We start from the raw sequence: 72,089 nt of genomic DNA on the forward strand, positions 1-72,089 counted from the left end.
TTTCCATCAAATTTAGTCACAGCGCACCATCTTTGATTATAGAATGCTCACTGGGGTGGACACACTGGTGTGAATGGCGCCTCCTGCCATGCGTGGGGGCAGAAGGGGGAGAAGTAGCTCCAGGCTTCAGTCTACATTGTGTCATCTTGCTTCCAATGTCAGCAGGAAGGTCACCGGGCTTGACTCCATTTCCCCTTCACACTAATCCCCTGTTGAAAGAGACAAGATGTCAGCCAACCCAGGACATATCAGGACACTCAGGGAACAAAAGGCCATGTGACACCCAATAGTGGCTCCATTCTAGGAGCCATGATATAAAAGGAAGGATGGGTTCAGATCTGGTCCATCATAGCTCGAAGTGTCTACGTGAGGGATTACCAGTGGCTGGGACAAGATGAAAGCTCTACTCCTCGTTGTGCTGGTCAGTGTGGCCTATGCTGACTCAGAGGTATGTGACCAGGCTTCAGTGGCATGTGCATCTCACATAGCTTTTATGTGTGTGTGTGTGTGTGTGTGTGTGTGTGTGTGTGTGTGTGTCATTCTTTTTAATACCTCAGGGATACCCGTGTGCTCACAATCAGGGGAAAACGCTTCTGTCTCTTTCATCATTCTGTCATGTCATGAATGTGGATGACATGTCCTAACTGCATTAATTCCAGCCACCTCTCTCTAATGATTCTAACAAGTGTGTGTGCGTCATAGTGGCCCAGGGCGTGGTGGATCCCATGGGACAGGTCCAGCCTCCCCTGCTCGAGGGACAGAGCTTGTGCTGGGCTGTGAGGATGAGGCCTGGAGATGGGGAACATTAAGAAGGAATCTTTGTCCTCTAGTTCAGCGGGCCATGTCGCACCTTGGCGATTCTGTCAGACAATCCAGAGACCATCCAGGAGGGAGGACCACTGAGAGGGCTGTTCCGACACATCTCGTCCAGTGAAGATGGCCAATCCTTGACCATTGGGTTTTTTGTCAAGTAGGAAATGCTCTGTTCCCCCCAAACCTCAAGTCAATCATTATTATGATTATGATTATGGTTATCTGTCCTGGGGCTTGAACTCAGGGCCTGGCACTGTCCTTGAGTTTCTTTTTGTTTAACCTTTAGTATTATTAATAATATTGCCAGCCCTGGGGCCTGAACTCAGGACCCGGGCATTGTCCTTAGGCTTTCTCAAGGCTAGTGCTCTACTACTTGAGCCACAGCTTTTTCTGTGTATGTGGTACTGAGGAATTGAACCCAGGGCTTAATGCATGCTAGACAAGCACTCTAACACTAGGCTACGTTGCCAGCCTGACATGCCACATTGCATCTTCAGGTGTTATTTGTAAAGTTGAGATCAGGAGCTCTGTTCAGAAACAGCATGTGAACCCCCACTGTGTTTGTTTCTGAAGTGAAATCACTCATAAGGCAAGGGCCATGATCAGACTTTAGCTGAATCTAGAAACTTAATGCCTGGGGCTTTATTAATTCCACTTTCTAGTTGGATCATTCTCTGTTGAAAATGCTTCTCCTGACATTAGATCCACACATGGCTTCCATGCAATGAGCTCCAGGTAGATACTCTTACCTTGATGTCCACATGAAGATATCCAACAAAGTGGGGCTGTAGCTCAAGTGATAGAATGGTAGCCTTGAGCAAAAGAAGTTCAGGGACAGTGACCAGGCCCTGTGTTCAAGCCCTAGGACTGGCCTAAATAAATAAATAAATCAGAATGCAACCATGATTTATTTAAAGCGTCTTCCATGTTGATGTCTGTTGCTACTCCATAAGCCTGGAGAAGTTATTCGAATCTATTGTTAGGAAATAACGGCTTCCCTCCTGCTTTTCTTTCCTTTCTTCCTTCCTTCCTTTTTTTCCCTCAGGAAAAATGAAGAGTGCCAAGCTTATACAGTTGTGGGTATAAAGAACAAGGAAGGAGTCTACACCACGGACTGTGAGTATGAAATTCAGAAATCACACTTCTCTTTCAGAATCTTCAGTGTATTTTACTTTATTATTCTCTCTCTTTTTCTTTTTTTTTTTGAACTCAGCCTGGGTGCTGTCCCTGATCTCTTCAGCTCAAGGCTGCCGCCTTATCCTTGAGCCAAGCCCCACTTACAGTTTTCTAGAGTTTGTTTGGAGATAAGAGTCTCAGGTCCTCTTGTGCCTGGGCTGGCTTTGAACCTTGATTCTCAGATCTCAGCCTCCTGAGTAGCTAGGATTAGAGGCATGAGCCACCACACCTGGCTTTATTATTCCTTTTTAAAAAAGGGTCACTAAGTGGTTGCACACAAGACTTCATTGCTTTGGTGATAGGGCACAATTTTCCAAATACATGAATTTTTTTTAACTTGTTCCATTTTTTATAAGGTATATAAATTTTAAATAATTTATTGAAAAAAATGAACAAAAATGATGGGGATGTGAATCCAGAAGATCAATAATCCCAATTCCTCTGATTATAGGTTTTCAGAATGCACATTGATCATTAAAAAAAGTTTTTACTATCTTTAAGTGGTAGTAGACAGGAATCAGCCTTCCACAAAGCAGTACTTTAGCCTTATTGGAAAAAATGATTTAAAGTCTATACTTTCTACCTTGATATGGATGCACTATATTCATAAATTGCTTAGTTGAATGGTGGCTACTTGGTAAAACCATAAAAGTTCATAAAATATATTTGGAGCTGAAAAGATAAAGATAAAAAAAAGATATACTTGAAGATAATAAAAACTACAAAGGGGGCCGGGAGTTTGGCCTAGTGGTTAAAGTGCTTGCCTACCATGCATGAAGACCCGGGTTCGATTCCTCGGTACCACATGTAGAAAAAAGCTGGAAGTGGTGCTGAGGCTCAAGTGGTAGAGCTCTAGCATTGAGAAAGTCCAAGGACAGTGCTCAGGCCCTGAGCTCAAGCCCAGGACTGGCAAAAAAAATAAAATAAAAAAATTTAAAAAAAAATAAAAACTACAAAGAAAATGAAAGACAAAAATTAAAGGGAAATAAAACTATTTTTAAAAGATAAGTAAAGAAATATATATTTATATATTATATATAAACATTATATTATATAGTTATGTAATTATATTTATATAATATGTTCATATAACATATTCTATATTTTATATTATGTAATTATATAGTTATATCACATATTTATATATATATATATATATATTCTTTCTTTTTCTCTTCTTTTTTTTTTGTGCCAATCCTGGGGCTTGGGCACTGTCCGTGAGCTTCTCTGTGCTCTACCACTTGAACCACAGTGCCACTTTCAGTTTTCTGGTGGTTAATTGGAGATAAGAGTCTCATAGACTGTCCTGCCTGAGCTGGCTTTGAACTGTGATCCTCAGATCTTAGCAACCTGACTAGCTAGGATTTTAGGCCACTGGTGTCCAGCTAAAACAACAAAGAATATTTTCTTACAAAAACATCTTTATATAAGATAAATCAACCACTGAGTTTCCAAAATGTTCTCATGTACTGAAATCTCAGCTGTAAAAGCCAAAATATCAACAACAACAAAAAAAGAGCAAGCCTGCACATGTGGACATGCATTCAGTATGGCACAGGACAAATGGAAGTTCAGATTTGTGGACATCCATGTTAAGATGGTTTTAAGTTGGGGGAGAATTCAGGAAATGGTCTCCTTGTTCTGTCTGGACTGGGGTGGATTTCTCCACCTCCCCCAAATCCAGGTATTAGAATGTCAAGAAAGTTCATGATACTGATTCCAAGCCAAGTTAGGACAGGATAAGACTCGTCCATTCCACCCAGGCCAGGGGCCATGCAATGGTCTCTCAGGTGAGCTGACCATAGTTCTTCCTCCCCTCACAGACTATGGGAAGAACTTTTTCCAGATATTGGCGCAAGGTGTAGACTACATCATCTTCTACAACCAGAATGTGAATGAGCAGGGGCGTATCACACACTTGATCCTCATAGCTGGTAAGCTTGGCTGAAGGGCCGTGGACACTGGCCTCACCCAGGCCTTGGCTGGGTCAGAAAAACCTCTGTGTGTCTCCTTCACAGGTCCTGACTCTGTCCCATGTTGATTCCACTCATTCCTAACTTCTTCTTTCTGACCCCCACCCCAGTCCTGGGGCTAGAACTCAGGGCCTACACTCTGTCCTTGAGCTTCTTTTTGCTGAATCATCATCATCATCATCATCATCATCATCATCATCATCATCATCATCATCATTGCTGATCCTAGGGCTTGAACTAAGGGCCTGGGCACTGTCCTTGAGCTTTCTCAAGGCTAGTGCTCTACCATTTGAGGCACAGCACCACTTCTGGCTTTTTCTGTGTATGTGGTACAGAGGACTTGAACCCAGGGCTTTGTGAATGCTAGGCCCACACTCTACCACTAGGCCACACTCCCAAGGTAGCTTCTATAGTTTTTTTTATTGTTAGGGTCATGTATAGAGGGGTTATAGTTACATTTGCCAGAGAGTAGGTACATTATTTCTCACACCCCTTCTCATGTTTTTGTCCCCATTTCCCTCTCCCTACCCCTCCTTCCTTTTCCTATTTCAAATAAACCAAATAAACGTATGTATAATATACCAGGTAACAAAGTCAGATACAGTAACAATATGAGATTAACCAAAAGGAAACAAAAGGGAAGAGAAATAACCTAGTACATTAAGAACAACAATCATAGACGATAGAGCTTTGATTTGGGTTTTCTCCTATGTGAAAGTTCAGATAACTTAGGTCCTCTCATTTTGGGGAAGAGACAAGCACACAGAAAATGTGTCCTAAAATGAAGATATGGTAAAGGGAGACTCTACAGTGGGGAGGAAATAAGAAATCTCCACTGAGCACCTGTCACTCACATCCGTAATCTTCGCTCCTCAGGATGCTGGGATTTCAGAATCGTAGGTTCAAAGCCAAGTCTGGGCAGGAAAGTCTGTGAGACTCTTATTTCCAGTGAACCACCAAAAAATAAGGCCAAAAATGGAGGTGTCACTCAAATGGTAGAATGATAGCCTTGAACAAAAAAAAAAGCTTAGAGATATTTCCCAGGTCCATACTTCAAGCCCATGGGCGTGCATGCACCGCCCCCCCACACACATGACCAAAACAAAAGCAGAAAAACTCAATCTATTATCCCCATTATCTCTTTGTCATTGGTGCATATGATTACACAGTCAGCTCACAGACTTGAGGAATGATCCCAAGAACCAGAAACAGGGGTACACAGCTCAAGAAACCCCACCTTCATCTTCAGGAGCCCTTTGGGGAAAGGCTGATGATGTTGGATAGCCCAAGAGGGACTCGTGGGACACATGGACGTCCCTAAAGCTTGTACTTCCTGACTTCTTTTCCATGACCACACAGGGAAAGAAGAGGCCCTGAGCGAGCAGCAGGAACAATTGGTGAAGAAGCTAGCCCAGGAGAAGAACATTCCAACATCTAGCATCCAATATGTCCTGGAAACAGGTAAGTCCTGCTCCTTTTCCCTACAGTACACCAAACAAATAAGAAAAATCAAATGAAATGAAATCACTCTCTAATAAATACCTTTGTTCCATATTATCTCTGCACAGAATTGCATTTTACTTGAGTATTAACAAATAGATTTTGTAATATTGAACATCTCCCTTGATCCTATTTTCACCTTCCTTGTTCTTTTTCACAGATTCCTGTCCTAAGTAAGGACCTGGCCTTGGGTGAGTAGACAGATACCTGGGTCTTCACCCAGTTGCTACTCTAATTCTGCCTCATTTTCCTTTAGATAGTGAAGTTCAGTGTCAAAAAAGAATTTCTCAAGCCAAGAGCCAGTGGCTCACGCCTGTCATCTCAGCTACTTAGGAGGCTGAGATCTGAGGATTGTAGGTTCAAAGCCATTTGGAGCAGGAAAGTCCATAGACTATGATCGCCAATGAAACCACCAGAAAATCAGAAATGGCACCGTATATATATGGCTCAAAGTGGTAGAGCAGTAGCCTTGAGCTGAGGAGCTCAGGGACAGCACCCAGGCCCTGAGTTCAAGTACCATGACCAAAAAAAAAAGAATTTCTCTTAAAAGAAGTTATTTCTAATTTGTGAAAATATCCCTCACTGGTTTATGAGTCCCCATCAGTTTTTATAAGTTGAGAACAAAATAATGGAATTGTGTGAGACAGGAAATGGTTAAAGACAATCAAAGTAGATGATATGATATTTATAAATTCTCTCAGCCATTGGGTCCATCACCAGACATCAGAAATCATTCACAAATGCAGATCCACACATAATCTCCAGTACACAGCCGACATCAGTATCACCCCTCAAAAGGTGCCATTGACCTAGGTTTCCTTTCCTAGGAAAACGGGAATTTTAGGAAGAGACCCAGGCACAGGTTTGATCCTGGGAAGTCAATTCACCTTTAGCAATTTATGCCTTGTGTTCCCTTTCTATATATACATTATGTGTTTTCCATTAGCAATCTGCACTGTGAGGACATTCACAGTATCTCAGACACATTTGATATCTCCTTGCAGGTGGTGAAGGGTTCAGGAATCCATGGAGAACCATCTTCACCATCCCAGCAGTATTGTTTCTGGGAAGATGAACCACCTGGAACTTTCAGATATCTTTTCTTCTTCCCTGCGAAGTCATCATCCTGATCCGTGGCTTTGCTTTTCCTTTTCCCCATGTCCTTAAATTCATGATATTGCTTTTTAGACTGATTCAATAAACTGATTACAAAGCATACAATTCTGACTTTGCCTCAATGGGCTATGCCCCAAATTAGCTACTCCAACTGAATCATGGAAAACTAAATCTATAGGAGAAGCATAGATTCTTTCTTTCTCTCTTGCTTGTTTGTTTTTCTTTCTTTTTTTTCCTGCCAGTCCTGGGGCTTGAACTCAGGGCCTGGGAGCTGTCCTTGAGCTTTCTCAAAGTTAGTGCTCTACCATTTGATTTATAGCACCACTTCTGACTTTTTCTTTCTATGTGGTAGTGAAGAATCAAACCCAGGGCTTCGAATATGCTAGGTGAGCACTCTACCACAAATCTATGCTCCTGGTCTCATAGATTCTATTAAAAAAATCAGAATAACTCCAGACTCACCCCCCTTTTAATTCTAGCACTCAGAAGGGTAAGATCCATTATGTTTTGAAGTCAGCCTGGGGAAGGAAAGTCAGTGAGCCTTTTATCTCGGATTAATCTGCCCCAATCCAGAAACAGTGCTGTTACTTACATGGGAGAATAGTGCTAGCTTTGAACACAGAAACACAGGGAGAATGCCCAGGCCCTGGATCCCATCTTGGAACCCATAAACACACAAAATAAACAATAACAGAGTCCATGAGCATTTCAGCAACCAGAAAGGAAACAATCTGCAAGACTATGAGGGTAGTACCTTAAAGTAACTTATCATGGCCTGGGAGGAGGAGGAGGAAGCGAAGCAGGAGAAGAAGGAGAAACAGCGGGAGGTGCGGAAGGAGGAGGAGAGGAAGAGTGGGGGAGAAGAGGAAAGGAAAGGAGGAGAGGAGAGAAGAGAAGGAGGAGAGGAGGAGGAGGGGAAGAGAGGAGGGAGGAGAGAAGAGGAAAGGAGAAGGAGAGGAGGAGGAGGAGGAGAGGAGGAGGAGGAAAGGAGGAGGAGGAGAGGAGGAGGAGGGGGAGGAGAGGAGGAGGAGGGGAAGAAGAGAGGAGAAAGAAGAGAAAGAGGAGAGGAGGAGGGGGAGGAGAATAGGGAGAGGAGAGGAGGAGGAAGAGGAGAGGAGGAGGAGCAGGAGAAAGAGGAGAGAAGTGTGAGGAGATGGGGAGGAGGAGAAGGAAGAGAGTCAGAGGAGAGGAGAAGGAGAGGAGCAGGAGGAGAGGAGAGGAGAGGAAAAGTAAAAGAAGAGTGTGGCCTAGTGGTAGAGTGCTTGCCTAGCATGCACAAAGCCCTGGGATTGATTCCCTAGTACCACATACACAGAAAAAGCCAGAAGTGGTGCTGTTGCTCAAGTGGTAGAGTGCCAGCCTTGAGAAAGCTCAAGGAAAGTGCTCAGTCCCTGAGTTAAAGACCCAGAACTAGCAAATAAATAAATAAATACTTAATGAGCAAGACTTAATGGGCAAGAAATTTGACAAAGTTCCAGGTGAAATGTTGGGAGTCTGATGTTTTCTGACCTAAGCCTAATAAAGGCTTAGGATGATGACAGTCTGACCTTTTGCAGTAATCCTGTTGAGAGAGGGGAGCTGTCATCTCTCAATGTCCTTGTGTCTGTAATTTCTGGAATTCTCCCTGGGATTGAGAACCTTATTTCCTTCTAATATCTCATTTTCTCATTATATTCCCTCCCTGGAATAGATTTTTTGATTACTTTCCTGTAACCCCCACGAGACTGTCTTGGAAAATCGGGACCTATGAACATGGAGAACTCAGTAATACTTCTTCCATTAAACTGTATGTGTTGATCACCTCATTCTTCAGCCCAGGGGGAGATTGGAATATGAATTATTTAATATTAAAATATGAACAATGAGAAATCATGGTATGTGCCTCTTCCTCCACCATCCAGGAATCTCCTAGTAGGAGCTGGCACATCCCCCTTCTCACAGGACTTCCCCAAATGTGAGGGTATTTAACATGTGAAATCTAGTGGTTGTGACTCAACATGAAAAACACGGGTGCTAGCCAGGTGCAGTGGCTCACGCCTATAATCCTAGCTACACAGGAGGCTGAGATCTGAGGATCTCAGTTCAAAGCCAGCCCGGGAACAAAAGTCCATGAGACTCTTATCTCCAATTAACCACCAGAAAATGAGAAGTGGGACTGTGGCTCAAGGGTAGGGTGGTAGCCTTGAGCTAAAGATCTTAGGGACAATGCCCAGGACCAGAGTTCAAGTCCCACAACCATCATCATCATCAATAACAACAACAACAACAACAACAACAAAATCAGGGCTCTCTGGCTCTTCAGTGACTTGAAGAAGAATGGATTGGAGCTTTCTTATCCATAAAGACAAGAGTCCAATTGCTTTGGAGGTGTATGAAGGCTGAATGGGCATTTGATGAGATGGAAATGAATCCACTGAGGGCAACCTCAAACCTGGACAGCTATGGGAGTAGAAAGAGTACCAGGTCCCTCACTAATGGGAGTTGGATGAGGTAATAAACACTCCAGAATCTCCACACATACGCGTGTGTGAGAGGCTTCTACATCTGGAACAGGTAATAGGGTAGAGGAGTCTAGGGGGAATCAGGCTGGAATGTTAAGGTAGGCTCTTCCATCAATGAGCCCTGAAGGGAGAGGATATGAGAAGCAGGCATTGTATATATATCCCCTTGGAGGTTAGCAGCTCAAAAAGATGATGGTGAGAGAGAATGGTGCACCAAAAAGTGAGTTTTTTTTAAACTATATCAGAACAGAAAAGGCTGCTAGGGCACGGAGGCAAGGGGCCCATCCCCTAATTGGTAGGATCTAGATGCTTTGACAAATAAGCAACTGGCACAAATGAGGGTATGACCTATTGACCCAGGGCCCCCAATGCAAACCTCTGATTCTCAGTGACATACAGGGAAAACAGACAGGAAACATCTGGCAGTCTAAGGGCAGGAGCCTGGAATAATGCCTGTTAAAGTTTCTAAAAAGGAAAGATAAGAGTACAGGGGGATTCAGGGTGTCCTCGGGTGGCCCTTGAGCTGCTTCATATAAAGGATGGACCAAGAGGGGCTAGTTAGGAAACCAGGCCCTGAGATACCCAGCTAAATCCAAGAAGGAAAGAAACTCAGACTTGGTAGATGGTACAGGGTAATTAGCAATTAACTGATTTGGGGGTGGTGGTGGTAATAGCCTTTTGGGTGGGAGTAAGCAGGACTCCCAGATACATCACTGACTGCTGAACAGCCTGAACTTTATTGGGTGAAACCCAATTAACTCTGGGAGGCAAGGAAGTTAAGCAGTTTAACCGTGTGAGCATGGCACAGTAACTTGATGGGGCTGCAGAGAATTTCATCTACATACTGGATGCGAGGATATGAGAAGATGATATTTAGCAATAGAAAGATTGTAGGTATCCCAGATTAAGGGGTTCTCCTTGGAATGGGGGAAGGGAAAATCAGAAAAGGGACTGGGCTGTTGCACCAAAGCCATCAGCAAAGGAAGATCAAATTAGAACCACAATCTAATTTGGAGAGACATAGATTAATAGAAGCATTAAACTTAGCCAAAAGGTCTCTAGGCACAGGAAGCAGTGAAAAACAAGAAAGGAGTGAAGAAAAGTCACTGTGCTAAAGAGACAATTAACAGGGGCTGTTTGTTGAGGCCTATAAGGATTTCCCTCCACCCCAACCATGGAGCTTTCAACTAGGTAGGTCTGGCACCAGAACTCAGTAAGCACAGAATTCAAGGTACATACGTTCACCAAAAGTGAAATTGGCCTACCTGCAAGCTTGGGCTCCTGAGTGTAGTGATATGGGTGGTTTGGGCCAGGAGTGCAAGGCCTCTTCAGTCTTCAGCTGCCACTCCCAGCAGACTACCAAGCGGCACTAGGGCTTCAGTAGATGGCAGCTGTCCTTGAGAGGACAATGGACAGTCTGCAGCTTGATGACTCCCCAGCCACATCAGTAGCATGACCTCGGGGCAGTTGAATTTCAACTTTGCCTTTCTAAGGAATGGCACTCTGATATCGCCATTGAATCGCCCGTATTTCGCTGGACACATTTGTGTTTGCCTGTACACCACCTAACGTTAAGCAATCGATGCATACTCTGAGCACTGTATTGTACACCAGAAAACCAGCCCATTCCCTTTGTTGGCCAGGAGTGTGGCCTAGCAGTAGAGTGCTTGCCTACCATGCATGAAACCCTGAGTTTGATTTGGTGCCACAAACACAGAAAAAGCCAGAAGTGGTGCTCTGGCTCAAGTGGTAGAGCACCAGCCTTGTAAAATTCCAAGGACAGTGCCCAGGCCCGGAATTCAAGCCCTAGACTGGCCAAAAAATAATATAAAACATCATCAAAAAGCAAATGGATCTATGGATATTCAGAGGTAATTTCACACACAAATGTGCATTCTGGCAGAGAAAGTCCATACATACATATGCTTGTGAGAGTTTGAGTAGCACAATAAATAATACATACAATAAAGTAAATAAATAGTATAAATTGTCTTGGGGTTAAGGACAAAGATATTGAGATCTTTCTGTTTATGTGTCTTTTTCTTATGGATATACTGGGCAGTGTCAAGCTAAAGTTAACAGAGGAATAGTATATGAAATCCTTCAGAAATCAATACAACAGGGAAAGGCTAAATGGGACACAAGGTCCACATTATTGCCAATACACATTCAGAATAAGTACTTCACCATTTCCCCCTCAGATTGTCACTTAAGGCAGTTCCCAATGATCAGAAAACAACTAGACACATACTGAGAAGATCCTGTGGAAGGAATCCATCAGAGGGAGGTAGGAAGTGAAACTGAGGATTTCAAATTTCTCTGCTGAGCATAATTTGGGCCCATGTTGTAGGTACATTACATAAGCTATAGGTGAGTTAACTTTTGTATTTTTTGGAGCCCAGGAATCATTTGAAAGGACTTGCCTGATGAAAGACTAGAAATGGAAATAAAACACATAGAAATATGCCAAAAGGAAAACAAAATTCATAAGAATCCAAGCCATCTAGTAGAAATTAAAAAGAGTGAGGGACTGTGTTGGGGAGGAATGGGTTAAAACGTGGAGAGGATGATGTTAATCAAGATATATTGCATTAAAAAACTACCTTATTAATTCGCAAGTCCTTCCTACGACCACTTTAGCATGATAGCAAAATAAAAATGAATGAAAACATCATGAGGAAATCCTTAGCCAGATTGAATAAATTCAAAATAGCTCTATGCTTAGTGGTTGGATAGATTTGGCTTCCATCCTCACAGACCTTCAAAATAGGGCTCTCTTATCTACCTCTATTAATTGGATAGATGAATAACCTACACTGTGAAAAAAATATTGAACTACCTGTGAGATCTTCACAAGTAGTTAAAGAAATAAAAGACTTAATGTGGACTTTACATAACCTTTATTCCAACAAAGACACGGGGAATTTTCATGGAAGAGTCAATTAGTAAATAGGATTAAGCAACAAGGAAGGAGATAGTTGGAATCTTACCCTGACCTTTATTTCTAGGATGCTGAGATTTTCCTGGGACAATAAAGGAGCCTTAAAGGCAGCAAGGGGTGTCAGAATCTCTGGTAATTTTTAGACAATCCATCCACTAAGGGGAAAGGTCTTATTGGCTGTGAAAATGGTAGCTGGGTTTACACTTGGTTAAATATCATTTATATTTTATGCTCAAAATCAGAATGTATGAAAAAATAATGGCAAAAAGCGCAAAAGAAAGTAGGCATCAAAAGAAAAATAAGCTCATGAATATTTGTAGAAAACGTATATGCTTCTGTTCTGAAAAGCAAATGAATATACAATATTCTACTGGTCCTTCAAAGGGTAAAGTCATCATCAAATCTAAAATAAAATACCATAAATTAACTTTCACATTTGCACAGATGGCTCTACACCATTTTTTAATAAAATATCAAAGGATGTATAAGGAAGAAAGAAATACAAAGTGAGAGAACTAGATATTTGTAACAAGAAAAATGTTTGATCCTCCATGGGACACTATTAATGTAAGAAATAGAAAAACTACACATGGGGACAAAACACTAAAACACACTTCTAATGGATGAACAATTTGATGCAAAAATGATAAAATTCAATATGGAGAAATCCAACTACCCAATTTGTAAAGAAATCATACAGAGGTCCTTTGTAGCAACAACAGCTGACTTTTCTTTTTTCTGTTTTTTGTTTTTTTCTTTGCCAGACCTGGGCTTGAGTTCTTCCCTGGCCACATAAACAGCCATAGTGGAATGGGAAAAAAACAACCCAGAGGACCAAGTAAGAAATAATCATTTGTGCTTTTTTCCTATGTTTTCTTTCATCAAGAAATGCAATCTGAGAAGAAGCATGAAGACCTATGATTTATTTATTTTTCTTTTTTCATATATTTTTCTTGTAATTAATAGAAGGGTTACATTATATTCACCAGGTAGAAGGTGCATTACTTCACAAACATTGATATCCTTTCTCATGTCTTGGTCCCCCTTTCCCTCCCCCCACCCCCACCCCTCATCTTGTTTTCCTCCTTCCCTATCCTATTTCAAATAACTAAATAAAAATGTATATAATATATCAGATAACAAGGTAAAATACTGTAATAATATGAGATAACCAAGGGACAGCAAAAGAGATGAGAGATAACATAGTACATTAAGGACAACAATCACTCATTTATGTGGCTTTTTGCTTCTATATCCTGGAGGTCCTTTCATTTAGTGCCATCCTATATGGCCTTACGTATCTAGGTTTTGCTCTATTGTAAATCTCTGCTAGCAGAGCCCAAGATTTCTACTGATTATCACAAATGAAGGAAACCATTGAGCCTATGTTCCTTTGAGTCTGGCTTACTTCAGTTAATATGATTTTTTCTAAGTTGTTCCATTTCCTTACAAATGGGGCGATGTCATTCTTTCTGACAGCAGCCTTATGATTTATTTTTATACATGTTTTTATTTATGTTTGTGGGATGATTTTCTTTTGCCAGTCCTCAGGGCCTGGGCACTGTCTCTAGATACTTTTTGCTCAAGGCTAGTGTTGTGCCACTTGAGCCACTTCTGGCTTTTTCTGTGTATGTGGTACTGAGGAATCAAACCCAGGGCTTTGTACATGCTAGGCAAGCACTCTACCACTAGGCCACACTCCCAGCCCTTTGGGATAATTTTTGATGATAGATGTTGGGATTTGATTGAGTGGAAGGCTACCATCTTGAATTGCATGGTGAACTTTCATGGACTCCACCAAAGTAAAACAGACAAGGCCCCTGTGAGGTTAAGATGGAAATCAGGCTGTGGAGCACATCTCCTGCCATGATCAGTACAGAAGGGGAAAGAGCCACACACATCTGTCTTTGGAACTGGCTTCCTCCCATTGAGCCACCATGAAGGTCACTTGGCTCTACTTTTATTTTCCCTTTGTACTAATCTCATTAAAGTCCAGGATGCCAGCCACCACCCATCTCCAGGAGCCAGGATGGTCTGGGGATAATTCCAAGGGAGGTATGGGGGGGGGACAAAAGGGCCTTGCGACACAGGTCAGGTCATTTTGCGTCAGGCCCATGGATCCATGGTTTAAAAGGAGGGATGGGTTTGCATCATCTTCACAACAGTTGGCCTACTCTGAGCATCTGTAGCACAGGGATAACCAGCAGCACACACAAGATGAAGGCTCTGTTCCTTGCTGTGGTGTTCGGCATGGCCTGTGCTGGCAAAGGAGGTGACTTCCAGGCATCAGAGGTACTGTGAACAGCCTTCACTGGCATGCTCATCTTGCACAGCCTGTGTGTGAATGAACCAGTTGTGTATGTGTGTATACATGAAAGAGAAAGCAAGAGTGGATGTGTGCATGTATGAGAAAAAGAGACTCTTTTCCTTTCTTTTTTTCTTTTTTGCCAGTCCTGGGGCCCGGGGCTTGAACTCAGAGCCTTGGCACTATCATTGAGCTTTTGTAAAGCTAGCACTCTACCACTTGAGCCACAGCCCCACTTCTGGCTTTTTCTGTATGTATGGTACTGAGAAATTGAACCCAGGGCTTCATACATTCTAGGCCAGAACTCTACCACTAGGCCATTCTCCTGCACACTCCTTGCCAAAGGGATTCTTTATTTTTGGTCATGGGGTTTGAACTCTGGGCCTGGATCCTGTCCCTGAGCTAGTCAGCTCAAGGCTGGTACTCTACCACTTTGAGCCACATAGTGCCACTTCCAGTTTTCTGGTGGTTCATTGGAGATGATGAGAGTCTCTCGGACTGGGCTGGCTTTGAACTGCGATCCTCAGATCTCAGCCTCCTGAGTAGCTAGAATGACAAGTGTGAGCCACCGGCACGCAGCTAAGATATTCTTTTTAATAGCATGTAGATCCTTGCATCATCATAATCAAGAAAATGCCTTTGCCTCCTTCATGTGCTGAAGATTGCCTCTTCAGGCTAAAACCTAAGGCAACAGCGAGATCACTTAGACTGCTCAGTATGTAAGCACTCCACTTCCATCCCTACTGACTCTTGAGATGCCATGATTTCTACATGTCTTGAAGTCACAGGGTCACCATGTGGGACTCTACAGGAGAGTCAGGACTGGCGTGGTACTGAGATCTGTGAGGGAGCCCTGGTCAGGGTGAGGACTGGGGACAGAAGAGGGGAGGAAGGCTCTGAGGTACAGGGGACCATGTGCTCTTTAGGTCAATGGAAAGTGGAACACCCTAGCCATTCTGGCAGATAAGCTGGAGAAGATCCAGGAAGGTGGAGCCCTGAGAGGCCTGTTCCGACACGTGGAGGCCACAGAGGACAAGCAATCCATGACTGTCAGCTTTTATAACAAGTAAGCACAACTTCCCTCTACCTCCCCACAAGGGAAAAAGAGAGAGCCAGTGACTCTTCAGTCACTGAAGAATTTTGATCTTTCATGCAGTTGTTTACATTGTTAGAGAAGGAAATAATGGTTTCCATTCCTGAGTTGATGTTATTATCACAGTGTCAGAAACAGCATGAGAACTCTCCTCCATTTGCTTCTTAAATTTGTAGCTCATAATGGAATGGACCCGAACCACAGACTTTAGACCCATAGGGAAACTTTGTGCCTCTGGAATTATCCCTGCCAACTTGGTTCTATCTGTGCTGCAAATGCATTCGATGAATTTAGATTGACACATGGCTTCTAAAGAAAGAACTCTAGGTGGATTCACTTAGATTGACAAGAGTATAAAAATAATCAACTGACAGCCAAGCACTGGTGGCTCACTTCTGTAAAGGCAGCTGCTCAAGAGGCTGAGATCAGAAGGACTGCAATTCAAGGCCAGCCTGGGGAAGGAATGTCCATGAGAAATTTAACCAGCCAAAAAGCAGGAAGGGGAGCAGAGGTTCAAGTACTACAGCACAAGCCACTGTGAGCAACACATAATACCTAAGTTATGGCACTCTTGTTCTGAGTTCAAGCCCCAGGACTATGACAACAACAACAACAACACATATATATAGATGCATATATATATACATCTATATATATATGTAGATATAGAGATATATATAGATATATATAATTTAAAAAATAAGAATGAGACCATGAGTTATTTACGGCATTTTTCCATGTCGATATCCTGTGACTCAACAACTCTGGAAGAAGTTAATGGGATGTATGGATAGGAAATAAATTCCCTGTGGCTTTTTTGTTATTGTTTGTCAGGCAATCTGGAGAGTGCAAAAAATACACTGTGGTAGGCGAGAGGAAGGAGGATGGAGTCTACGTAGGAGAATGTGAGTACATGGCGGTGTAGATGGAAGAAAGAATTCAAAGCAGGGGTGTGCATACGGTGAGGAGATTTGTTGAGCCCCTTCAGGTTTTCATCTATGGCTCATATTCTAGAAACATCTCAGGGTAGGGATGGAGTTGATCTTGGATCAAGAGTTCAAATTTCTAGGCACTCAGTGCTTCCTAAAAAATTCAGAAATTATGCAATCTTTCTTTAATATCTTCACTGTATTTTATTTTATTATTCCTTTTCAAAAGGTTCTCTAAGGAGTGGCCAATGATGAAAGGAGTAGAAAATACAATAGATCTTGATTAGTGTCATCACATTCAGGTGTGGGGTATGAATAGTTTTGGCAGTTGGACACCATTCCCAAGTTTTCAGACCACAAATTGATGTATTTTAATAGGTTTTTTTTATTTTTAAGTGACTGTGAAAAGAAATTGCCACTCAATCCAGTGGTTGATGAATACAAAAGTATTTAATTGACATTAAAAAGAAATTTCCATGAAGTAAATTGGGAAGCACCTGTGCAATTGATGCTTAATCTAATTTGTCAGTTGATGGTGCACTTTTGTCTCCTTGCAAAAGTGATTTAAAGTCCATATTTTTTACTTTGACCAAGGTGCACTGCATACATTAACAGTTTTGATGAACTTGACCCCTCTGCAAAATCCTTTAAGAATAATTAATAAATATTTCATAACAAAGTCTGGGGCCTGCAGTATGGCTTCATGGTAGAGTGTTGGCCTAGCCTGCACACAGTCCTGGGTTTGATTCCTCAGTACCACATACACAGAAAAAGCTAGAAGTGGTGCTGTGGATCAAATTTTAGAGCTTTAGCCTTGCAAAAGCCCAAGGGCAGTGAACAGGCCCTGAGTTCAAGTCCCAGGACTGGCAGAAAAAGTTTGTTGGTGTGCAATGGATAAATCATTGAAATAAAGTGGTCTAATTTATTGAAAATTTAGATATAAAAATCAAAATACCAATAGAAGGGGACATCTGTTTTTACTGAGATTTCATCCCTTTGACCTATGGCAAATGAGAGTGCAGATTCATGGAGATTAATCCCATGATGAGGATGGTAGAAGGTTCAGGAATTGGTGTTTAGGCTGTGTGTTGGAATTCTGTACCCCAAATCAAGGTATTTGCCCTTGATTGAAGAGCACCAAGTGATAGTTGCTCTTAGGAGCAACTGGAATGACCATCACGGGGCGGGAGGAAGAGGAGAATAATGAATTCAGTGCAGACTAGGGGACAGGACAAAGAGACAGGAATGCTAGAGAAGTGACCATGGTGGCTTCTTCCCTCCTAGACTTTGGCACCAATGAGTTCAAGATCCTGAAGCAAGGCAAAGACATCATCATCTTCTACAACGAGAATGTGGATGATGAGGGACAGATCACACGTATGATCCTGGTGGCTGGTAAGTCAGGGAAGCCACCACCAGCACCCATCCTGCAGGGTCCTGGGCACCCAGGAGCCTCATCCAGCCCCAGGGTATGGAGTCTCAGAGCCACCACAGTTTCTGCCACCAGAAATACTTCCTCTATGGATCTCTTTTGAAAGATCAGGCTCTGTGGCACACCCATCTAGTCCATGCATTCCTACAGCTCCCCGGTGTGCTGCTTGTGTCACTCACACAATTACAATTAGCCTACACCTACCAACCCACAAGGGAAACAATCAATACATCTGAACTAAGTCGATCTGATTCTTCTCCATTATGGTGAAATGAGCTCATTATGATATTGAACTCTTCTACTACATTATCAAAATAGTAAATATTAACGCAAATCTCCTTGCAGGAAAAAACTAATTGAGTCATTCAAATATAACATTTTCAAATAGAACAATAACTTGAGTTCTGACTAACAAAGTAGAATCAAGCATTTGACGTTTATAACCGGGTGTCCAAAATACTCCGGGGGCAGATTATGGAACCCTGGCTGGATGAATGATAAAGATGTGATTTAGAGTTTTTGTTGTTTTCCCAGTCTTGGGGCTTGAATTTGGGACCTGGGCATTGACCTGGTGTTTCTTTTGCTCAAGTGGTGCTCTACCACTTGAGCCACAGCACCACTTTGGGCTTTTTCTGTGTATGTGGTACCCAGGAATTGAACCCAGGGCTTTATGCATGCTAGGCAAGCATTGTACAACTAGGCCAACTCCTGGCCCTGATGTAGAGTTTTAATTTGGGTTTTTCTCACATGTAACAAAAGTTATGTGCTTAAAGAGAATTTCAAGGCACTTTTTCCTCTCATTTGGGAAAGGGACAAGAACAGAAAATGTGTACCGAAATACAGAGAGCATAAAGGAGACTGTAGAATGTGGAGGGAAAATAAAGAGAAAAAAGAAATCTTAGCAGGGGGCTGGTAGCTCATGCCTGTCATTCCAGCTACTCATGGGGCTGAGATCTCAGGATCCTGGTTCAAAGCAAGTCTGGACCAGAAAAATCTGTAAGACACCAAAAAAAGTGAAAAATGGAGCTGTGGTTTGATTGGTAGAATGTTAGCATTGTGCAAATATTTCACGCCCCTAGTTCAAAGACTAGGACTGGAAACAAAATAAGGAACGAAAAACAATTCAGTTCTGTTTTTATTTGGTCATTAGTTCACTCTTGAAAATGCATAGGGGATTAAATGCTCAGGTCGTTGCTCGAAGACCAATGGTAAGAACTGAACTGGGGCTGGGAGTGTGGCTTAGTGGTTGAATGCCTGCCTACCATGCATGAAACCCTGGGTTCAATTCCTCAGTATCACATACACAGAAAAAGCCAGAAGGGGTGCTGTAGCTCAAATGTTAGTGCACCAGCCTTGAGAAAACTCAAAGACAGTGTCCAGACCCTGAGCTAAAGGCCTAGGACTGGAAAAAAGAAAGAACTGGATGATGCAATCTCATAGGTTTACTTCAATCCACATCAACATGTCTTTCCAGGAAGGAGAAATTTGATATCCCAAAGACCACTGGGGACAGAGGGGAATCGTGGAGGCCATTGTCTCCTGGTGGCCCAGAGGGAAGAATTCTACACTAAGCCATGTTCCCACACACATCCTTCCTGCCTTCCTCCCCATGCCACACAGGGAAAGGACAAAGGCTGAGTAAGCAGCAGGAGAAGAAGCTGCTGACGCTGGCCAAGAAGCAGAACATCCCGAGTTCCAGCCTGCAACATGTCATGGAGACAGGTGAGGCCACTCCCTTATGCCCACAGACTACAAAAAAATCATGGAAAAAACACCCTTTCATACCCTTCCTTGTTTAATATTATCTTTGCATAAAATTGCATTTTACCCCCATGTCAGTAAATGTACTGTAATATAGAGCATCTTGTTGATCCTGATTATTTTTGCCTGTTCCATTCTTCCTCTTCCTCACAGACGATTGTCCCCAGGAGTAAGGACCTAGACTAGGTGAGTAGACACATACCTGCACCTACACCCACTGCTGCTCTCATTCTGTCATGTTTCTTCTGGGAGAATGAGTTCTGCCTGAAGAACACTCTCTCTTGAGGGAGGCCAGTGTGGAGTGTCTGTGTAAGTTGTGGAAATAGGACCCCCATCACTGACTTTTGTGTACAAATTGATTCCCATCAATTGGGGACAGGAGGACAAAATTGTGGGACAGGAAGCCTTCTGATTTTGGATCTGCGGGGAATTTCTGGGAGCACGGACAATGTGCTATTTACAAACTCTTAGCACATGGGCAGATATACAGAAATCATTCATAAATGAAGGCATAAGTAATTCCCACTAAACAGTAGACATTGGCCATGACCATACACAGGGTGTCTTTAACCTAGGTTCACGTACTTTCCTTCCAGGAAGAGTCCGTGGCACACATTAGATCCTGGGAGGTCACCTGGCAATCCATGCTTCGTGTCCTCCTTCTATCTGTGGTGTGTGTGCATTAGCAGTCTCCAGCATGAGGATATCCACAGTGTGTTGAGGGCACGTGATGCCTCTCTATTCCTCCTCGCAGGTGGTGAGGGCTTCAGGAATGGACGCGCATCTTTCTTCCCCATGGCAATGGAATCAGCTCTGGGAACATGAACAATCCTACACTTTCCCACGAGTTTCCTTTTTCCATGGGAAGTCATGGTCTTAATTCTCAGCTTCCTATTTTCTTCTCCCCTTCTTCTGAAGTTTACACCATCATAACTTAACTGAGTGATTCAATAAAGGATTTTTGAGCATGCAATTCTGACTTTGAAGACTAATTGGATGGGACCTTCCCAGAAGTAGTGACTCCTAAACAATGAGTAAAGACTTCATCTTTAATACAATTGGAGATTCTGTTGGAAACAACAGTTCAGAATCACAACAGCTTCATGACTGTAATTCTAGCTACTCTGCATGCTAAGGTCTAAATATGAGGGTTTGAACTCAGCCTGGGCAAGAAAGTCTGGGAGAATTTTACCTCCCATGAGTCGCCCAGAACTACGAAGTAGTGCTGTTACATCATGGTAGAATGGTGCTGGCTTTGAAAACAGAAACTGAGGGAGAAATCCCCCAAACACATAAAAACATGTACATTATTTCAACAAAAGGAAAGAAAATTTCACCTTCAAGACTATGAGGCTAAGACTGTAAGAAACTGTATCCAGGGGCTGGGAGTTTCGCCTAGTGGTAGAGTGCTTGCCTAGCATGCACCAAGACCAGGGTTTAATTCTTTGATACCTCATACATAGAAAAAAAGCTGAAGTGGTGCTGTGGATAAAGATGTAAAGTGCTAGCTTTGAGAAAGTCCAAGATCAGTGCTCAGGCCCTAAGCCCAAGCCCAGGACTGGCAAAAAAAAGAGAAAAAAGAAAAAGAAAAGAAAAAGAAACTATATCCAGCTGGGTGAGATGGCTAATACCTGTAATCCTAGGTACTCAGGAGGTTGAGATCTGATAATCAACGTTCAAAATCAGCCTGGGCAAAAGAGACCTGAGATGTAATGTCCAATTAATGACTAGAAAATGGAAAGTAGGGCTGGCTCAAGGGTAGGGCTATAGCCTTGACTTGAAGAGCTCAGGGAATAGACCCAGACCAGGGATGGGGTGGTAGCCCTGAGCTGAAGAGCTCAGAGAAAGGGCACAGGCTGAGTTCAAGCTCAATGACCTAGAAAAAGAAAGGAAGGAAGGAAGGAAGGAAGGAAGGAAGGAAGGAAGGAAGGAAGGAAGGAAGGAAGGAAGAATTTTATCCAATCTTCAAGACATGGAGGCTACATTAAAATACTGTATCCAATATCTCTAGATTCCATGTGAACTTTGAAGTCAGGTGGAACCAACTCTGAACCCCTTCTTTCTGTGTGCTGAAGAACGCTGACATTGTTACTTGACTTGATCAGATTCAGTCTACACTATAGACTGTCTTTAGGATTAAATGGAAGATGGTGGTATCAGGTAGATGATCACATTCTGGGAAAGAACACCAAAAAATGAAAATAAAACCAGTACTTGTGGGAAAGTTAGAACTTTAGGGGGAAACGTGTGCATGGAGGTTGACAGAAAAACCTTGCTCATGTTGTTGTCTGCCCTGTGGTTTAAAAAGGCCTAGCTAGGATTATTAGAGTCGGACTTTCTATGAAGGTGCTATCCCTCCATGGCCTATCTTGGCGGTGTCTGGTATTATCCTGAATGGGTTACTGAGATTGAGAAACTTATTACCTTCTGATTTTTCTTAGTAAACTTGCCATGGAATGTGCATTTTCTCAGGAATCACACTATTTGAGATCTCCCACAAATCGACCTTTTTTCCATCACTTGCATACCACCCAGTGTGTTACACAATCTATCCCGTACTCCTGAGAAAGCTACATGGAATAAAAGGACCAAGTATGGATAATAAGCTCTCAGAGATTATCTCACAGTTTCCCCCAATTAAAGAAGACCGTTTATGTAAGATTGGACAATGTCTATATGCAGCCTAAGAAGGTTGTCTGGAAGGATTCCACTGGACAGAGGTGGAATGAAACTCACACAGAGGACAGAGGAGGGAAGAAGCATTGAAGTGGAATCCCTTCCACCATGGATTGTCATCTTGTTTCCACATAGATACCAAAAGTAGAACTACAGAAAAAGCAATAATGAGCATTTGTAAGCATGGATATTTTCCATTGTGTTGCTTTCATGCTAAGAGGAAGAACAGAAGGAAATTATTATAGAAATGGAAACCATTCTGTAGAAGAAGTTCACAGGAAGGAGCAGAGGAACACAGTGTTTGTTCTTTCTCCCTGTGATGAGGAAGAATCATGCAAAAATACTCTGAGTACTTGCTTCAGGCACACTTTTGCAAAAGTCCACATCACAAATGAAGAGAACACTGAGGATTTGAAATGACAATGCAGAACAGAATTTGGATTGCCAACACTAGGTGTGTTAATTTTTGCAACTTATTGAATTTTGGAGAATCCTTTTTAAAAGCACTTGTCTGATAAAAGGTGTACATGGAAATAAAGTACACAGAAATATGCTTTAAATGGAAAACAATAACAAATAGGAATCCAGTGCATATTAGACAAATTAAAATGAGTGAGATCTGGGTGTGGAGGGGAGGATGGGCAAGAATGTGAAAAGGTCGACATTGAGCAAAATATATCTCTTTCAAAAACTTTGCTCATGGCAACTACTTTATGCAATGACTTTTTTCTTCTGTCAGTCCTTGGCTTGAGCTCAGGGCCTGAGCACTGTCCTTGGACTTCCTTAAAGCTAGAGCTCTACCACTTGAGCCTCACCACTGCTTCTGTTTTTTTTTCTTTGTATGTGGTACTTAGGAATCGAATCCAGGTATTCATGCATGCTAATCAAGCACTCAACCACTAGGGCAAACTCGTGGGGTGTAATAACTTTTTGATAATGAGAAAATAAAAAAGGCAATATGGGAATGCACCGACAGTTTCAATATATTCAAAATAATTCTATGTTCAGAGATTAGAAAGAATTTGATAGATAGGATTAGCAGCAGGAAGTAGGAAGGAGAAAGGCTAATCTTCACTTAGCTTTACCTGTATGGACTTAGCCATTTCCCTGGTATGACAAATGAGTCATGAAAATGAAGAAACTTCTTCCAAACATGCACAGGCCATTGTATTAGTGGCAATGATTTGTACTTTATTTTATTTTAATTATTTTGATTTGTTTCCATTAGGAATACTTGTGCAAATGCTCCTGTGAAATAATATCCAGACCCAGACTGGATTGTCTGAGAATGAGTATACTAATGAATGGAAATGAATATTTATTTACAGAATATATAATATATAATAAATGTAACATATACAACAGAATATATATGCAAGACAGGTAGATAGATACATAGATACACAGATCAGTGGATGAATGGATGATGGATGCATAGATACATAGATGCACAGATGTACCAACTATATGTACATATACATATGTACCTAGTAATATATACTTTATGGTAACATATTTCATAAAAATATACATTAGTTATATGTTAGTAATATATATTAATTAGATATACAGTAATATATAGTATATTGTATAGTAATATTATATATATTACACTAGATATACAGCATATATCATCTAAGAGGTGATATGTTGTATTCTCCAAAAATGGTTTACTTGACAGAAACCCATGTGACAGAAGTGTTGAATTTGGTGATTCACCATAGGGCCACCACTCCAGTAGGTTTAGTCCCTGTCCGCCATCTTTGACTCCAGAAGCAGCAGCCACACAGCCCACTGAGGTGGACGGTGGGGACATGGAGTGAAGAGCACCTGCTGCCAGGAGTTGGAACAGAAGAGGAAGAAGCACTCCGACCCTGGCCCCAGCGTTCTCCCTTCGTGCTTCTAGTGCCATCAGGAAGCTCAATGACTTCAACTTCATTTCCTTTTCACACTAATCCCCTCATTAAAGTGACAAGATGTCAGCCCTGGATCATCTGCCATGTCCGGTTCAGTGAAGGACTGGCTCAGGGGACAAAAGGCCCTCACACTTGTGACAGGGGCTTCATTGTGCCTCAGGCCCATGGGGCCATCACATAAAAGGAGGGATGCTCAAGTTGCTGCACTCCAGGCAGCCTGCTCTGAGTGTGCGCAGAACAGGGATCACCAGCAGCAGAGACGTCATGAAGCTTCTGCTCCTCACTCTGCTTGTTTTCATAGCCTGTGCTGGTTCTGTGATCCAGCTATCTGAGGTACTGTGACGAGGCTTTGCTGCTAAGTTCCTCTCCCATGGCTTGTGTATGTGAGTGAGCCGTGTGTGTGTGTGTGTGTGTGTGTGTGTGTTTTATTTTATTTTCAGGGTGATGTGTAGTGGAAATTACAATTACGTTCATCATAGTGGTGAGTATATTTCTTCTAGAAAATTGTTTCCCATTCCCACATTTTTCTCCCAAGTTGTAAAGTTCATTTGCAACATATTGCATTGTGAATGTCTTTGTTGCATTGGTTCACCCTTTGTATCTTGTCTCATCAACTTGTTGTTACCTTTCCCTGATTCAAATAAATAAAAGAATGTATATACTATACACCAGATACCCAAGTCAGATAGAGTGACAACAGTAAATAAAATAAAAGGGAATTAAAAATGTAAGTGAATAAGTCATAACTTCATATAGTGCATTAAAAACAAGCACAAAGATAAACTTTTGTTTCCCTGTCCTGGAATTTATTTCACGTAGCCTCATCCTTAGGGCTTATGTATATAGCTTTTGAGCTACTGTGAACCTCTGGTAGGAAAATCCGGGGTATATACTAATTATTACAATGAGGGAAAATCCAGGGTATATACTAATTATTACAATGAGGGTCTGGCTTCCTTCTCTTAATATGATTTTTCCAAATCTTCCCATTCTCATTGGGGCAATGTCATTTGTTCTAATGGCAGCAAAGAAGTCCATTGTGAAGAAATACTATGATTTCTCCATCCATTCATATATATTAGGGCTTCTGGGTTCCTTCCATATCTTAGGGTATTTTTAATAGCACATGAATTCTTTTGCCTTCATCATCAGGAAAATGCTTTTGCAGCCTTCAACTGTCTGTTGTGGGTGAAAGATTGCCTATGTTGTGCAAAGGCTCAGCAAATGCATAAGAACTCAGATGGGGAGATGGTATCGGCACAACTTTGAATCTCCAGCAGTCATGGTGTTCACATGTCTCTGAGTCATGGCAACCTTCCAGGAGAGGGGAGTCCTGGCCTCATCTGCTTCACCTGGTCAGGGCGGACATTGTCCTGGTGTTTGTGGGGAGCCAGGGTGAGGAGTAGAATTAGGGCAGAAGAGACAAGAGAGACACTGACTTTTACAATGCACCATTTGTCCTCTAGCTCGATGGGCCGTGGATCACCCTGGGCATCCTCGCAGACAACCCGGAGAAGATCCAAGGAGGAGGACCACTGAGATTTCTTTTACGACACATTAAGGCTAATGACGATCATCAAGTCTTAATTGTCACCTTTTATATTGAGTAAGCAAAACTTCATTCTGCCCCAAGATAAAAAGACAGAACCATTGACTTCTCAAAGACACAGGGCCACTTCTTCTTTTATGGTAATTCGTTCGACCTAAGAGTCTCATAGCATTCCCTGCCTGGGCTGTCTTTGAACTGGGATCCTCAGATCTCAGCCTCCTGAATAGCTAGCATTACAGGCATGAGCCGCTGGCACCTGGCTAGGAAGAATGACGATGATGATTATTCTTGTTGATGATGTCCTCTACTACATAGCCAGATTGGAAAAGGTGACTGGAATATATGCATAAGAAATAAGGACTTTCTTGTTGCTTTGTGTTTTTTTTCAGGCAAAATGGAGGATGTAAAAAATATAGTGTTAAGGGTGTGAGGAATGAGAGTGGAGTGTATGAAGCACAATGTGAGTACACTGTGATGTGGAAGGTGGTCACAGTTCAACCCACAGGCGAACACATGGTTGAGGGATTTCCATAGCCTGCTTTAGTTCTCTCACATATGGCTCTGAAATCTAAAAACATCAAGAGTTGGGATGGAGATGATGGTGGATAAACAAATCTACTTTCTAGGTAATTAGGAGCAAGGTTCCTTTAACATAGGTTCTACCAGAAAGAAAGGAGAATATTTTTATTCTTTTTTATTTGCATAGGTTTTTTAAAATTTTTTATTAGCATGCATGAAAAATACAAAGTGATTTCATTGTGGTGATAATTTCATAGGTACATATAGTGTACTTTGAATAAATTTGTACCCCCTATTATATTCCCTTAACCTCCCTCCAGTATCAGTATTAGGTGGGTTTCATTGTATTATCTTTCATATATTTTTATTGTATCTAACAGAAGGGTTACATTATATTCACCAGATAAAAGGTGCATTACTACACAAACATTGATACCCTTTATCAAGTCTTGGTCCTCATTGTGCTCCCCCACCCCTGTCTCTCATTGTTCTATGCAGAGCAGGGGACAGGAAATGAGATTCAGGAACTTTAGTGGACTGAATGTGAATGCTTCTTCCCTGGCAGACTCTGGTACAAACTATTACATAATCCTGTGGGTAGATGGAGATTTCTCTGTGTTCTACATTGTGAATGTGGATGAGGAGGGACAAACCACAAAACTGATTGTGTTAGCAGGTGAGTTGTTGTTTCCTCTGCCCTCTGTGAGACTGGGGCTGAGTTGTGTGCACATAGGAGGCCTTGGCCTGCTTGGAGCTGGCAGAAAAGGTTTTCTGTGGACTAGAAATGCCTCTTCCCTTAGCCTTTTTCAAGAGACTTGGCTCTGTTGAACCCTCATTTAGTCCCTCCATTTCCACAGCTCCCTGAGCAGTAGCTTGTGTCATTCAAACAGTGAAAATCAGTATGTCACACTGGAAGTTATCATGCGATCTGATTGAAACATACTCAATTCCTCTCCTCCATGGTGCAGTGAGCTCATTTCCATGTTGAACAGTTTCAACATGTTCTCAGAGGGTGTCAAAAATTTGAACTGTCTCATAGACAAATATGAATGGATCCTTTTAAATACAATATTTTCCAACATGAAAGTAACTTGACCTCTGACTGTATCACTAGACCCAGGCATCTGAGTTTTACAATAATAGTCAGAGTGGTAGTAGGATATGGGGCACTGATTGGAATAATTTTCCTGAGAATAAGATATCAAGTTTTAAAATTTTGTTTCAAGTATTTCACATAATTAAAAGGGGGAAAGGGTTAAGGAAAAGGTCACATGATTTTTTTCTACTCATTTGAAGAGGCATGTAGAATACAGAAAATATAAACTGAATGAAGACAGAGACTCCACAATGTGGAGGAAGTAAGAAATCTTATCTAGAAGCTGGTAGCTCACATGTGTCACCCCTGCTACTTAGGGGGTTGAAACTAAAGGGATCATGATTCATAGCAAACTGGACAGTGAAGTCCAAGAGACTTTTCACAAGTAATTCTCCATGAATCAATTGCGTAGCTGTGGGCTAGGTCATCCCTGCATAGCTTGGGGGCTGCATTGGGATCTAGGACTCTTCCCACCACGACCCCTCCCTGACTTCCTGTTCACCCACACAGGGAGAGTACAACGATCGTCTCCAGTGCCAATAACGAAGCTGGAGGAGCTCGCCAAGGAAAAGGGCATCCCATTCTCCAGCCTCCAACACATCCCGTACCCAGGTATGGCCCAGGGCTTTCTCCAATGCCATGACAAAATTTAAAAAATAATAGGCATGACATGAAATAACTTGTCAAGAATTTAGCTCAATACTTTCTTTCCTCAAGTGTTAGTGAATGGGCTTTGTAACTGTTCTTCCTTCCTCTTTTTCACAGACCCTTGTCCCCAGTAATCAGCTGGCTTGGGTGAGTAAACATGTACCTGTGCCTTCACCCACTGCTGCTCTTATTCAGTCTTGTTTGTCCTGGCTAATTGACTTTTTGCATGGAGAAGAATCTCTCTTGAGGGAGGCTATGTGGTGTGGGTGTGGAAGCCATGGAAATATCACCTGCTAACTTCTGAGTACATGTGGGTTGCTATCTATTCCCAGTGCACCCTCGAGTTCAGCCATGACCAGGCAGGATGTCTCTGACTTGGTTCATGGAAACCATGTCCATTCCTAGGAAAATAAGACTCGTAGGAAGAGGCCTTTGCACAGATTAATTCCTGGCAATTCCCCTTGGCAATCTGTACCTCATTTCCTCCTTCTATGTGTGGTGTGTGTGCATTAGCAGTCTCCACCATGAGGATAACCACAGTGTGTTGAGTGCACGGGATGCCTCTCTGCTCCTCCTCTCAGGTGGTGAGGACTTCAGGAATGGACACACATCTTTCTTCCCCATGGTAATGGAATCAGCTCTGGGAACATGAACCATCATGACCTTTCCCACGAGTTTCCTTCTTCCTTGGGAAATTGTGGTGCCAATTCTCGACTTCCTATCTTCTCCCTTCTCCAGAAAATTATGCTATCATTATTGAATTGAGTGATTCAATAAATCATTTTGTGCATACAATCTGACTCTGAACATGGACTGTATGTGCCTTTTCTAGACATAGCGACTCCAAAACAATGAGTGAAAACTACATGTTTAATACAGCAAGGATTCTTTTTGAAACATTAATTCAGAATAACAGCAGCTTCATGACAGTAATGCTAGGTACCCTGCATGCTAAGGTCTAAATATTAGGGTTTGAAGTCAGTCTGGGCAGGACAGTCAGGGAGACTTTAATCTCCCATGAGTTGCCAGGACCACCAATCAGTGCTGTTGCTTTCACAGTAGAATGGTGCTGGCTTTGAACACAGATCTTGAAGGAGGATCCCCCCAAAGACACCAAAACAACTATAGTACTTCAACAAAAGAAAAGAAAATATCACCTTCAGGACTGTGACTCTACATTAAGAAAGTATATGCAATCTTCAAGACATGGAGGCTACATTGAAATACTTCATACAATGTATGTGGTTTCTGAGTGCACAAGGAGGCAGGGGCACCAGCTTTGATCCCCTTCCTTCTGCATGCTGAGGGATGCCTCGTAGCATGGCTGAGAAAATCTGTCCAACTGACATTGTCTATTGGTTGATCATATTCCATCCACGGCTATAGGCTGACTTTACAACTGAATAGAAGATGGTAATATAAGGCAGATGGCTACAGTCTGGAAAGAGCTTTCACACAATGTCATCACTGTACTTTCAAAACTCAGTGCCATGTGCAGAGCTATGTGTTTGGAGTTTGACTAGAAAACCATGGTGCTATTTTTTGTCTTTTTTTTTAATACTGTGCCTGATAAAGCCCTAGCGTGATGGGAGTCTGATTTGCTGCAGTAATGCTGTCCGAAGTCAAGAACCATCCCTATTTGTCCCTATCTCAGGTGTTCTTGGGATTCAGTGCCCAGGCCCTGAATTCAAGGACCAGGTCTGAAAAAAGAAAAATATAAATATAGGGCCGGAAGTTTGGCCTAGTGGTGGAGTCCTTGCATAACATGCACAAAGACCCTAGTTCGATTCCTTGGTACCACATACATGGAAAAAAGCCAGAAGTGGTGCTGAGGCTCAAGTGGTAGAGCTCTAGCTTTCAGAAAATCCAAGGACAGTTCTCAGGCCTTGAGCTAAAGCCCAGGCATGGCCAATATATGTATGTATATATATATATAAATTAAATATATATAAATATATATATAAATTAAATATATATGTAAGTATATATATATAAATTAAATATCAATGCCAACTTGGAGAAAGCATAGCATATTCATCCCTTATCCATCTCCCAATAATTCAGGGACTCTGAGAATATGACTGTATTGAACATATTGCCCAAGTGTATACTTTTAGATGACACGGTGGTAACCGTGTGTAACATGATGCAAAAATAGCAAGAAAACTTCTGTAAGGGGTCTGGGACCATGGCCTAGTGGTACAGTGCTTGCCTAGCATGCCCAAAGCCCTGGATTCAATACCTCAGTACCTCAATCACAGAAAAAGCTGGAAGTGTTTCTGTGCCTCAAGAGTCAGAATGCTAGCCTTAAGCAGAATAAGAATAAGAATATGAAGGAGGAGGAGGAGGAGGAGGAGGAGGGGGAGGAGGAAGAGGAGGAGGAGGAGGAGGAGGAGGAGGAGGAGGAGGAGGAGGAGGAGGAGAGGTTTAAAAAGCACAAGAAGTAACTAGGGGAAATGCCTTGGCCCTGAGTTCAAGGCCCAGGAATGGCAAATTTATAATATACAAATAAATAAATGAATAGAGAAAGAAATAAAGAAACAAAGAAAGAATGAAGGAGGAGGAGGAGGAGGAGGAAGAAGAGCAGGAGAGGTTTAAACAGCAGCAGAAGTAACTAGGGGAAATGCCTTGGCCCTGAGTTCAAGGCCCAGGAATGGCAAATTTATAATATACAAATAAATAAATGAGTAGAGAAAGAAAGAAAGAAAGAAAGAAAGAAAGAAAGAAAGAAAGAAAGAAAGAAAGAAAGAAAGAGGAGGAGGAGGAGGAGAGAGAGAGAGAGAGACAGAGAGACAGAGAGACAGAGAGAGAGAGATGTTTTAATAGTTGGAGAAAAAAACTGCCATGTGGTTTATTTGAGCCAGCCACACTTCCAGTCTGCACCTGGTGTACATATAGGTATGCAGACAAAGAACTCCTGAGGAAAACTGGTTGCGGGATTGTGTGGGGAACAAAGCTGATTTTGCACCATTTGTGCTGGTCATACAGCCATAGGCAAGCTACATAAACACTATCTTCACTAGGTCCCAGGGTAATAAGAAAATGGGGTGCCCTTGGCAACCCTGATACCTCTGTCTTTCCAAAATATGTGTGTTGCACATGAATTCAATCAGGCGAGTTCTAACAACTTCTGCAGGGTGAACAGCTCTCTGTCGACATTTTATTTATGTCAGGGTGTGTTGACAATACTGAATTCCTCCAAAAAGACCTAGAGCATTGGGTGAATGGAAGAAACCATGGGGGAGCATTTGATGATGTCTGGAACTGTTACTTGAATAAATAAAGGAAGAAGACTATGTGTATTGCTATTTCAGGTTTATGTTACGGCTATTTATGCGAACAACACTTTCTATGTGATTTATAATCTGATTAGCAACCATTCTCTCATAGAGAATAAAGATTTCTCACTCTATATGAATAAAAGTTTATTTTTCTTTGTCAATCATGGGTTTGAAGTCAGGGCCTGGGCACTGTCCTTGAGTTCTCCAGCTCAAGGCTAGTGCCCTTCCACTTGAACCCCAGTGCCACTTCAGGCTTTTACTGTGTATGTGCAACCATGGATTTGAACCTAGGGCTTCATGCATACTTAGGTAGTACTTTACGACTAGGCAGTGCTCCTGTCCCTTTGTGTGAATTCCTGGAGTCTTGTGTTATCATATCTTGGTATATTTCATGACACCATTGTTTAGCACAGCCAAGATATGGAGTCATCCCAGAGGCTCCTCAGTGGACAATTGGATTGAGAAGATATGGTATAGATGTCCAATTTGATTGTACACATCCACTGGAAAGAAGGACATTTTATCCTTTATCACTAAATATGAAGATTCAGGAGGTAAATATGAATACTCAGAGAAACACACATTGCACAAATTATTCCCATCTTAATTTGTGTATGAATCTATAAGTAAAAACACAGAATGGTACAAAAAATCCAAACATCAGCAAGAAAACAGCAAACAAAATATACTGGGACATGATAAACTATACAAGCCCCTAAAGATAATTTTTTTAAAAATACCATACTAAGAATAAAAATGTAGATTCCTAGGTGTATGGATATGAAAGATCAGGAAGTCATATTGTTTTCTTCTAGAATTTCTTCTAGAATATCCTTTTGGGGTCTACTCTATTGTGGGATGGCTGCACATGGCCCAAGGAATACAGATTCTTTCAAGGCAGAAACCTGTGCCAAGATCTTCAGTTTATTTCAATCATTCTGAGGTCTATTATCATCAGAAGAAAGAATCCAGGGGAAAAGAGATAAAGAAGGGAAGTGATAAAGAAGAAACACAGATTTGAGAGATGAGGTCATGTTGTCTTGGCTGAGACGATCTCATTCTGCAGGAGAGAATGGTATCCCTCATTCTTCCAATGGCCCCAGCATCTGCGAGATTGTCAAGAAGCAAAAGGAAACATGTGAGATCTGACACCACCTCCACTGCACTGATGACATTATATATATAATTGTAAAATCTCGTGTAAGTGCTGATTGAGATCCCAGCTAACCCAGGAACAGAGGAAAGACAACCAAGAGTTTGAGACTAGTTGCGTCAGCCTTAGCAACAATTTAAATATCTATATATCTACATATCTATTCATCTGTCTATATGCCTAACTACCTACCACATTATATATCTTCTACCCTTTAGCCAAGTCCTAGTTTATTAATAGTAGTAAACTACTATTTTTTGATAGTAACATGAAACTGTTGGATGGAGCAACTTCCATTATTCCATGGCAGCTCTGCTTTATAATAGCAATGACTACTTTAGGATGTATCATTAAAGTAACTACCATTAACCCAAGACCAGTGTCATCTTTTCTGTGATTTAAATTAAAATTCTATGTGACACAAACTGAAGTGCCACATGTGCCAGTATGATTACTCAGACCCTGGGCAGAGAAGAGTTAAAGAAGACATCAGGGGCTTTACATGTGTCCATCTCTACTGACCTAGAAATGTCCCTAGGCTGGACAAGTAAAGACAGAAAGGAGGAAACCCAGGTGCGAGGACACATTCCAGGGGTCTAAGCCATTTCCTCAGTTTCTAAGGACAGACAGTCCCCTGAGCATCAAACCCCCACAGAGGATAAGGACTATTATCCATGGCCTTCCCAGTATGCAGTGGGTAGAAAGGAGAATGGTGATTCACCTGCTTCCAGAACTTACTGAGCATTATCTCTTGAGAGGTGGTTTGCTATCAGGATTCTGTGTAGCTCTTCTTTTTGCTCTTCACTGGGAATGCTGCCTGGTTTTCCAAGGAGACAGTGGCCCCTTCTGTGAGAATATTGTTGATTTGGTTCCCAGCTCGTATGTTGCAATTCCCTCTGCTATTTCTGTATTTCATTTCATTTTATTTTATTTTTTACCTGTCCTAGGGCTTGAACTCTGAGCCTAGGTGCTGTCGTTGAGCACTGTATTTGCAAGGCTCTCCACCACTCTGAACCACAACTTCACTTTCAGTGTCCAGGTGTTTTATTGGAGAAAAGAGCCTCGCAGACTTCCCTGCCCTGGCTGACTTTGAATTGTGATATTCAGTTCTTGTCTTCCTGAGTCGCGGGGGTAAAGTTGTGAGTCCCAAGGTCTCTCTCAATATCTTCCCCTGTCATCCCAGGAAGATCGATGGTGCCCGCCATGAACACAGATAAGCAAATGGACACACTTCCCACACCTATGTGATGCACAAAGAGGTTGCATGAACTTTGCTTGTCTCTAAAGACAGGAGTGCCAGAACTTATCTAGCACCACAATCATACAGCTGATAGCTCCATTTTCACTGAAATCACCAGTATTTCTGATGATATAGAAATAATTATGTCCTGCAACTGCCAATGCAAAAGAAATATTTCAATATTCAGTGTAATTGTCAGCTGGTTCTGTTTGATGGCAGTCTAGCTATTTTATTCAGTGGGTGATAGAGACTTTTCAATTCTGACTATGGAGTGTGGACTTAACCCCTGCCTCCTCTTGAATCCCCATAGCTTAACAAATGGAATGTATAAGGACACACTGGACAGTGTAGGGGAGAATGTTGCTGATGTTCTGTACTTTTAAAAAATTGAAATTTTTGGTTGGGAGCATGGGTAATGGTAGAGTGTTTGCCTATTATACCTGAGGCCTGGGCTCCATTCCTCAGTACCACATACACAGAAAAAGGTGGAAGTTGTGCTGTTGTAGAGGTCTTAGCAAAAAGGCACAGTGACATTGCCCAGGATCTGAGTTCAAGCCTTAGAGCTGGGCAGAAAAATATATAAATAAATAAATATTTGAATACTGAGGGACAGTGCCCATGCCCAGTGTTCAAGTTCAAGACCCCCATACATAATTAAATAAATAAAACAGGACGCATCAGCGGAAGATGGCGGCGGTTCAGGGTGAGACATGCTGAGGTCCTGCCAAGATTCATGTACTGGCAGTCCAGGAGACAGTCCTCTAACAGAAATTGATCCTAAGTAAGCTTTAGGACCACAGAGAACTCAGGCAGAGAGGAAAAAAAGGAAGAATACCAGCGCAAAAAGAGAACATGGAGCTGCACCGCAGAGCAGCCAGGGAGACAAAGGCTCTTCTGAATCAGAGCAGAGAAAGTGCTCCACAGCAATGCAGAACTGCTGGCTGCAGATAGAGCCACACAGAGGCTGTGCGAGCCCAGAGCTGACACCCGGCTGTGCATGGACCTGCCAGCTTCACGGAACCAGACAATCCAGCAATTTATGAGTACCTCCGAGGAAAAGTTTCCACTTCTGCTCAGGGAACCGCATTGGGAGGAAGCCCCTCCCCCACAAGCAGAGAGCAGCACCATTTTGATTGCTGGCAAGGACCCAGGCCAAAGCAATTGGAGTCTGAGAGATGTTGCTGACAGTGTCATCTTTCTAACTGGCAAAAGATTTCCCAGAGATCCCTTAGCTGGAAATCCAGTCTTAGCGCTGCTGAAGTCCATCCCCCTGCGCCAACCGCAGATCTGGTAAACAAAGCCGCCTGCGGATCTTTCAACTTTGTTTTACCAAACAAGCAATCTCATCCGAAAAACAGCAAAGCCAAATCACAAGAGAAAAAGACTTTGTGAAGTGTTTTGATCCCGAATTTAGTGGAGACACAAGTTTCCTAACCTGCCCCCCCACCAAAAAAAAACAACTGAAGAATACCTTCTTTTAATTTTTTTACCCCATTTCATTTGCATTTTTAAATATTCTTATTTTTCTCTTTGCCATTTAACCTGCACCTTTTTTCCTAATGTTATGATTCATTCCTTTCTTTTTCTTTTTTTCTCCTCTCTTTTCCCACAATCCTGCTGTCACTGTGGTTGTTCCTAGAAACACAGTGACAGCTCTGGGTACGGTCTGAATAAAAACAATATCCACATTGATACAGTCACCTGCTTTTTAAACTCCGAATTCTCAACCCTAGTATCCCTTGGGTAAGAACTCAGAACAGTGAGGAATCTCCCCCCACCTTTTCTTTTCTTTTCTTTTTTTTTTGGTTTTTGTTTTTGTTTAGTGTGTGTGTGTGTGTGTGTGTGTGTGTGTGTGTGTGTGTGTGTGTGTGTTCTGTTTCCTTTTATTTTGTTGCTGTTTTGCTTCTTTTTTCTTTTTTTTCTTTCTTAAATTGGTATCATTGAAATCTCCTATATCAACCTCTCTCTTTTCTCTATATATTCTTCTTATTACTCTTCTTATTTTGATAAGTTTTATCTAAGTTCATCTAAACTTTCTACACAAGTACTCTACCTGTCTATCACCTTGGGTCAGTTATCCTTACATGATACCTTTTTTCATTACTATAATATTCTTACACTCCTGTATTATTCCTTTCCTACCTCCCATTTTGTCTTTCATATTATTTTTCTATCTCTGGTCCTCTGTTTATCCTTCAGTTCTTACAATGCATGGATCAACATTTGATGGTTGTTGAGCAATGCTGTGTATCTAGGTGTTCAATTATACTATAGGTCCAGAGGGACTTAAATACAATAGAGATTGGATTGAGGGCCTCATTGTTTTGGTCATAAATTGGTCATCTGTGATTGTATTATATTTGTATGTAAGTGCACAAAAAGAGAGATATTACCAATCTAAAAGAGCTAATATCTAATGTCAGCCAACTAAAAAGGTCTAGGTTGGTTATAAAAATTATAATCTTTTTTTTGCATTTTTATTGTAATTAGTAAAAGGGTTACATGATATTTGCCAGATAGAAGGTGCATTAATTCACATACATTGATACCCTTTCACATAGAAAAATTATAATCTTGTTTAGTATTAATCTTGCTCCCATTCACAGCTGAATTCTATAAGGTCTTCAAAGCAGAGCTCACACCAATCCTCCTCAAGCTCTTCAATGAAATTGAAAATGAAGGTTCTTTACTAAACTCATTCTATGAAGCCAGTATAATCCTCATCCTCAAACCTGACAGAGATTCATCAAAGAAAGAGAACTATAGACCCATTTCTTTGATGAACATTGATGCAAAACTTCTCAACAAAATACTGGCCAATCGTTTAAAACAACTCATCAAAAAATTGTACACTATGATCAAACAGGATTCATCACAGGGAGGCAAAGCTGGTTCAACATATGCAAATCATTTAATATAATTCAACACACCAACAGGAGCAGGGACAAAAATAACATGATTGTCTCAATAGATGCAGAAAAGGCATTTGACAGGATCCAACACCCCTTTTTGTTAAAAGCTCTGGAGAAACTAGGAATCCATGGAACATTCCTCAATATAATAAAGGCTGTGTATGACAAACGCACAGCTAGTATTATACTTAATGGCAAAAAGCTAAAGCCATTCCCTCTAAAATCAGGAACGAGATAAGGATGCCCACTCTCTCCATTCCTCTTTAACATAGTGTTAGAATTCCTAGCCAGTGCAATAAGGCAAGAAGCAAGCATAAAGGGGATCCAAGTAGGGAAAGAGGAAGTAAAACTTTCCCTCTTTGCAGATGACATGATCCTGTATTTAAAGAATCCTATAGACTCTACTCCCAACCTCCTTGAGCTGATTCAAATCTTTGGAAGGGTAGCAGGGTATTAAATTAACCCTCAAAAATCAACTGCCTTTCTTTACGCCAACAGTGAGAGGAATGAGGCAACAATCAGGAAAGCAACTCCTTTCGCAATAGCCTCAAAGAAAGTAAAGTACCTAGGAATTACCTTAACTAAAAATATAAAGGACCTTTTTGATGAAAACTTTAAAATCCTGAAAAAGGAAATTAAAGCAGAACTGAGGAAATGGATAAACCTCCCATGCTCCTGGATTGAAAGAATCAATATCGTGAAAATGACAACCTTGCCAAGGGCTATCTACAAATTCAACGCAATACCCATCAATATCCCAATGTCATTCTTTAAAGAAATAGAAGCGGCAATCCAAAATTTCATATGGAATAATAAAAGACCCTGTATAGCAAAAACACTTCTTAGCAGAAAGAACAGCGCAGGAAGAATTTCAACACCAAACTTTAGACTCTATTACAGAGCTATAATTCTCAAAACAGCTTGGTACTGGCACAAGAGCAGGCCTGAAGACCAATGGAATAGAACTGAAGACCCAGATATTAAACCACAGACCAATGGCAACCTAATCTTTGACAAGGGAGCCAGAAAAATAGAATGGAAGAAAGATAGTCTCTTCAACAAGTGGTGTTGGCAGAACTGGTTGAACACCTGCAGAAAACTAAAGTTGGATCCTTCTTTGTAACCCTGCACTAGAATTAACTCCAAGTGGATCAAAGACCTGGAGGTAAAGGCCGACACTCTGAAAACTTTACAAGAAGGAATAGGAGATACAATAGACCTCCTTGGCACAGGCTGAAACTTTCTTAATAAGGACCAAGAATCACAACAAATCAGAGAAAGGCTGGATAAGTGGGACTGCATTAAAATGTAGAGCTTTTGTATGGCAAAGGACATAGCTAGTATACTAATTTGGAAGCCTACAGAGTGGGAGAAGATCTTCACCAACCATTCAATGGACAAAGGCCTCATATCTAAAATATATCAATAGCTCAAAAAATTGAATCACTCCAAAACTAATCACCAAAGTAACAAACATCCTGTTAAAAGATGGGCCAAAGACTTAGTCTTCTCTGAAGAAGAAACAAAAATGGCCTATAGACACATGAAGAAATGCTCAACATCTCTGGTCATAAAAGAAATGTGCCGCGACTCCCTCGGCCGGCAAGGAAGGACACAACAAAGATAACTTCTTCTCGAGCAGCAGTTTATTCAGCAAGCTAGTACAGCCATGCTGGGTTGACCCCAACTTCCTCAAACATAGACCTTAAATAGGCCTATCAACCAATCACAATTATTTCCTTAAACACTAACATCCAGTTAACTACAGTATATCTCCAGGACACTCTGGACACACAGTAATATGGCTACATGCATACTTCTGATCACGCATTAGGGGTATGAACAGTCAAATCTCTTCCTGGACACTTTTAGATAAACAACTCAGAAAAGCAACCACGGAGGCGGATGTCAGCGCCATCTTGTAATGGCGATTTCAATGGCTCTCTACATCTCCCCCTTTTTTCTTTTGGCCAAAATAAAACAAAAGCAGAGTGGAAATCCGGAGGCCGGCCGAACCTTCGGACGTCCCTCTTGCTCTTAAGAAGGTAAGGGATCATGCCTGTCTTAGGTTGGAGAGATGCCTCTTGGTTCTTACCCGTCATCAACATCCGATGCTTAAGTATCGGAGTCTGTCTTAGGTTGATACCAAGATCAATCTCTACACTTACCCGTCCTTAACTACTGATCCAGCATAACCAGCCAGACCTGGGGGGAGAGATTCGATTCCAGAGCAATAAGAGCTTGTTTCACAATATACTTATCACGTCTCCTCTGTGCCTGAAGTTGTCTATACATGATTACAACAAACCAACAAAATAAAACAAAACTCACACATAATATTACAATCAAAGACACACATCCAGCCCACTCCTTGATCCAATTAAAGGAGTTGGAAATCCAATTTACAAAATCTTCAACTGTAGTAATATTAACACGGGTAGAATTTACAATCATAATTTCATAGTGAAGTTGAGTGGTTAAATTCTCAAAATCTTTGGACCAAGATTCTCTCAACATATTTCCTAATTGTCTGGACAAATTCGCCGCTCGAGAATAATTATAATAGGGTAAAGAAGTAATACACAACCAAGCCCCTATACCCACACAAGACAATTGAGCATAGGAAAACATCAAGTCAACTTGTTCCTGAAGTAAGTCCACTCTTTGATTCAATGACATGACACCGTGTGCCAAATGCTGGTTAATCTGTAACTGCGTGTCCATAGTTTGAGATACCGCCTCGGACAGGGTATTCACGGTAGTTGTGGTCTGAACTGTGGTGACTAACGCGGCGGCGCTGGCTGCGGAGGTGGTGAATAATGAAGAAACCAGCACCACCAAGGCAGTGATTCCAAGATCACGACGAGGTCTCTTCAACCGCACAATTAAATCCTTCTCAGGCACTTCTACAGGAACAGGAATAAACGTTGGCAAACGCATAACTACAACAGAATTAAACTCACTAGCATTCCAACACTGACTTAAAAAGCAGGGACAACTAGAACAATTCAATAAAGAATTATTTCCAATACAATTGCTTTCAAAAACTAAAAACATAAAGGGGGGCCAAACACACACAGGACTAGCTTTATACTTAGTCTTAAATTTACAATTATTTTCCAAAGTAACATTTAAGCTTTCTCCTACTAGGGCAGCTCCTTTATGTATAACCGAATTACTCACTGTAACGGAGCAGTTACAGTACCAAATTTCTCCCTCTTGAATAAATCCCAAAGCATTTGCTGTGGTACAGGCAAATTGTCCACATAACAGCCAAGCATTAAAAGGATTTTCAGCATCTTCCTGAGTACCTTGAAAATTAAATTTAGACTCATGAATAAAAGTAGTATTTCCAGCAGTATGAATTTTAGGAGAAAAGGTAAATCCATATCCTATCGAGGAATATCGCGGGCTTTGACACCCTGTCCATTCCCAGGGCCAATTCAATGGACTAACACATTTCGGATACACTAAGGGAGGAGGAGGGTTCCAAGCTTTATAAGAAAATATAGGGATTCTAGCACTAAATCCTACCACTACAGTTTTGGTCACATTCCCATTCTTAACACTAGGATATTCTGTACTATTAAACTTTCCTACCTTATGCTCTTGTAAGTATATACAAATATCACTATAAAATTGATTCAGGGTAAAACACAAGGATGAAGATAACATTACAGATAACGAATAATTTCCTTTCTCATAACTATAAGGTAAAAATGGCAATTTCAAGGAGTTACTACTGGTAAAAAGGTATGGAAACATGCGGCGCCCGACACCGCTGACCGGCAGGGAAGAACGGACACCACCGAGGATCCTTCTTGTATCACGCTTTATTGAAGAGCAACTTGATTGAAGGGAGAGCTGAAGCAGAGGGGCCCTGGGCAGGGAAATGCAACTGCTTATATAAGCCCAAGGAACACGGGGCTCTCTACCATTGGCTGCTCTGTTGCTAAGGCCATTTTGAGACTCGGGATTGGTCAAGCCCTTTTGCGTCATGCGCGCAGACTGAAGAGCAACTTGATACTCAGTAACGAGCAAAGGCCCCGCACTCACATACCAAATAAGTTACAAGGAGCGAGGCAGGAAACAGGCGCCATCCGGCTCCCCATATCTCCCCCCTTTTGTTTTGTAGCAGCAAGCCAACATGCCTGTTGTGAAGAGAGTAGAGGTGCTGTCCTCCAAAGTAAAATTCGAGGTCCTATTCTAGAGGAGTGACCCAGGAGGCCAACCCTGGATCCCTCCCCTCCAGGTTCTCTATCCCCTTTGTGGAGATGGGCTAGGGACGTGAGCCCATATGCTGATGCACATGCTCTCCCTGACCTGTTAGGGTCAGGAGTGGTACTTTGTCCAGCATTTCACAACTCTTGGCTGTCCATACTCCTATTCCTCGTGCAATAGACCGAGGTCTCGAGGGTGCAAAGGCAGTACAGGGCATTTTTAAAACCGCAAGCCAAATCTGGGGGGAGTGTCCCTGCTCCAAGGCAGTGAGTGCATGAACAAGCATTGCTCTCTATGGCGAGACCTCATTACACCAACACCACCAGGGCAGTAATTCCCAAGTCGCGTCTGGGACGGGCCAAAGCCACCTGAAAATTAGCGCGGGGCACCTTCACAGGAACTGGAACAAATGTAGGCATTCTCATAACAACGGCAGAATCATTTTCAGAAACATTCCAGCATTGACTCAATTTACACTCTATGGCAGAACAATTTAAAATACTTGAAGCTTTAAAGAGTAAAAACATAAACAGGAAGGTCCGCCTCTGGAACAAGTGCAGAAAACCCCACAACCCTTCCCTTGCCAGAACTATACATTAATCAAAGCGACCCAATAACACAGAAGGACAGATTTTTTGACAGGGTACAAAGGGGAAAACGGAAGAAGCATTAAAGGTCTTCATCACTGCCCACATTGGTTTTTTCTTCTGGTCCTTCTTCTGGTCCATTGCCCAACATTGTGGCAGCAGAAGAGATGTCAGAAGGGTTCTCCCCAGGATTTTGCTTAGCCTCATCCTCTTTGGGTTTCTGGCTTTCTTCCAATATTCTCACGAGGCGCTGCGGTACCCAATGGGGGGATTCCTGTCCCTGTGGAAAAACACAAACAGCTCCCCTGGATCTCTGTATTACAGGATCCGGTCCATACCATTTATTATCAATAACATTTTTCCACATTACTTTTTGTGTGAGTGGTATCGCCATTTTACTGGCATGTCGATCAGCAGCTGATTGTCCGTTGTCATCCACTGTTACATAATTTAAGGTAAACAGTGCAATGGCCAGCCTTTCTCTAGGGGAGGCATCTCGGCCTATTCCCTCCTTTTGTTTAAATAAAAGTTGTTTAAGAGTCCTATTGGCACAAAGCTCTGTAAGAAACTGGCTCAAAAACTCTCTGTCCAGTAATGGGATTTTCAAAAACAGGAAAAGCAGAGACCAACCGAGACCAGGTGCGGGCCTTGATAAAGGAACTTCCCTTTTTCGGGGCGTAGGGAGGCGGGGCAGAGGGGGCAGGGCGGGAAACGTCCTGACCACTCCCTGCACCTAATTCCCCCCAGGGGCCATATCTGTCTGCCTCATACATGGCAGCTTGTCCTTCTAGTTCTTCCTCTTCATCTGAGCTTAGTTCCTCTGGGGACCCTTCCTCCTCATTTCCTGTCCCTCGGTCTGCCTCCTCTGCATCCTGTTCATGCAAAGTCAGGGCTGAGTTTCTCTTTCCTCTTCCTTCCTCCTGCACCATACTTTGTGAGGGCTGCAGTCCCTCAATTTTTTCCCTTTTCCTTTCGGGTTTCTTTTGTTTATTTTCCTTTTTATTTTTTACTTTACCTTTGGGCCCTACTACCTCTCCCTCCTTATATGAAGATTCTGAAGGACTATCCTGATGCTTAATTAATGCCTTCCCCCCTTCCCTAAACACAAACCACAGAAGAAGAACAATGGGAAGCACCCAGATAGGGACTTGCCAGAACCACATACCTCGGAGAGAGTCCTCTTCACGTGTCAAGTTCTGGATCCTCTTCGGCCCCTCCGCAGGTCCCGGGTTTCGGCACCAGTTGCGGCGCCCGACACCCCTGACCGGCAGGGAAGAACGGACACCACCGAGGATCCTTCTTGTATCACGCTTTATTGAAGAGCAACTTGATTGAAGGGAGAGCTGAAGCAGAGGGGCCCTGAGCAGGGAAATGCAACTGCTTATATAAGCCCAAGGAACACGGGGCTCTCTACCATTGGCTGCTCTGTTGCTAAGGCCGTTTTGAGACTCTGGAGGTATTAGTCACAGGCATTGGAAGTGGGAAGGTCTTCATTACTGCCCATAGTAGGCGAGGCTCCACCAGCGGACAAAGTAGTATTATCAGTAATATCTTCTTTGCGGCCATCTTCTTGCGCTTTTCTCACCAGGTGTTCCGGCACCCAAATGGGATCTCGTGAATTTTGTGGAAACACACAAACAGTTCCTCGTACCCAGGAGAGTACGGGGTCTGGCCCATTCCATTGGCCTGTTAATATATTTTTCCATTTTACCATTCCTTTATATAGTCCCACAATTGGAATAGTATGCCGCTCCGCAGCGGAGTGGCCTTGAGTGTCCAAATTTAAATAATTTATGGTAAAAAGGGCTAAGGAAATTCTTTCTTTTGGTGTCCTATTCTGCCCAATTCCCTCTTTTTGTTTTTGTAAATAAATTTTTAAGGTGCGATGAGCACGTTCCACAACGCCTTGCCCTTGAGGATTATATGGTAATCCATGAGAAATTTGTACTCCCATGGTTTGGCAGAAGGCAAGAAATTGTTTACTAGTAGGGCATTCCCCAGGAAGCCCAGGCTTCCAAGCAATGAGTAATTACATGATGAGCTGTTTCTCCACCCAAAGGGGTAGCATGAATAATTCCAGAACATGTATCAGTTGATACGTGTAACTTTCCAAATTCAGTAACATGGGTAACATCCATTTGCCAAATTTTTAGTGGAAGTAAACCACGGGGATTAACACCTAATGGCACAACTGGAAGATGGGTAACACATTTTGGGCAATTTAAAATAATTTGTCTGGCTGTCTGTCGAGACAGCTTAAATTGAGATTGCAAGGTGTGAGCATTAACATGAAATTGATGATGAAATTCTTGTGCCTGCATTTCTGGGGTAAGAGCAACAAAGGCCATTTGCATACGTGTACATTTATCCACTACATCATTGCCCAAACTTAAGGGCCCAGGTAAACCAGTGTGAGCACGTATATGCAATGGAAAAAAGGGGGCTCTACGAGCGCAAATTAATTCCTGCAACTGCATAAACAAATTACATACAGTGCTATTTTTATTTATGGGTCCTGCAGCTTCTAAGAACTGCAAAGCATTAACTACAAATGCAGAATCAGAAATAAGATTAAAAGGAAAATGACAATTTTTAAAAACAGAAATTACAACCTGCAATTCTATTCTCTGTGCTGATCCAGGCTGAAACTGGCATAAAACTGGCTCTTGGCCTTCAACCAAATATGCTCCCATTCCATTCTTGGAACCATCCATAAAAATATTGATGGCTCCAGGTATAGGTTGTCTGGCAGTAATAGTTGGGAAAATAATAGAGTGTTCCTTAAAAAACTGCAAAATTGGACTTTTTGGATAATGATTATCAATTTTTCCTGTAAATGAACAAATTAAAACAGCCCACTCAGTAAAGGTGGCGCTTAAAACTTGCATTTGCTGACTGTTATATGGAATTATAAGAAAATTGGGCTGAGTGCCAAAATGCTGCACGCTAAATTTTATTCCCAAAATAGCTAGATTGGCAACGGCGGTGGGATAATATTCGATAGATTTTGCAGGAGATATTTTCGGATGAATCCATGCTAAGGGACCATCCTGCCACAACACCCCTGTAGGCTGTTGAGATGAGGCCAAAATAACTAAAGAAATTTCTTTTCCCAATTCTATTCTTTTTTGAAAGGCCAGTTGTAACTTTTCTTCTAAAGTTTCTAAAACTTTTCTTGCTGCAGGGGTTAATTCCCTAGGCGAATCCAAACCTGATGGGCCTTGCAATAACTCATACAAAGGTTGCAACTCCTGATTACTCATAGGCAGGGAGGTTCGAATCCAATTTATATCTCCCAAAAGTTTTTGGAAATCATTCAAGGTCTTTAAATTGTCTTTTTGCAACTGCCAATTTAATGGAATAATTTTTTGGGCTGTTATTCTACTTCCCAAATAATGTACAATATTGTTCTTCTGTACCTTTTCTGGGGCTATAAATAATCCTTTATTTTCCAGACACTTTATTAATAAAATAAAAGCCTCATTCAATACCCTTTGATCTTTGGAAGCCAACAAAATATCATCCATATAGTGTAAACACCGTACTGATGAAAACTTTTCCCGCACAGGAATTAAAGCTGCATGTACATACAATTGACACAAGGTGGGGCTATTAGCCATTCCCTGAGGTAACACAACCCATTCAAATCGCTTATCAAGGCTCTCTTGATTAATGGAGGGCAGGGTGAATGCAAACCTACAAGTATCATTATTATTTAAAGGAATAGAAAAAAAGCAATTTTTTATATCCAGAACAATTATGGGCCATTCTTGAGGCAAAGTAGAAAGTAAAGGCAGTCCTCGCTGAACAGGCCCCATGATTTGCATTTGACTATTAATTGCTCGCAAATCATGTAATAGTCGCCATTTCCCAGATTTCTTTTTAATAACAAATATGGGAGTATTCCAAGGCGACACTGAGGGGCGTACATGTCCTAATTTTAACTGTTCTTTTACTAAATTATGGGCAGCTGCCAATTTCTCGGACGGGAGGGGCCATTGAGGAGCCCATAGAGGGTCCTTGAAAAACTGGGCATTCGAGACAAAGTTTCTTTTTGTACTTGTTTCCACACTCCTGGAGCTCAGGAGCATCCAACAACTGTAGCAGGCAGGGTAGGAGGAGGAGGGAAAGGAGGGGGCGGGGGCAGCACCTCAAAATGAGGAGCTTCCTGCCCTGTATTAAGGTCCAATTTCTTACGTGACCTTTTCCAGTCTGAGATAGCACTAAGCCGGGATACTGCACCTAATGCAGGCTCTTCCGGGTCAGACTCCTCCTGCATATTTTCAGGTGGCAAGGGGGGATAAATAGAAGGAATTTTTCGATTCTCCCCCGACTTCTTACTCCTTGATTCTGACCTTTCCTCCTTAAATTCTTTCAATGCTATCTTTCCTTCCACTAACGCGCCGGAGCAGCGCTCATCAGACAAACAGCTCCTAACTAGTTTCCAAATGCATTTTACTCCGGGCCCTAGGCGTCCTTGATCTGCCACGGCGTCCAAGTCTCTCCCTAACTTATCCCATGCTGGCAAAGATAGATTTCCCGAGACTGAAAACCAGGGAGCTACCTCCTCCACATTTGCCAAGAACAGTCTCAAAGTACTTTGTTTCACTTTTAAATTCTTAGCATGCAATAATGCGTCCAAGGCTGTAACTAATTGTGATGACTCTGAGGCTCCCATCTTAAAACTGGAGCTTTTCCCCACTCTTTCTTTATCTACAGAAAAGAGCAGAAGTAATCGGTCCCCTTTTACCCGGGACTTTAATTGGTCCCTCTTACCTGGGACTTTAATTGGTCCCTCTTACCCGGGACTTTAATTGGTCCCTCTTACCTGGGACTTTCCGGTGCACCACCTCGAGTTCTGAAGTCTGTTGGAAGTGAAGGTCTTGGTGTACGGGCGTCCCCGTATGGGCCACCACCTGTCGCGACTCCCTCGGCCGGCAAGGAAGGACACGACAAAGATAACTTCTTTTCGAGCAGCAGTTTATTCAGCAAGCTAGTACAGCCATGCTGGGCCGACCCCAACTTCCTCAAACATAGACCTTAAATAGGCCTATCAACCAATCACAATTATTTCCTTAAACACTAACATCCAATCAACTACAGCATATCTCCAGCACACTCGGACACACAGCAATATGGCTACATGCATACTTCCGATCACGCATTAAGGGCATGAACAGTCAAATCTCTTCCTGGACACTTTTAGATAAACAACTCAGAAAAGCAACCACGGAGGCGGATGTCAGCGCCATCTTGTAATGGCGATTGCAATGGCTCTCTACAAGGACCTAGACTAGGTGAGTAGACACATACCTGCACCTACACCCACTGCTGCTCTCATTCTGTCATGTTCCTTCTGGGAGAATGAGTTCTGCCTGAAGAACACTCTCTCTTGAGGGAGGCCAGCGTGCAGTGTCTGTGTAAGTTGTGGAAATAGGACCCCCATCACTGACTTTTGTGTACAAATTGATTCCCATCAATTGGGGACAGGAGGACAAAATTGTGGGACAGGAAGCCTTCTGATTTTGGATCTGCGGGGAATTTCTGGGAGCACGGACAATGTGCTATTTACAAACTCTTAGCACATGGGCAGATATACAGAAATCATTCATAAATGAAGGCATAAGTAATTCCCACTAAACAGTAGACATTGGCCATGACCATACACAGGGTGTCTTTAACCTAGGTTCACGTACTTTCCTTCCAGGAAGAGTCCGTGGCAACATTAGATCCTGGGAAGACACCTGGCAATCCATGCTTCGTGTCCTCCTTCTATCTGTGGTGTGTGTGCATTAGCAGTCTCCAGCATGAGGATATCCACAGTGTGTTGAGGGCACGTGATGCCTCTCTATTCCTCCTCGCAGGTGGTGAGGGCTTCAGGAATGGACGCACATCTTTCTTCCCCATGGCAATGGAATCAGCTCTGGGAACATGAACAATCCTACACTTTCCCACGAGTTTCCTTTTTCCATGGGAAGTCATGGTCCTAATTCCCAGCTTCCTATTTTCTTCTCCCCTTCTTCTGAAGTTTACACCATCATAACTTAACTGAGTGATTCAATAAAGGATTTTTGAGCATGCAATTCTGACTTTGAAGATTAATTGGATGGGACCTTCCCAGAAGTAGTGACTCCTAAACAATGAGTAAAGACTTCATCTTTAATACAATTGGAGATTCTTTTGGAAACAACAGTTCAGAATCACAACAGCTTCATGACTGTAATCCTAGCTACTCTGCATGCTAAGGTCTAAATATGAGGGTTTGAACTCAGCCTGGGCAAGAAAGTCTGGGAGAATTTTACCTCCCATGAGTCGCCCAGAACTACGAAGTAGTGCTGTTACATCATGGTAGAATGGTGCTGGCTTTGAAAACAGAAACTGAGGGAGAAATCCCCCAAACACATAAAAACATGTACATTATTTCAACAAAAGGAAAGAAAATTTCACCTTCAAGACTATGAGGCTAAGACTGTAAGAAACTGTATCCAGGGGCTGGGAGTTTCGCCTAGTGGTAGAGTGCTTGCCTAGCATGCACCAAGACCAGGGTTTAATTCTTTGATACCTCATACATAGAAAAAAAGCTGAAGTGGTGCTGTGGATAAAGATGTAAAGTGCTAGCTTTGAGAAAGTCCAAGATCAGTGCTCAGGCCCTAAGCCCAAGCCCAGGACTGGCAAAAAAAAGAGAAAAAAGAAAAAGAAAAGAAGAAGAAACTATATCCAGCTGGGTGAGATGGCTAATACCTGTAATCCTAGGTACTCAGGAGGTTGAGATCTGATAATCAACGTTCAAAGTCAGCCTGGGCAAAAAAGACCTGAGATGTAATGTCCAATTAATGACTAGAAAATGGAAAGTAGGGCTGGCTCAAGGGTAGGGCTATAGCCTTGACTTGAAGAGCTCAGGGAATAGACCCAGACCAGGGATGGGGTGGTAGCCCTGAGCTGAAGAGCTCAGAGAAAGGGCACAGGCTGAGTTCAAGCTCAATGACCTAGAAAAAGAAAGGAAGGAAGGAAGGAAGGAAGGAAGGAAGGAAGGAAGGAAGGAAGGAAGAATTTTATCCAATCTTTAAGACATGGAGGCTACATTAAAATACTGTATCCAATATCTCTAGATTCCATGTGAACTTTGAAGTCAGGTGGAACCAACTCTGAACCCCTTCTTTCTGTGTGCTGAAGAACGCTGACATTGTTACTTGACTTGATCAGATTCAGTCTACACTATAGACTGTCTTTAGGATTAAATGGAAGATGGTGGTATCAGGTAGATGATCACATTCTGGGAAAGAACACCAAAAAATGAAAATAAAACCAGTACTTGTGGGAAAGTTAGAACTTTAGGGGGAAACGTGTGCATGGAGGTTGACAGAAAAACCTTGCTCATGTTGTTGTCTGCCCTGTGGTTTAAAAAGGCCTAGCTAGGATTATTAGAGTCGGACTTTCTATGAAGGTGCTATCCCTCCATGGCCTATCTTGGCGGTGTCTGGTATTATCCTGAATGGGTTACTGAGCTTGAGAAACTTATTACCTTCTGATTTTTCTTAGTAAACTTGCCATGGAATGTGCATTTTCTCAGGAATCACACTATTTGAGATCTCCCACAAATCGACCTTTTTTCCATCACTTGCATACCACCCAGTGTGTTACACAATCTATCCCGTACTCCTGAGAAAGCTAAATGGAATAAAAGGACCAAGTATGGATAATAAGCTCTCAGAGATTAGCTCACAGTTTCCCCCAATTAAAGAAGACCGTTTATGTAAGATTGGACAATGTCTATATGCAGCCTAAGAAGGTTGTCTGGAAGGATTCCACTGGAGAGAGGTGGAATGAAACTCACACAGAGGACAGAGGAGGGAAGAAGCATTGAAGTGGAATCCCTTCCACCTGGAATTGTCATCTTGTTTCCACATAGATACCAAAGTAGAACTACAGAAAAAGCAATAATGAGCATTTGTAAGCATGGATATTTTCCATTGTGTTGCTTTCATGCTAAGAGGAAGAACAGAACGAAATTATTATAGAAATGGGAACCATTCTGTAGAAGAAGTTCACAGGAAGGAGCAGAGGAACACAGTGTTTGTTCTTTCTCCCTGTGATGAGGAAGAGTCATGCAGAAATACTCTGAGTACTTGCTTCAGGCACACTTTTGAAAAAGTCCACATCACAAATGAAGAGGAAACTGAAGACTTGACATGACAATGCAGAACGGAATTTGGATTGCAAACACTAGGTGAGGTAATTTTTGCATCTTATTTTATTTTGGAGAATATTTTTGGAAAGAGCTAGTATGATAAATGGTGTATATGGAAATAACATACATGGAAATATGCTTTAAATGAAAAACAATAACAAACAAGAATCCAGTGGATATTGGACAATTTAAAAGGAGTGAGATCTGGGTGTGGTGGGGAGGATGGGCAAGAATGTGGAAAGGTCAACCTTGATCAAAATATATCACATTCAAAAACTTTTGCTCATGGCAACTCCTTTATGCAATGACTTTTTTTTCTGCCAGTCCTTGGCTTGAGCACAGGGCCTGAGCACTGTCCTTGGACTTTCTCAAGGCTAGAGCTCTACCACTTGAGCCTCAGCACTGCTTCTGGTATTTTTCTTTGTATGTAGTACCGACAAATCAAACCCAGGTATTCATGCATGCTAATCAAGCACTCTTCCACTAGGTCAAACTCGTGGCCTGTAATGACTTTTTGATAATTAGAAAATAAAAAAGGCAATATGGAAATGCACGGACCGTTTCAATATATTCAAAATAATTCTATGTTCAGAGATTAGATAGAATTTTATAGATAGGATTAGAAGCAGGAAGTAGGAAGGAGAAAGGCTAATCTTCACTTAGCTTTACCTGTATGGACTTAGCCATTTCCCTGGTATGACAAATGAGTCATGAAAATGAAGGGACTTCTTCCAAACATGCACAGGCAATTGTATTAGTGGCAATGAGTTGTACTTTATTTTATTTTGATTATTTTGATTTGTTTCCATTAGGAATACTTGTGCAAATGCTCCTGTGAAATAATATCCAGACCCAGACTGGATTGTCTGAGAATGAGTATACTAATGAATGGAAATGAATATTTATTTACAGAATATATAATATATAATAAATGTAACATATATAACAGAATATATATGCAAGACAGGTAGATAGATACATAGATACACAGATCAGTGGATGAATGGATGATGGATGCATAGATACATAGATGCACAGATGTACCAACTATATGTACATATACATATGTACCTAGTAATATATACTTTATGGTAACATATTTCATAAAAATATACATTAGTTATATGTTAGTAATATATATTAATTAGATATACAGTAATATATAGTATATTGTATAGTAATATTATATATATTACACTAGATATACAGCATATATCATCTAAGAGGTGATATTTTGTATTCTCCAAAAATGGTTTACTTGACAGAAACCCATGTGACAGAAGTGTTGAATTTGGTGATTCACCATAGGGCCACCACTCCAGTAGGTTTAGTCCCTGTCCGCCATCTTTGACTCCAGAAGCAGCAGCCACACAGCCCACTGAGGTGGACGGTGGGGACATGGTGTGAAGAGCACCTGCTGCCAGGAGTTGGAACAGAAGAGGAAGAAGCACTCCGACCCTGGCCCCAGCGTTCCCCCTTCGTGCTTCTAGTGCCATCAGGAAGCTCAATGACTTCAACTTCATTTCCTTTTCACACTAATCCCCTCATTAAAGTGACAAGATGTCAGTCCTGGATCATCTGCCATGTCCGGTTCAGTGAAGGACTGGCTCAGGGGACAAAAGGCCCTCACACTTGTGACAGGGGCTTCATTGTGCCTCAGGCCCATGGGGCCATCACATAAAAGGAGGGATGCTCAAGTTGCTGCACTCCAGGCAGCCTGCTCTGAGTGTGCGCAGAACAGGGATCACCAGCAGCAGAGACGTCATGAAGCTTCTGCTCCTCACTCTGCTTGTTTTCGTAGCCTGTGCTGGTTCTGTGATCCAGCTATCTAAGGTACTGTGACGAGGCTTTGCTGCTAAGTTCCTCTCCCATGGCTTGTGTATGTGAGTGAGCCGTGTGTGTGTGTGTGTGTGTGTGTGTGTGTTTTATTTTATTTTCAGGGTGATGTGTAGTGGAAATCACAATTACGTTCATCATAGTGGTGAGTATATTTCTTCTAGAAAATTGTTTCCCATTCCCACATTTTTCTCCCAAGTTGTAAAGTTCATTTGCAACATATTGCATTGTGAATGTCTTTGCTGCATTGGTTCACCCTTTGTATCTTGTCTCATCAACTTGTTGTTACCTTTCCCTGATTCAAATAAATGAATGAATGTATATACTATACACCAGATACCCAAGTCAGAAAGAGTGACAACAGTAAATAAAATATAAGGGAATTAAAAATGTAAGGGAATAAGTCATAACTTCATATAGTGCATTAAAAACAAGCACAAAGATAAACTTTTGTTTCCCTGTCCTGGAATTTATTTTCACGTAGCCTCATCCTTAGGGCTTATGTATATAGCTTTTGAGCTACTGTGAACCTCTGGTAGGAAAATCCAGGGTATATACTAATTATTACAATGAGGGAAAATCCAGGGTATATACTAATTATTACAATGAGGGTCTGGCTTCCTTCTCTTAATATGATTTTTCCAAATCTTCCCATTCTCACTGGGGCAATGTCATTTGTTCTAATGGCAGCAAAGAAGTCCATTGTGAAGAAATACTATGATTTCTCCATCCATTCATATATATTAGGGCTTCTGGGTTCCTTCCATATCTTAGGGTATTTTTAATAGCACATGAATTCATTTGCCTTCATCATCAGGAAAATGCTTTTGCAGCCTTCAACTTTCTGTTGTGGGTGAAAGATTGCCTATGTTGTGCAAAGGCTCAGCAAATGCATAAGAACTCAGATGGGGAGATGGTATGGGCACAACTTTGAATCTCCAGCAGTCATGGTGTTCACATGTCTCTGAGTCATGGCAACCTTCCAGGAGAGGGGAGTCCTGGCCTCATCTGCTTCACCTGGTCAGGGCGGACATTGTCCTGGTGTTTGTGGGGAGCCAGGGTGAGGAGTAGAATTAGGGCAGAAGGGACAAGAGAGGAACTGACTTTTACAATGCACCATTTGTCCTCTAGCTCGATGGGCCGTGGATCACCCTGGGCATCCTCGCAGACAACCCGGAGAAGATCCAAGAAGGAGGACCACTGAGATTTCTTTTACGACACATTAAGGCTACTGACAATTATCGAGTCTTGATTGTCACCTTTTATAATGTGTAAGCAAAACTCCATCCTGTCCCAAGATAAAAAGACAGAACCATTGACTTCTCAAAGACACAGGGCCACTTCTTCTTTTATGATAATTCGTTCGACCTAAGAGTCTCATAGCATTCCCTGCCTGGGCTGTCTTTGAACTGGGATCCTCAGATCCCAGCCTCCTGAATAGCTAGCATTACAGGCATGAGCCGCTGGCACCTGGCTAGGAAGAATGACTAGGATGATTATTCTTGTTGATGATGTCCTCTACTACATAGCCAGATTGGAAAAGGTGACTGGAATATATGCATAAGAAATAAGGACTTTCCTGTTGCTTTGTGTTTTTTTTCAGGCAAAATGGAGAATGTGAAGAACATAGTGTTGAGGGTGTGAGGAACGAGAGTGGAGTGTATGAAGCACAATGTGAGTACACTGTGATGTGGAAGGTGGTCACAGTTCAACCCACAGGCGAACACATGGTTGAGGGATTTCCATAGCCTGCTTTAGTTCTCTCACGTATGGCTCTGAAATATAAAAACATCAAGAGTTGGGATGGAGATGATGGTGGATAAACAAATCTACTTTCTAGGTAATTAGGAGAAAGGTTCCTTTAACATAGGTTCTACCAGAAAGAAAGGAGAATATTTTTATTCTTTTTTATTTGCATAGGTTTTTAAAAATTTTTTATTAGCATGCATGAAAAATACAAAGTGATTTCATTGTGGTGATAATTTCATAGGTACATATAGTGTACTTTGAATAAATTTGTACCCCTATTATATTCCCTTAACCTCCCTCCAGTATCAGTATTTGGTGGATTTCATTGTATTATCTGTTTTCATATATTTTTATTGTATCTAACAGAAGGGTTACATTATATTCACCAGATAAAAGGTGCATTACTACAAAACATTGATACCCTTTATCAAGTCTTGATCCTCATTGTGCTCCCCCAACCCTGCCTCTCATTGTTCTATGCAGAGCAGGGGACAGGAAATGAGATCCAGGAACTTTAGTGGACTGAATGTGATTGCTTCTTCCCTGGCAGACTCTGGTACAAACTATTACATAATCCTGTGGGTAGATGGAGATTTCTCTGTGTTCTACATTGTGAATGTGGATGAGGAGGGACAAACCACAGAACTGATTCTGTTAGCAGGTGAGTTGTGGTAGCCTCTGCCCTCTGTGAGACTGGGGCTGAGTTGTGCACATAGGAGGCCTTGGCCTGCACGGAGCTGGCAGAAAAGGTTTTCTGTGCACTAGAAATGCCTCTTCCCTTAGCCTCTTTCAAGAAACTTGGCTCTGTTGAACCCTCATTTATTCCCTCCATTTCCACAGCTCCCCGAGCAGTAGCTTGTGTCATTCAAACAGTGAAAATCAGTATGTCACACTGGAAATTATCATGCGATCTGATTGAAACATACTCAATTCCTCCCCTCCATGGTGCAGTGAGCTCATTTCCATGTTGAACAGTTTCAACATGTTCTCTGAGGGTGTCAAAAATCTGAACTGTCTCATAGGCAAATATGAATGGATCCTTTTAGATACAATATTCTCCAACATGAAAGTAACTTGACCTCTGACTAGACCTAGGCATCTGAGTTTTACAATAATAGTCAGAGTGGTAGTAGAATATGGAGCCCTGATTGGAATAATTTTCTTCAGAAGAAGATATCAAGTTTTAAAATTTTGTTTCAAGTATTTCACATAATTAAAAGGGGGAAAGGGTTAAGGAAAAGGTGACTTTTCACAAGCCCATGAATCAATTGCATAGCTGTGGGCTAGGTCATCCCTGCATAGCTTGGGGGCTGCATTGGGATCTGGGACTCTTCCCACCACGACCCCTCCCTGACTTCCTCTCCACCCACACAGGGAGAGTAAAACGATCTACTCCAGTGCCAATAAAGAAGCTGGAGGAGCTCGCCAAGGAGAAGGGCATCCCATTCTCCAGCCTCCAACACATCCCGTACCCAGGTAAAACAGTGGGCTTTTTTGTATGCCCTGACAAAATTTAAAAAAACAATAGGCATGAAATGAAATAACTCGTCAAGAATTTTGCTCAATACTTTCTTTGCATACAATTTAATTTTCCTCGAGTGTTAGTGAATGGGCTTTGTAACATGGAACATCTCCACCACTGTTCTTCCTTCCTCTTTTTCACAGACCCCTGTCCCCAGTAATCAGCTGGCTTGGGTGAGTAAACATGTACCTGCCCCTTCACCCACTGCTGCTCTTATTCAGTCTTGTTTGCCCTGGCTGATTGACTTTTGCATGGAGAAGAATCTCTCTTGAGGGAGGCTATGTGGTGTGGGTGTGGAAGCCACGGAAATATCACCTGCTAACTTCTGAGTACATGTGGGTTGCTATCTATTCCCAGTGCACCCTCGAGTTCAGCCATGACCAGGCAGGATGTCTCTGACTTGGTTCATGGAAACCATGTCCATTCCTAGGAAAATAAGACTCGTAGGAAGAGGCCTTTGCACAGATTAATTCCTGGTAATTCCCCTTGGCAATCTGTACCTCATTTCCTCCTTCTATCTGTGGTGTGTGTGCATTAGCAGTCTCCACCATGAGGATAACCACAGTGTGTTGAGTGCACGGGATGCCTCTCTGCTCCTCCTCTCAGGTGGTGAGGACTTCAGGAATGGACACACATCTTTCTTCCCCATGGTAATGGAATCAGCTCTGGGAACATGAACCATCATGACCTTTCCCACGAGTTTCCTTCTTCCTTGGGAAATTGTGGTGCCAATTCTCGACTTCCTATCTTCTCCCTTCTCCAGAAAATTATGCTATCATTATTGAATTGAGTGATTCAATAAATCATTTTGTGCATACAATCTGACTCTGAAGATTGACTGGATGTGCCTTTTCTAGACATAGCGACTCCAAAACAATGAGTGAAAACTACATGTTTAATACAGCAAGGATTCTTTTTGAAACATTAATTCAGAATAACAACAGCTTCATGACAGTAATGCTAGGTACCCTGCATGCTAAGGTCTAAATATTAGGGTTTGAAGTCAGTCTGGGCAGGACAGTCAGGGAGACTTTAATCTCCCATGAGTTGCCAGGACCACCAATCAGTGCTGTTGCTTTCACAGTAGAATGGTGCTGGCTTTGAACACAGATCTTGAAGGAGAATCCCCCCAAAGACACCAAAACAACTATAGTACTTCAACAAAAGGAAAGAAAATATCACCTTCAGGACTGTGACTCTACATTAAGAAAGTATATGCAATCTTCAAGACATGGAGGCTACATTGAAATACTTCATACAATGTATGTGGTTTCTGAGTGCACAAGGAGGCAGGGGCACCAGCTTTGATCCCCTTCCTTCTGCATGCTGAGGGATGCCTCGTAGCATGGCTGAGAAAATCTGTCTAACTGACATTGTCTATTGGTTGATCACATTCCATCCACGGCTATAGGCTGACTTTACAACTGAATAGAAGATGGTAATATAAGGCAGATGGCTACAGTCTGGAAAGAGCTTTCACACAATGTCATCACTGTACTTTCAAAACTCAGTGCCATGTGCAGAGCTATGTGTTTGGAGTTTGACTAGAAAACCATGGTGATGTTTTTTGTCTTTTTATTTAATAGTGTTTCTGATAAATCCCTAGCGTGATGGGAGTCTGATTTGCTGCAGTAATGCTGTCAAAAGTCAAGAACCATCCCTATTTGTCCCTATCTCAGGTGTTCTTGGGATTCAGTGCCCAGGCCCTGAATTCAAGGACCAGGTCTGACAAAAGAAAAATATAAATATAGGGCTGGAAGTTTGGCCTAGTAGTGGAGTCCTTGCATAGCATGCACAAAGACACTAGTTCGATTCCTTGGTACCACATACATGGAAAAAAGCCAGAAGTGGTGCTGAGGCTCAAGTGGTAGAGTTCTAGCTTTCAGAAAATCCAAGGACAGTTCTCAGGCCTTGACCTAAAGCCCAGGCATGGCCAATATATGTATATATAGAAATTAAATATATATAAATATATATATATATAAATTAAATATCAATGCCAACTTGGAGAAAGCATAGCATATTCATCCCTTATCCATCTCCCAATAATGCAGGGACTCTGAGGATATGACCGTATTGAACATATTGCCTAAATGTATACTTTTAGATGACACGGTGGTAACGGTGTGTAACATGATGCAAAAATAGCAAGAAAACTTCTGTAAGGGGTCTGGGACCATGGCCTAGTTGTACAGTGCTTGCCTAGCATGCCCAAAGCCCTCGATTCAATACCTCAGTACTTCAATCACAGAAAAAAGCTGGAAGTGTTTCTGTGCCTCAAGAGTCAGAATGCTAGCCTTAAGCAGAATAAGAATAAGAATAATAAGGAGGAGGAGGAGGAGGGGGAGGAGGAGAAGTAACTAGGGGAAATGCCTTGGCCCTGAGTTCAAGGCCCAGGAATGGCAAATTAATAATATACAAATAAATAAATGAATAGAGAAAGAAAGAAAGAAGGAGGATGAATAGGAGGAGAGAGAGAGAGAGAGAGACAGAGACAGAGACAGACAGAGAGACAGAGACAGAGAGACAGAGAGAGAGAGACAGAGAGAGAGATGTTTTAATAGTTGGAGAAAAAAACTGCAATGTGGTTTATTTGAGTCAGCCATACTTCCAGTCTGCACCTGGTGTACATATAGGCATACAGACAAAGAACTCCTGAGGAAAACTGGTTGCGGGATTGTGTGGGGAACAAAGCTGATTTTGCACCATTTGTGCTGGTCATACAGCCATAGGCAAGCTATATAAACACTATCTTCACTAGGTCCCAGGGTAATAAGAAAATGGGGTGCCCCTGGCAGCCCTGATACCTCTGTCTTTCCAAAATATGTGTGTTGCACATGAATTCAATCAGGCGAGTTCTAACAACTTCTGCAGGGTGAACAGCTCTCTGTCGACATTTTATTTATGTCAGGGTGTGTTGACAATACTGAATTCCTCCAAAAAGACCTAGAGCATTGCGTGAATGGAAAAAACCATGGGGAGCATTTGATGATGTCTGGAACTGTTACTTGAATAAATAAAGGAAGAAGACTATGTGTATTGCTATTTCAGGTTTATGTTACGGCTATCTATGCGAACAACACTTTCTATGTGATTTATGATCTGATTAGCAACCATTCTCTCATAGAGAATAAAGATTTCTCACTCTATATGAATAAAAGTTTATTTTTCTTTGTCAATCATGGGTTTGAAGTCAGGGCCTGGCACTGTTTTGAGTTCTCCAGCTCAAGGCTAGTGCCCTTCCACTTGAACCCCAGTGCCACTTCAGGCTTTTACTGTGTATGTGCAACCATGGATTTGAACCTAGGGCTTCATGCATGCTTAGGTAGCACTTTACGACTAGGCAGTGCTCCCGTCCCTTTATGTGAATGCCTGGAGTCCTGTGTTATCATATCTTGGTATATTTCATGACACCATTGTTTAGCACAGCCAAGATATGGAGTCATTGCAGAGGCTCCTCAGTGGACAAATGGATTGAGAAGATGTGGTATAGATGTCCAATTTGATTGTACACATCCACTGGAAAGAAGGACATTTTACCCTTTATCACTAAATATGAAGATTCAGGAGGTAAACATGAATACCCAGAGAAACACACATTGCAAAAATTATTCCCATCTTAATTTGTGTATGAATCTATAAGTAAAGACACAGAATGGTACAAAAATCCAAACATCAGCAAGAAAACAACAAACAAAATATACTGGGACATGATAAACTATACAGGCCCCTCAAGATAATTTTTAAAAAATATCATAGTAAGAACAAAAATGTAGATTCCTAGGCGTATGGATATGAAAGATCAGGAAGTCATATTGTTTTCTTCTAGAATTTCTTCTAGAATATCCTTTTGGGGTCTACTCTATTGTGGGATGGCTGCACATGGCCCAAGGAATACAGATTCTTTCAAGGCAGAAACCTGTGCCAAGATCTTCAGTTTATTTCAATCATTCTGAGGTCTATTATCATCAGAAGAAAGAATCTAGGGGAAAAGAGATAAAGAAGGGAAGTGATAAAGATACTCTGTGAATTCACATAAAGGAAAAAACACAGATTTGAGAGATGAGGTCACATTGTCTTGGCAGAAATGATCTCATTCCTCAGGAGAGAATGGTGTCCCTCATTCTCCCAATGGCTCCAGCATCTGCGAGATTGTCAAGAAGCAAAAGGAAACATGTGCGATCTGACACCACCTCCACTGCACTGATGACATTATATATATAATTGTAAAATCTCGTGTAAGTGCTGATTGAGATCCCAGCGAACCCAGGAACAGAGGAAAGACAACCAAGAGTTTGGGACTAGTTGTGTCAGCCTTAGCAACAATTTAAATATCTATATATCTACATATCTATTCATCTGTCTATATGCCTAACTACCTACCACATTATATACCTTCTACCCTTTAGCCAAGTCCTAGTTTATTAATAGTAGTAAACTACTATTTTTTGATAGTAACATGAAACTGTTGGATGGAGCAACTTCCATTATTCCATGGCAGCTCTGCTTTATAATAGCAATGACTACTTTAGGATGTATCATTAAAGTAACTACCATTAACCCAAGACCAGTGTCATCTTTTCTGTGATTTAAATTAAAATTCTATGTGACACAAACTGAAGTGCCACATGTGCCAGTATGATTACTCAGATCCTGGGCAGAGAAGAGTTAAAGAAGACAACAGGGGCTTTATATGTGTCCATCTCTACTGACCTTGAAATGTCCCTAGGCTGGACAGGTAAAGAGAGAAAGGAGGAAACCCAGGTGAGAGGACACATTCCAGGGGTCTCAGCCATTTCCTCAGTTTCTAAGGACAGACAGTCCCCTGAGCATCAAACCCCCACAGAGGATAAGGACTATTATCCATGGCCTTCCCAGTATGCAGTGGGTAGAAAGGAGAATGGTGATTCACCTGCTTCCAGAACTTACTGAGCATTATCTCTTGAGAGGTGGTTTGCTATCAGGATTCTGTGTAGCTCTTCTTTTTGCTCTTCACTGGGAATGCTGCCTGGTTTTCCGAGGAGACAATGGCCCCTTCTGTGAGAATATTGTTGATTTGGTTCCCAGCTTGTATGCTGCAATTCCCTCTGCTATTTCTGTATTTCATTGAACTCTGAGCCTAGGTGCTGTCTTTGATCACTGTATTCGCAAGGCTCTCCACCACTCTGAACCACAACTTCACTTTCAGTGTCCAGGTGTTTTATTGGACAAAAGAACCTCATAGACTTCCCTGGCTTGGCTGGCTTTGAATTGTGATCTTCAGTTCTTGTTTTCCTGAGTAGCAGGGGTAAAGTTGTGAGCTCCAAGCTCTCTCTCAATATCTTCCCCTGTCATCCCAGGAAGATCGATGGTGCCCGCCATGAACACAGATAAGCAAATGGACATGCTTCCCACACCTATGTGATGCACGAAGAGGTTGCATGAACCTTGCTTGTCGCTAAAGACAGGAGTGCCTGAACTTATCTAGCACCACAATCATACAGCTGATAGCTCCATTTTCACCAAAAACACCAGTATTTCTGATGATATAGAGATAATTATGTCCTGCAACTGCCAATACAAAAGAAATATTTCAAAATTCAGTGTAATTATCTGAAGGCAGTCTAGCTATTTTATTCAGTGGGTGATAGAGACTTTTCAATTCTAAATACAGAGTGTGGATTTAACCCCTGCCTCCTTTCAATCCCCTTAGCTCAACAAATGGAATGTATAAGGACACACTGGACAGTGTAGAGGAGAATGTTGCTGATGTTCTGTACTTTTAAAAAAATTCAAATTTTTGGTCGGGAGCATGGGTAATGGTAGAGTGTTTGCCTATCATACATGAAGCCTGGGGTCAATTCCTCAGTACCACATACACAGAAAAAGGGGGAAGTGGTGCTGTGATAGAAGTCTTAGCAAGGAACGCAAAAAGGTACATTGACAATGCCCAGGATCTGAGTTGAAGCCCAAGAGCTGGGGAGAAAAATATATAAATAAATATTTAAATACTGAGGAACAGTGCCCATGTCCAGTGTTCAAGTTCAAGACCCCCATAAATAATTGAATAAATGAAAGAGGACACATCAGCAGAAGATGGCAGCGGTTCAGGGTGAGACGTACCTAGCTCCTGCCAAGATGCATGTACTGGCAGTGCAGGAGACAGTCCTCTAACAGAAATTGATCCTAAGTAAGCTTTAGGACCACAGAGAACTCAGGCAGAGAGGAAAAAAAGGAAAAAAACGAAGAATATCAGCGCAAAAAGAGAGCGTGGAGCTCCGCCACGGAGTGGCCAGGAGACAAAGGCTCTTCTGAATCAGAGCAGAGAAAGCGCTCCACAGCAGCGCAGACCCACCAGCTGCAGACACAGCCACACAGAGCCTGCCTGAGCCCAGAGCCGACACCCGGCCCTGCACGGACCTGCCAGTTTCACGGAACTGGAGAATCCAGCAATTTGTGAGTACCTTCGAGAAGAAGTTTCCACTTCTGCTCTGGGAATGGTGTTGGGAGGGAGCCCCTCCCCTTCCAGCTGAGAGCAGCACCATCTTGACTGCTGGTCACGACCCAGGCCAAAGCAATTGGAGCCTGAGAGGTGTTGCTAACAGTGCCACCAACATATAGGGCAAAGGATTTCCCAGAGATCCCTTAGCCAGAAATTGGGTCCCAGCGTTGCTGAAGTCCATCCCCCTGTGCCGCCCTCAGACCTGGTAAACAAAGCTGCCTGTGGAACATTCAGCTTTGTTTAACAAACAAGCAATCTCATCCGAAAAACCGCCAAGCCAAATCACAAGAGAAAAAGACTGTGAAGTGTTTAGATCCCGAATTTAGTGGAGACACAAGTTTCCTAACCTGCTCCCCCACGAAAAAAAAAACAACTGAAGAATACCTTTTTAAAATTTTTTTACCCCATTTCATTTGCATTTTTAAATATTCTTATTTTTCTCTTTGCCATTTAACCTACACCTTTTTTTCTAATGTTATGATTCATTCCTTTTTTTTTCTTTTTTTCTCCTCTCTTTTCCCGCAATCCTGCTGTCACTGTGGTCGTTCCTAGAAACACAGTGACAGCCCTGGGTACAGTCTGAATAAAAACGATATCCATATTGATACAGTCACCTGCTTTTTAAACTCCGGGTTCTCAACCCTAGTATCTCTTGGGTAAGAATTCAGAACACCTTTTCTTTTCTTTTCTTTTTGTTTTTGTTTTTGTTTTGTGTGTGTGTGTGTGTGTGTTCTGTTTTCTTTTATTTTGTTGCTGTTTTGTTTCTTTTTTTCTTTCTTAAATTGGGATCATTGAAATCTCCCATATCAACCACTCTCTTTTCTCTATATATTCTTCTTATTACTCTTCTTATTTTGATAAGTTTTATCTAAGTTCATCTAAACTTTCTACACAAATACTCTACCTGTCTATCACCTTGGGTCAATTATCCTTACATGATACCCATTTTCATTACTATAATATTCTTACACTCCTGTATTATTCTTTTCCTACCTCCCTTTTTGTCTTTCATATTATTTTTCTATCTCTGGTCCTCTGTTTATCCTTCAGTTCTTACAATGCATGGATCAACATTTGATGGTTGTTGAGCAATGCTGTGCATCTAGGTGTTCAATTATACTCTAGGTCCAGAGGGAATTAAATACAATAGAGATTGGATTGAGGGGCTTATTGTTTTGGTCATAAATTGGTCATCTGTGATTGTATTAGATTTGTATGTAAGTGCACAAAAAGAAAGAGAGAGTGATATTACTGATCCAAAAGAGCTAATGTTTAATGTCAGCCAACTAAAAAGGTCTAGGTTGGTTATATCTGAAAAATTATAATCTTGTTTAGTATTAATCTTGCTCCCATCTTCAAATGGGCAGAAGAAGAAACTCAAGAAAAATGTCAAATCAAGGAATAGCATTTCCTACCCAACATAAACAGGCAATGGAGCAGTCAGTGGCAAATCTAAAGGAGAGCCTTCCAAATGCTATACAAATGCAATTGATAAACATCATTAATGAAAAATGTGAAAACATAAAGAAAGAGACAAGGGAGGAAGCCACAGCTAAACAAGAGGAAACTATAAACAAGGTGATAAGTGCAAAAGGGGAAGGCATAAAGGGGGCCATAATAAAGGTTTTTCAAAGAAAAATAGAAGAATTCATAGAATCCACAAACAAAAAGGTGACTGAACTCCAACAAATGTCCAAAGAGAATAAAGCTGCTGAGCTAACCACTCAAATGGAAATCAAGGAGCTAAAGAAATGCATACATGATCTAAAACAAGAGATGTAAGGCATCAAAAACGAGCAATTAGAAGCAAGGGAGATGAAGAATAACGTAGATAGCTTTAATAACAGGTTAGACAATGCAGAAGAGAGAATTTCCAGGATTGAAGATAATTTAGTTGTTATAGAAAAAGAATAGAAAATGAGTCAATTCAAATCTAGGAAATATGAGAAAATGCTATAGGAGGTCCAAGATACAATTAGGAAGCCTAATTTAAGGCTAATTGGTATTGAAGAGTGTCTGGAGAAAGAGGTCAATGGTATTGGAAATATACTTCAGGGAATCATCTCAGAAAACTTCCCAAATATCCAGAAGGGCAGGCCCATCCAGATACAAGAAGCTTTTAGAACCCCAAACAGACCTGACTAGAAAAGGACATCCCACCGCCACATTATAATATGAACTGGATCAATAGAGGCCAAATTTAGGATCCTAAAAGCAGCCAGGGAGAAAAGAACAATCACCTATAAATGCAAACCAATCAGAATTACCCCAGATTTCTCAGCAGAGACCATGCAAGCAAGAAGAGATTGGAATGATATATGCTATGCCCTGAAGTCAAATAACTACCAACCAATAATACTGTACCCAGCTAAGCTCTCATTCATAACTGAGGGAAAAATGAAAACATTCCATTCCAAGGAAAAGGTTCATTATGTAGCAACAAAACCAACATTACAGAAAATTCTCAAAGATGTTCTACACATAGAAAACCAACACAAATGTAACACAGAGAAAGACATGGCACCTAAAACTCATAACATCTAAGTACCACAAAAACTATCAAGACACAGGCCGTAATGAAAGCTTGTAAAAATGGCAGGAACTAATAAATATTTCTCAATCCTGACTCTCAATATCAATGGACTTAACTCTCCAATTAAATGACATAGACTATCTAGTTGAATCAAAAAGCAAGATCCATCATTCTGTTGTCTTCAAGAGATACATCTTACCCAAAAAAACAAACATTTTTTGAAAGTGAGAGGTTGGAATAAACTCTATCAAGCTAATGGCCTCCATAAACAGGCTGGAGTTGCCATCCTCATATCAGATAAAATAGACTTCAAACTAAAATTAGTGAGAAAAGACAAAGAAGGTTACTACAAACTACTAAAGGGATCTTTCCTCCAGGAGGACATAACCATCCTAAATATCTACACACTGAATCCCGGAGCTCTGAACTTCATCTAGCAAACTTTACTTTCACTGAAACCATACATAGATCGAAACAGTGATTGTTGGTGACTTTAACACACCACACTCACCTATGGACAAATCAACAAGGCAAAAACTCAACAGAGAAACCTTAGAATTGAACAACTGTATAGACCAACTAGATCTAACAGACATCTGCAGAATATTCTACCCAGCAACAACACAATACACATTTTTCTCAGCAGCACATGGAACATATTCCAAAATAGACCACATTTTAGGCCATAAAACAAACCTGGACAGATTCGGAAACACTGAAATTATTCCCTGCACTCTCTCAGACCACAAGGGCATCAAATTGGAACTGAACACACATCTCCACCAACGAAAACCCTGTAACTAATGGAGATTGAACAACACATTGTTGAATCACCAATGGGTCATCAAAGAGATTAGAACAGAAATCCAACAGTTTATGAAATTTAACAAAAAAGGAGCACACAAAATACCAGCTCCTTTGGGACACGGCAAAGACAGTACTCAGAGGAAAGTTTATAGCTTTGAATGCCTACAATAACAAATTGGAAAAATCACAAACCAACAATTTAATGTATCACGTTAAGCTCCTGGAAAAAGAGCAACAAACCAACCCTAATCGCACTAGAAGGAAGCAAACTATTAAAATCAAAGCAGAATTAAATGAATTGGAATCCAAAAAACAATAGACAGGATCAACAAAACAAGGAGTTGGTTCATTGAAAGAATTAACAAAATTGACAAACCCTTAGCAAATCTACCAAAAAAAGAAGGGAGCATACCGAAATAAACAAAATCACAGATGAAAATGGTAATATCACGACAGAAATTACCAAGATCCAGAGTATCATGAGGGAATAATTCTCAAAACTTTACGCCAACAAATTTGAGAATCTAGAAAAAATGGATGAATTCCTTGCCAATATTAACATACCCACACTGAACCAAGAAGAACTAACCCAACTAAAGAGGCCTATTTCAAGCACTGAAATAGAAATGGCAATAAGAGAACTTCCACCTAAGAAAAGCCCAGGGCCAGATGGATTCACAGCTGACTTCTATAAGGTCTTCAAAGCAGAGCTCACAGCAATCCTCCTCAAGCTCTTCAACGAAATTGAAAATGAAGGTTCTTTACCAAACTCAATGAAACCAGTATAACCGTCACCCCCAAACCAGATAGAAATTCATCAAAGAAAGAGAATTATAGACCTATTTATTTGATGAACATTGATGCAAAACTTCTCAACAAAATACTGGCCAACTGTTTACAACTCATCAAAAAAAATTATACACTATGGTCAAACAGTTTTCATCACAGGGAGGCAAAGCTGGTTCAACATACACAAAACATTTAACATAATTCAACTCATCAAGAGGAGCAGGGACAAAAATCAAATGATTAGTTCAATAGATGCAGAAAAGGCATTTGACAAAGTCCAACATCCCTTTATGTTAAAAGCTCTGGAGAAACTAGGAATCCATGGAACATTCCTCAACATAATAAAAGCTGTGTATGACAAACCCACAGCTAGTATTGTACTTAACAGTGAAAAGCTAAAGCCATTCCCTCTAAAATCAGGAACGAGACAAGGATGCCCACTCTCTGCACTCCTCTTTAACATAGTATTAGAATTCCTAGCCAGTGCAGTAAGGCAAGAAGCAAGCATAAAGGGGATTGAAATAGGGAAAGAGGAAGTAAAACTTTCCCTCTTTGCAGATGACATGATCCTGTATTTAAAGAATCCTATAGACTCTACTCCCAACCTCCTTGATCTGATTCAAAACTTTGGAAGGGTAGCAGGGTATAAAATTAACCCTCAAAAATCAACTGCCTTCCTCTACACTAACAGTGAAAGGAATGAGGCAACAATCAGGAAAGCAACTCCTTTTGAAATAGCCTCAAAGAAAATAAAGTACCTAGAAATTACCTTAACAAAGAATGTAAAGGAACTTTTTGATGAAAACTTTAAAATCCTGAAAAAGGAAATTAAAGCAGAACTGAGGAAATGGATAAACCTCCCATGCTCCTGGATTGAAAGAATCAATATTGTGAAAATGACAATCTTGCCAAGGGCTATCTACAAATTCAACGCAATACCCATCAATATCCCAATGTCATTCTTTAAAGAAATAGAAGAGGCAATCCAAAATTACATATGGAATAATAAAAGACCACGTATAGCAAAAACAGTTCTTGACAGAAAGAATAGTGCAGGAGGAATTTCAATACCAAACTTTAGACTCTATTACAGAGCTATAATTATCAAAACAGCTTGGTACTGGCACAAGAACAGGCCTGAAGGCCAATGGAATAGAACTGAAGACTCAGATATTAAACCACAGACCTATGGCCACCTAATCTTTGACAAGAGAGCCAAAAAAATAGAATGGAAGAAAGACAGCCTCTTCAACAAGTGTTGTTGTTGGCAGAACTGGTTAAACACCTGCAGAAAACTAAAGTTGGATCCTTCTTTGTAACCCTGCACTAGAATTAACTCCAAATGGATCAAAGACCTGGAGGTAAAAGCCGACACTGTGAAAACTTTACAAGAAGGAATAGGAGATACACTAGACCTCCTTGGCACAGGTTGAAACCTTCTCAATAAGAACCAAGAAACACAACAAATCAGAGAAAGGCTCGGTAAGTGGGACTGCATTAAACTGAACAGCTTTTGTATGGCAAAGGACATAGCTAGTATACTAATTTGGAAGCCTACAGAGTGGGAGAAGATCTTCACCAACCATACAATGAACAAAGGCCTCATATCTAAAATATATCATTAGCTCAAAAAATTGATTCATTCCAAAACTAATCACCAAAGTAACAAACATCCCATTAAAAGATGGGCCAAAGACTTAAAGAGAGTCTTCTCTGAAGAAGAAACAAAAATGGCCTATAGACACATGAAGAAATGCTCAACATCTCTGGTCATAAAAGAAATGCAAATCAAAACAACTGTAAGATTCCACCTCACTCCAGTTAGAATGGCCAGGATCAAGAAATAACCGATGTTGGTGAGTATGTGGTCAGGAGGGATCACTACTACAATTTTGGTGAGAATATGAACTTATTCAACCACTATGGAAAGCAGTATGGCAATTCCTCAAAAGGCTAAACATAGATCTCCCCTATAACCCAGCATGTCCATTCCTGGGCATTTACCCAAACGTCCAGAAACAAGAGCATAATAAAGCCACTAGCACAACTATGTTCATTGCTGCACCATTTACCATAGCGAAGATATGGAACCAATCCAGATGCTTCTTGGTTCAAGAAGGTGTGGTATTTATACAGCATGGAATTCTATGCTCCCATCAGAAAGAATGACATTGCCCCATTTGTACGGAAATGGAAAGTCTTGGAATAAAACTTATTACTTGAAGTAAGCCAGACCCAAAGGAACATAGGCTCAATGGTTTCCATCATCTGTAATAATTAGCACACACCTAGGACTCTCCTAGAAGAGGATTACAATAGCTGAAAGTCTAAGTACATAAGGTCATATAGGATGAGACTCAATAAAAGGACCTCTGGAATACGGATACAAGAGCTTTATCATGTGTAATTGTTGTTCTTAATGTACTATGTTATTCTTCTTTTTTGTTGCCTTTGGTTAACCTCTTATTGTTACTTTATATAACTTTGTTACCTGGTATATTGTATATACACTTACTTGATTATTTGAAACAGGAAAGGGAAGGGGGGAACAAGATGATTGGGAAGAGTGGGAGGAGAGAAATGGGGACAAAAACATGAGAAGGGGTATCAATGTGTGAAAAGAAATCCAACTACTATCTGGGGAATATAAGTATGATCTCTCTAGACATTACCCAGACAATAATTTTTTAATTCAGAGTTTTTAGAATCAAATGATTTTCCCTTTCTTTACATACATGTACATTTTAGATATGCATTCATACATATACAATCACACAAAAATGTATGGAAGCACACACCGATGCTTGCATGTAAACACACACATGTAAAATGTATATATGTGTGTTTGCACATGCGTGTATGCATATGATGCATATCCTCATGTGTATATGATATGTGTATGCATGCAAATATACAGATGTTTATACATGTATGCATATAGACTGATATAAACATGCATATTAATACACAAGTAAACACATATACATGTATATTCACAGACATATGTTTAAATATACACATAATATATACATATATGTGTGTATGGGTATGTATATATTACATGTACCTAAAATAAGGATACATTCCAAAATAAGGATAATAAACTCTACTGCTAGCTCATTTTCTTCCTGTTATCTAGTCGGCATAACTAACGGTTAATTATGTTACATTTCAGTTAGAATACTGGTGGTCTCTTTATAACTGATTTAATGCTTATTTGGCATATGTGTCTTAGGGCATGCTAATAATGTTATGCATCCTTTAGTATCTCTGAAGTAGGAATGACCTAGTGGCAGCCAGAAAAAAACCTGCCCTGAAGGAATGCCTGGATTTCTCAGTCCTTTTCAATTCTATCATTTCTGCCATCCATTTCAAATCAACCGATGTCAAGCACTGTCAAAGAATTATGTATCGACCGAGTGCAATCTGTTTCCCAGGGTGCCCAGTGTTGGGACTCTGGTAAATTCAAAGATCTGGAGAATTGTCTCTTCATGGCCTCAGTTAAAACATGGCAGATTTGAAAGCAAAATCAAACTCTCCCAGACTATGTATCTGAAGGTTTCAGCTTCATTTCTGAGTTGCCTGAGTGATCCTGAACCCAAATTATTTCAAAATGACAACCCTTTGATCTGTGTCTTTGGACTATGTGTTAGGAAGGAATAGGTGGTCTGGATTCTGCTGCGAATCTTCCAGCATCAGCTGGCTATTCACAAACTGCGAAGTAGACCGATTTTTAATTGGCTATTCACAAACTGCGAAGTAGACCGATTTTTAATTCATTCAACCCTCAGTATGTATTCCAGGCACTCCTCCTCCCATCTGAGGGAGAAAAACTGAAGAAAACACATTCTGTGAACCAGTGGTGCATTCTTACCAACCTTACACATCCCTTATCCATATGTCACAACTCCAAATGTACAATGCATGTGCGAAGATTTCTCCTCTTTGATGCTCTACCACTTGAGCCACAGCTTTACTTCTAGTTTTCTGGTGGTTCATTGGAGATAAGAGTCTCATGGACTTTCCTGTCCAGTTTGGCTTTGAACCATGTCCATCTCTGCTGCCTGTTAGCTGACAGGTATGTGCCACTGGTGCTCTATACCTTTGCTGCTTTGCTGGTAGTATAAGTAGTTTCTGCTTTGGGCAATTATGTGGGATTTATATTTGTGTGATGAGGGGAGTCATTCCTTGTTGATTAATGACTGGTTGCTGTGTGTCAAAATGTGTCTGTCAGATGAGAGTGACTCACATCAGTCATTCTAAATACTCATGAAGTTGAGATCTGATGACAGTATGTTGAAAGCCATCCCAGGACACTAAAGTCGCTGAGACTCTTATCTGCAGTGAACCACTGAGGTGCAATGGCTCAAACTGACAGAACATTAGCCTTGAAGATGAGGTATTGCACCCAGGCCCTAAGTTGAAGCCTCACCAACAGTCACAACAGGAAAATAGTCTGTCAGGATCAGGAGCATGGTCTAGTGGTAGAGTGCTTGCCTAACATAGAGGAAGCTCTGGGTTTGATTCCTCAGTACCACATACACAGAAAATGCGGATGTGGTGCTGTGACTCAAGTGGTAGAGCACCAACCCTGAGCACAAAGAGACTCAGAGACAGCGCCCAGTTAAAATGTCATTGAGTTTCCTGCCTGGGCTGACTTTGAACTGCCATCCTCAGTCTTCCTAAGTGATTGCATTCACAGGCAGGAGCCACCAGTCTGGGTTAGCATATCTATGAGGAATGACAGGGATTCACTCCTGGCTGCTAAACGACTGGATCCTTTTTACTGACCATGTGTTATTTTCACCTAGGTGTTCAGTGAGTTGTGGAGACATCAGTTCAAAGCCCGTATCCACCGATGAACCCCATAGACTTACATTCTGAACTTTTAACATCTCTGTGCACTATGAAAATGAAAATTTAGAAGATGCAGATGAGTGTAAGCAGTGTTACTCACTTGACATAAGACCTGAGGCTTAAGTCATCACACAGTCCCTCGCAGCTCATGTCACGGAAAACGACTCTCATTATCTGGTCTTCTTCAATTAACTGGAAGCTATTTTTTTCCAAGGGCATAGGTAAGCCAAGCCCCTGACTGCAAGAGAAAGATGCCATTGGGCAGGTGAGAGGATGATGCCTGAGCCTCCCCCACCCACAACGTGTGTGGCTGCCTAGACCCTGTGTCACTCGGGAATCCCCATCTCCTGTCTCTGGGTGATCACAACCTCATCCTCACACTGAGGGCCAAGACCAAGCTGCTCACAGGTGGCTCCTGCCTGCCATCCTAGGTATTTGGGAGGCTGAGAACAGACGGTTGGGGTTCAAAGCCAGTCCCTTGCAAGCCCCTGTAAGACTCCTATTTCCAATAACCTACTCACAAAAAAGCCAGAAGTGGAGCTCTTACTAAAATGTGTAGAACAGTTGCCTCGAGAACAAAGAGGTTTTTTGCCAATGCCCAGTCTCCAAGCTCTACGACTGGCAAATTATTACCTGAATGGATGGATGGATAAATAGATGAAGACAGATAGATACATAGATAGATACATAGATACACACATACATACTTCATACATGCATATATATACATACCAACACATGTACATATGAATGTATGTAGGTATGTACATACATACATGTATACATACACACATATGCATATAAACACAGGCAGGCAGACCTGCAGGCAGATCTGCAGGCTGGAAGTCTGTCACATAGACCAGCAAGCTGGCAGGTAGACAGACAGACAGATTGATGAGTATGTAGACAGATTTCTATATAGATAGATAGTAGGTAGGTACATAGTCAGATGTAGATAGATAGGTAGGTATATAGATGGCCAGACAGATCTTAGACAAGGAGAGAGAGAGAGAGAGAGAGAGAGAGAGAGAGAGAGAGAGAGAGAGAGAGAGAGAGAGAGAGAGAGAGAGAGAAAGATAGAGAGAGAAAGATAGAGAGAGAAAGATAGAGAGAGAGATAGTAGGTACTTATGGCCTGGAGTGTGGCCTCAGGGTAGAATGCTTCCCTAGCATGCATGAAGCCCAGAGTTTGATTCTACAATATCAGATTCACAGAAAAATCTGGAAGTGGTGATGTGGCCCAAATGATAGAGTGCTAGCCTTGAGTAAATGTCCAGGATAGCACTCAGGGCCTCAGTTCAAGCCCCAGGACCAGCTACAAAAGTAATCAGGAGTTGGAAGATAGTGCCAAGTCAATAGGGACCCAACCTAGCTCTCTCCCACAAAAAGAGAGAATCAGGGAATCTCACGGGCTGACTACCTTAAGAAACCCACAACAGCAAATTCAAGAAGCAATGGAGAAGTACACAAATCAGAAAAGAAAGCCAGATAAAGCTTATATCCAATGTTCTCAAAGAATCTGAAATGTGAGCACCCCTCCCCCACTCCTTGCCACCAGCTCTAGCCTGCAAAAGCTGGGGCGGAGGGCGCCAGGCCCAGGAAGCCCCGAACTCCAGCAACTCCAGCAAACGGTGGAATACAGACACAGAAACCAGCACAGACCAGGCCAGGCCAGCAGAAATGGCAGTGGAGATCAGAGGGGAAGGGAACGACCCACCAACACCGTGGAGCAGCTCACATCTAACACCAGCCCAGCGGGTTCTCCCAAACCCATTTGGAAAGCAGAGCTGGTGGTGAGCTATAGAACTTAACCCAGACCCCTTCACCCCTCCCAAGAACGACTGGCAAGTGCAGGGGGCAAGGAATTCAGAATTCTGTCTCTTCCCCCAACATCCTCCTCCCCCAGGCTATTGACTGGAGACTGACAGGCGGGCGGGCTCTAAGACCAAGCATCCCACCAAAGGGGCTGGAGGTGTCCCTGGTCCCACCT

The 72,089-nt window shown here is 41.6% G+C and overlaps 2 protein-coding genes across 2 annotated transcripts; both read left to right on the forward strand.

Annotated features, from left to right (window-relative positions):
• The first annotated feature begins 394 nt into the window (after positions 1-394).
• Positions 395-6,537, forward strand: LOC150064850 (odorant-binding protein-like). The gene is made up of 6 exons (XM_090329273.1): positions 395-469; positions 831-970; positions 1,859-1,929; positions 3,813-3,923; positions 5,322-5,423; positions 6,467-6,537. The coding sequence occupies exons 1-6, from the start codon at positions 395-397 to the stop codon at positions 6,535-6,537; spliced, it is 570 nt and encodes a 189-aa protein (XP_090185399.1).
• Positions 6,538-14,237: 7,700 nt separating this feature from the next.
• On the forward strand, positions 14,238-19,713 carry LOC150064851 (odorant-binding protein-like). Its single transcript, XM_090329047.1, has 6 exons — positions 14,238-14,312; positions 15,252-15,391; positions 16,253-16,323; positions 17,632-17,742; positions 19,400-19,501; positions 19,694-19,713. Exons 1-6 carry the CDS (start codon positions 14,238-14,240, stop codon positions 19,711-19,713), a joined length of 519 nt encoding a protein of 172 aa, XP_090185173.1.
• The last annotated feature ends 52,376 nt before the right edge of the window (positions 19,714-72,089 follow it).

The sequence above is a fragment of the Megascapheus bottae genome, chromosome 3 (genome assembly GCF_031878675.1).
Source record: "Megascapheus bottae isolate mThoBot1 chromosome 3, mThoBot2.hap1, whole genome shotgun sequence".
Lineage (NCBI taxonomy): Eukaryota > Metazoa > Chordata > Mammalia > Rodentia > Geomyidae > Megascapheus > Megascapheus bottae.

What these genes read in the sequence shown, in the direction of transcription:
- LOC150064850 (XM_090329273.1), top strand. Translation starts at nt 395, where the DNA reads ATGAAAGCTCTACTCCTCGTTGTGCTGGTCAGTGTGGCCTATGCTGAC. An exon ending in ACCATTGGGTTTTTTGTCAA is followed by an intron (nt 971 to 1,858) that starts GTAGGAAATGCT and finishes TTTTTCCCTCAG; the next exon opens with GAAAAATGAAGAGTGCCAAG. An exon ending in AGGAGTCTACACCACGGACT is followed by an intron (nt 1,930 to 3,812) that starts GTGAGTATGAAA and finishes CTCCCCTCACAG; the next exon opens with ACTATGGGAAGAACTTTTTC.
- LOC150064851 (XM_090329047.1), top strand. Translation starts at nt 14,238, where the DNA reads ATGAAGGCTCTGTTCCTTGCTGTGGTGTTCGGCATGGCCTGTGCTGGC. An exon ending in ACTGTCAGCTTTTATAACAA is followed by an intron (nt 15,392 to 16,252) that starts GTAAGCACAACT and finishes ATTGTTTGTCAG; the next exon opens with GCAATCTGGAGAGTGCAAAA. An exon ending in GCAACATGTCATGGAGACAG is followed by an intron (nt 19,502 to 19,693) that starts GTGAGGCCACTC and finishes TCTTCCTCACAG; the next exon opens with ACGATTGTCCCCAGGAGTAA.